Source organism: Anastrepha obliqua, chromosome 1, assembly GCF_027943255.1.
Source record: "Anastrepha obliqua isolate idAnaObli1 chromosome 1, idAnaObli1_1.0, whole genome shotgun sequence".
Taxonomy (NCBI): Eukaryota; Metazoa; Arthropoda; class Insecta; order Diptera; family Tephritidae; genus Anastrepha; species Anastrepha obliqua.
In genome coordinates, this window is record NC_072892.1 from 103,281,041 (window position 1) to 103,353,129 (window position 72,089).

Here is a 72,089-nt window from a genome sequence, read left to right on the forward strand (position 1 = left end):
CCAACGCTATGAAATTAAAGGAAATGGTGTACCCAAATGATGATGGCATTTTTTTAAGTAGCTCTAAAATTGGTATTTATTAGCTCTATGCATTTTTGAGCAAAGCATAATTAGAGTTAATCGAACTTTGCTTCACTTTAAATTGGAGACTTAACTTCACATTTAGTTTCGTAGCGCACTTTAGGCTGAATAAATTCAGGTAAAATTTTAAGACCTTTAATTTTCAAGCTTTTGGGCGAATTGTTTTAGAATTTTTTTTATATTTTATTCGTTTTTTCTTTTTCTTTACAAAATTCAAACTTTCTAGTCAAAAAACCAGTTTCATTAGTTAACGCACTAATTTAAAAAAGGCTTGCAGTAGCACCCACTTTAGAGCTTGAAAGCCTTCACTCGAGATCTGAAAGCCTTTAATTCAATCTCAAACGAATCTATTAAAGGTGATAGCACTTGAGCAGTAACAACTTTTACATGCATTTTGTTTTTGTAAAAATGAGAATGTAAACAAAAAAACAAAGCATCAGACCACCTTGACAATGAATACACAAAATCGCAAAACCAGCTGCTCTAAGTGCATTTACTTTGAATAAATTCGCTCTAAAGCTGCACCATGAAGTTTGAAAACTTTTGCGCGAACTTTGCAGACTTTCACTTGGAACTCAAAAGCTTACACGCGACACCTTTGTACAGATTTTTATTAATTACAATTGTAAATAATAAATAAAAAAAAAATTTTAATAAATTTCAATAAATTCCGAAAACAGTTTTAGAATTTTGTGCATAAAATATTTTTAAAACACAAAATATTTAAAGTATTCTACAATTTTGGGCGCAGCTTTTATGTAAACATCTCTTATATTTTTTATTCGATTATACTGTGACGATTTTCAACTGTCTACAAGAATTCAGTTCTATTAAATTAGTTAGCATATTTTTCTATGCACAAATATTTAATTTTCGTATTAGCAATGCTACCACAAATAAAGGACCTTTCAAAAGTGACGCCTAGATGTCGGTAGTGAATAATTCCTAGACGGCATCTGTTTTTATGCCATCTTTGAGAATTGTCAACTAGACAGATGCATAATTCTATAATTTTTTTACACGATAGAATCATCCGTTAAAATGATTGAAAGTTATTATGAATTATATTATGGCCCTTCTTTCAAAATAACATATCGCGAAATTCCTGATTTTCTTGCTGGAAATATTTATCCCACCGAGTAGACAATTCAAACGCTGGTAAAAATATTTCAAGAAACTGGTTCTGTCGAGAATAGAAAGAGGACTTGCAGACCAAAAACTGGATGTTCTGCTGAGAATATTGCTGCTGTAGCTCAAAGTGTTGTTGAGCAACCTTCTACATACATCGATATCTCGACGTTCTCAACAATTAGGCATTCATAAACCGACTGTTTGGCAGATTTTACTTGTAGACGAGGTATCCTCATGATGAAAATTTAAATGATGTAATTTTCGGCATATAATTATTAAGTGGCGTATTTTCCGTATTTTGAAAAAAAAAAATATTAAAATTTGAAAGAAACAAAATTTTTACCTGTTTTATTTTGAAACAACATCTAGGCGCGTCTTTTGAAAGACCCTTCATTTACTAGCACCTCTGTACTCTTTAGCTTGTGTGCAATGAATTTAGTACTGTAACGTGGCGCAAAACTAATCAACTTTTTTTCCAAGTACCAAAAAAGAAAAATTATTTTGAATAATCGAAATCTTTATTTATATCGCACTCTATTGCTTGTGAGGCCCATTTTCGGCTTAATGACTCCGTCAATAAGCGAAATTGCCGTATTTGGGAGAGCAACCAGAAGCCATTCAAGAACAGCTATTACCATCATTGAAAACAACGGTTCGGCCTATGGGCTGGAAGAATCAGAATATGGGCCATATTTCTTCAAAGACGAGTCTGGTGCCAATGTAACAGTGAATGACGAACGCTATAGCGCCATGATAAACGACTTGTTGATGCCGAAAATTAAAGCCCGTGATTTCCACAACATTTGGTTCCAACAAAACGGCACTAAATGTCATACAGCCCATGAAACAGTGGATTGATTGCGTCGTCGTTTCGGTGAGCAATTTAGCTCTCATCTCGGACCAGTGGATTGTTCACCAAAATCGTGTAATATCACACCTTTGGACTTTTATTTGTAGAGGTATGTAAAGTCTAAATGCTTTGTGGATAAACCAGCTTCGATTGTGGCATTGGTAGCCAATATTACTAAAGTTCTTCACGAGATACCGACCGAAGTCCACCAGTGAGTATTCGAAATTAGTTTCTACAGATGGTCGAATAACGGCGCAGATGCGGCCGATATTTATCTTAAAAAAAAAATAAATGTTGTGAATGGCTCTACACAAAAATAATGAAGATTGCCCAATCAATTTGAGTTTTCGTTGTTTTATTTCAATTTAGAATTCGATACCTCTAAATTGATCACCCTATATACATGTACATATAATTAGCGCTTACACCCTTTTTGTGAGTTTGGCCGAACTGCTCTTCCTATTTGAGCTGTGCGTCTTTATGTTGTTTCACAAATGGAATCAATCCGATAGGATGATTAATTTTGCGCCACCTTGTATATATCAAACAATTCTAACTGTGGAAATGTTTATTGGTTTTCTTTTTAGAATATCTTTGCTTCCGATAGGTCGATTAATTTTGCGCCACCTTTTATAGATATATCAAATAATTCCAGCTGTGGAAATGTTTCTTGGTTTTCGTGTTAGGGTATCTTTGCTTCCGATAGAATGATTAATTTTGCGCCACCTTTTATAGATATATCAAATAATTCCAGCTGTGGAAATGTTTCTTGGTTTTCGTTTTAGGGTATCTTTGCTTCCGATAGAATGATTAATTTTGCGCCACCTTCTATATATCAAGCAATTCCAACTGTGGAAATGTTTATTGGTTTTCGTTTTAGAATATCTTTGCTTCTGATACGATGATTAATTTTGCGCCACCTTTTATAGATATATCAAACAATTCCAGCTGTGGAAATGTTTCTTAGTTTTCGTTTTATAATATCTTTGCTTCCGATAGGTCGATTAATTCTGCGCCACCTTGTACATATCAAACAATTCCAGCTTTAGCATAGAGTAAATATGTAGACAACACACCAAACATTGTTCGAATTATTTTGTCTTTTTGAATTGTTTTCCTTTCTGTAAGCTTTAAAAAAGTTGGGCGTAATATCTACAAAACCATCATCGTTCTTGCAAGCTTCGAAAAGCTGGACTGCTTTAATTTGCATTTCATTATGGTTTTTTTTTCTTTTTTTTTCACTAAAATTTGTTTCTACATGAATTTGGAAAAAAATCACTTGACTCGGTTCTTCTTCTTATTGTAAAATTTCGCCATACACAAGTGAAGAGTCTTTGAATTAAACGCCTATTTGTAGCTAAATTTACATATTTATATATTATATGTGGAAAGTTTAATTTTTAAGCTATTTTTCCCCCATTTTATTTCACTTATAAATTATTCCCTTTCACTTTTGACGTACTCTCATTCATAAACTACAAAGGTTTTGTATTTGTTTTTATTTTTTTTTAATTTTTTATAGTTTTTTATTTTAGTTTTATTTTATCTCATATTTTATTGACTATGGTTTTTTGTGTTTTTCTGTGTGGCGGCACGAACCATTTAGGATTGCTCTTATATTTAAAGAAATTATTGCTAAATATATTGTAATAGAAACATATTTATATATATATATATACATATACGTATGTAGTATGATTTATGTATATATATATATATATACATATTTCTATTTATATTGTATTATCTTTGTTGTTTTTTTTTACAATATACAGAAATATTTCTATATTCTCACAATTGTTTAATAATATGCTACCACATTGTACAGTTTTACAATCGCCCCAATACCCGAATATCCGTATATATGTAATTAGAATGAATGCATCTAGTCGTGTAGTTATGTAAGCGTAAAGCCCGAGTTGCACGCACACAGCAATTTATGTATGCATGTATGCTTAGTTTGCTCGTCGTGGAACCCGTTGTGTTTAGTGTGGTAAGCGCGTAATAAATTTTATTTTCCCTTTTAATAATAAGATGTAATGTAATTTTATTTACCCACATTCTCGTTTAAATATAGATTTTTATTTGTATTTTTATTCTATTTTTTATTTTTTATTTTTTATTTTTTATTTTTTATTTTTTATATTTTTATTTATATTTTATTTTCTTATCAAACACTCTTCTCGCTCTTACTATGCCTTAATCAATTAATCAATTAATTATTTTAATTTAATTAATTTCATTTGCAACTAGCATTTAATGTGTAACTATAATTAAGTTTTCTTTTCGTACCATTTTTGTTTTTGTTTTTGTGTTTTTATATATTATATATAATATTATACTTATATATAAATAGGGTTTTGTTTGCCTTTTCACTTTGCTGCAATTTAAATGACTTTTTTTTATTATTTTCGTTTAACATTCAATAAGTTTTTGTTTTCGTTTTACTTGCATTTTTATAATCTTTTGTACAACAAAAAACTGAAAAAAATGGAAAAAACTAAGAATAGAAACAGGTTACTTAGCAGTTAAATATGACATAAACTAGAAAATATAATATAACGAAAGTACATACATGCATTTATTGCATAAATTGCATACCTAAACCGATATTATTTGTTGTTTTTATCAACATTTATTGTTTGCTTTTACTATAGTTTATCGTAAATGGTTTGAGTACATTTTTGAGTTGTTTATTACTTTTCTCTTCCTATACGCATAAGTGTATGCCATACACACATCCATAAGTATGTATCACTATATGTACATATGCATAGTATGTTTGTGTGCATTTGTATGAGTGTAAAAAATGTTTGTGTGTGTGTGTGTGTGCATATGAGCAACAGCACGCATTAAATGGTTTGTTTGACACTGTGCGATTTTCCTGACTACTCCCTTTGAGGCTAGTACTAACTTCATAGTCGTGAAATTTCGCCAGCAACATTGATTGTCAAATGAGAAGGAACGTTAAATGATAGAAAAAGTTTCGCCAGCAACATGAATTTGATTGCAGTGAATTGTTGCTAGCAACATTGATTGTCAAATGAGAAGAAACATTAAATTTATGACCAACACTCATGAGAAGTAAGCAAAGAGTTTTTAAACAAATTGGTACATATATTGATACAAAAAATTTAAAGAAGATTAACTGACACTCTTTGCGAAGACGTTTCGCTTTAAAATGCCTTCGGAGCATTCAAACTCGGGCATTCAAAAACTCGTACAGGAACTGCCAGTTTTAATTTTAAATAACATGACATGAAATCTGAAATATGAATGGAAAAATGTTGCTGAATCATGTTTGCTGGCATATTGCGCAATGTTTCCACGCCGTGCGCTACATAAGAAATTTCACGCACATCTCACGGCAATGCATTTTGTATTGAGATATTTGCAATGAGATAAAAGAGAGTTTCGGCAGAGAGCTTCGCTGTCGTTTGGTTCAGTGCAAAGTAGCAGCGGCTACAATTGTCAAACACAATTGAAAGGAAAATATAAACAAATACATTTGCTGACAGTGGTGAAAGTCAGAGGCACTGAAAATTTGACAATCAGTTTGGTAAATTGTCCAGCTTTTGCGAAGCTTGCCACCTTTATTGGTTCTAAACCAATTAGCTGAGATGGAAATTAGGGATGAACAGAATAAAATAGTACTTTAGCGGTTTATTACTTGGTAGTTTGTTAAATGTGTTTTGCTATGAGTGGCCGTTTAGACTTATTTCCGTAAGTTTGGTAATGCTCTTTCGCATCAACTGATTTATAGCAATTGTTGTACAATACACAATTCTATTCTGTTACTGTGATACACAATTCAAAAAACAAAAAAATATTAAAAATATCGAAATATAGCGAATAAGCAAAAATTATAAATCAATTAATAAAAAGTGTTACATTGATTCAAGTTAAATAAATTTTTATATCTCAATTAATTGCAAAAAATCACCTAACACTGTAAATTTTCAAAGCAATCCCACAAAATTTTGAGTACAAAAATTATTTACTTGATTTCTTCGTGCCTTTGAATTCTAAATTCGAGGAACTGCCACTTTTGACAAATTTTAAATAGCAAATGCAATTTAAAGGAAGGTGAAAAATGTTGCTAGCATCATGTTGCGCGCTTTTTTTCTAAAAAAATTTGTGAAAATTCTCGCCTATTCCACGGCCAAAAATTTGACATGCATTTTGGCAGCTTATTGCGCGTGAAATGCGAACAGGACACTATGATTTATCTCAAATGCCATCAAAAATTTAAAATTTTGAATTTCGGCAAGTAATTTGAAAATACTTTTTAAAAGACTTCATAAGTTTTGCGCATCGAATAAAATAAGTTAATGAAAACTACGTGTAGATGAAAGTATATCTCAATTTGCCTTGCAACATATCAAAACTTTTCAGTGGTCTCAAACGCAAATTTGACTATCTGCGAATATTAATTTTCCACAGCTTTTATAACTTCCGTCGCTTAGTGGAATTATTCGCTTTACTTTGCAGCTGGTTTTATTTTGCAGCTCAGCAACAGGTTCATCATGGTTTTGGCATTTATTATATTATTTATTATTTATTTATTTTAAAATTTATGTTTCCACTTTCCCCTAATTTATAGAGCATTAAATGAGCTTTCATCAAAACAAGTGCTGTCATTAATAAGTGTTACGCCTGTTAACGATCGGCTGAAAGCTCTTTATCTCTTTAAAAAATATTATGTGTTTGCATATTTATTCAAAAACTTTTCTTTGCAGAAAAAATTAGTTAAACCTGATATATTTTGATTAGTTAGCAAAGTGCACAGCTCTGATTACCCTCGTTTTAATGGTGTTGCCGAATTGCCAGCGTTTGCAATATTTTATTTAATCCATATTTTTAACAGTGCAATAAAAGTGAGCTTTTTGTATGTGCCTGCTGGCATGCGTACATATGCACAGGTGTATGTGTGTGTGTGTATATTGAATGTTTTTATGCATCGCATATGTGTGTATGTGTATAAATTTATAAATTGATTTGTATGTATTGTATGTATGTATATCAGATAATAAAAAAACTAATGCTTATTAATTTTTTCTTCTCTTTTTCACCTTATTGTTTGTTGTTTCTATTTTTCTTTGCCTTTTACACTTTAATTTCCTCTTGTAATAACTAATAATTAATTAATTTTAAATTTTATATATAGGTATATTGTTTTTTTGTTTTACTTTTCTTCCCAACCTTGTTTGGTTTTTATGTTTGTTTTTTTGCTTTGTTTTGTTTTTGCATTTGTGGTTTCTTAGCTTTTTGCGCAGTTTGCTTAGTCGTTGCTGACGTCGACGTCGCCGTCGTCGTCGTCGTAGCATTGATGGCTGCGCCTATTACCCTATATTATTTTTGTGTCTGTTGCAATTTCCGTTGCGTCAGCTGCGCCGAAAGTTCACCACCCATTTTGCTATGCCCATTGGCTAACAGCGGCGCTTCTCCACTCTTGTGCACGCTGCCATTCGCCGTTGCTGTCTTGACGCTGCCATTCATGCTGGCGCCGCTGCCATTGGCCAGCGATGCCGACGCTGTTTTGTAGCCATTCTTTGTGAGTCCATTGGCAATATTACCATTACAGATAATGCCATTACTGATGCAACCGTTTGATTGTAACGCCTTCTGCTCCTCACCATCGACTTTGTTCGATTGCTTCACATCAATATCGTCGTCCTTCTCTTTGCGCTGCAAAATAAACATCAATAAGTTTTTGTGTTTCTATTTTGCGTCAAAAGCAAGAAAAACATGAAAATACATCATCAACACAATTAGTATCCCAAATACACCATGCAAAACGAATAAGATTGTGATATTTTGGTGCAATGGGAAGCAGCGATAGGTGCATCAGGTTATGACACACACGCACACACAGTCACACATATTAAATAAGCAATTTTACGATACAATTGAATGGATACAGGGTTTTGGTTTTAGTTGGTTTTTTCGTTGATTGATGAATTGATCGAATGCATGAATGAGCCATGTTGGTGAATGCATTATTAATTCATTGATTGATTGATTGATTGATTGATTGTACGATTGATAGAGAGTAGTAGTAGTAGTAGTAGTAGTAGTAGCGGTGACAGTTGATTGGTTGTTGTAGTTGTTACAGTTGATCACAGTTGTATGCGGCAAGCAAGCAGACGACACAGGATGAAACGAAAATAAAAAAAATACATTCAAATTATTTAGGATGAAGTTCTTAGCTTAAGTCTTCTGTTTTTCTCATACATAGTAGTTGGTTGGCTGATGGTAAAGCACTTCGCAAGCTCACACAACAACAATTGCATATGCACTGTGGTAGATATTTGCAATGTTTGTTAAGATGCAGGAAGCATATAAGAGCAGTATATGTATGTATGTATGAACGTATGTATATATGTATGTTTGTATGGAAATTTGGGCGATGAATATTCAATATGTATCTGGATAAAAAAATAAGATAGTTTCACTTCAAATTCGAGCTCTATAATTTGTTCATATTGTTACCTAATATTTGCTGAGCAGAAGCATATTGCCAGCAACAATATTGACTGATACATGTATTGGAAATTGCTACTTAAGGGTAGTACTCTGTTCACAGTCGAGATATATTATTTTATTTCACGCGCACATTTAACAGCAGCTATTGTCAGAGTAGTAGCAGCTTTGCCATATTGTTAATAGTTACAAATAAATTAAAAAAGCTGTATACCGGATTCCTTGTATTTTTTCAGCTTGTAAATGCGCAACCCATTTTTTTCTTTTTTTTTTACAAAATTCAATTTGAATTGAATTGATGGCAATTGAAAAAAAAAATAATTAAAATTTTTAAACCGGCGATGAAGATGCCTTTGTGCCAGCAAAAGCTAAAAGCTAAACATGGCTGCTAATGTCATTAAGTGGAACTGCCTTCATTTTTGTGCCATGATATGTAATTTCAAAAATTTATTCAAAACAAAAATAGAAAGCGTGTTTATCGTTCGCTTAGTGAAGTAACGACGAAAATTCCATGAATAGATAGAAAAAAATATTTGCTTGATAGTTTGATGAATTGATAGATACAAACATATATTTTATTGCAAGCAAGGTGTATTGAAAAAGGTGGTCCTGCAAGATTTCAAGGTAGAGCACGTAATGAAATGACTACAAATAGCAAAATATGTACAACAAGCATATGCATACATATAGCATAGCATACATATGTAGATAGAATAGTTTAGACATACGAATCGCCTACTAAAATCATATAAAAATCAAACAGTTGTCTAAAGATGCTGGTGGCTCTGGCGATACTGTCAGACATTTTAGGGTTAAAACTTAAAGGGTTAAACTAATTTCTACCACTAAATAGTACTAGGAATTTCTATATATAATTAGTTATAAATATCTATTAATGTATGTACATTAGGGCGGGCCAATTTGTATGGAATAATTTACTCTCGCAACATTCCTAGCAGATTCGGATTCTACATAAAATTCTGAGAAAAAAGTCTAATAAAGTATAGGTCTAAAGCTCATTTTGAGCCCAAATTTTGAAAGAAGCTATCTTCAATTAATAAGGAGGCAGAGAGGCAGTTACGAATATGGAGGTAATAAGAAGAGGAAAGCAGTCTCATGTTGAAAGTAGAACGGATCTAACAACAAAATAATTGTGAAAACGTTGTTAATTATAAAAGAAAGTTATGAATAGAAAAAAAATAACATAAAATATTTAAGTATTATCAAATTTAATTGTTTTTGTTTTTTTTGCAAGTATATAAAAAAATTACATCCAGTCACTTTTCTTACTATAATATCAAACCATTACAATATTAGCCTTGTAGCGCGATCTTGCGATTAAATAAATCAAAAATACATAATTTTTTTTAATACGACGTTGAGTATTTTCTTTCATATAAAAGACTTCCGAGCATGTGTGGGAGAATTATCAAAAATCAACGAAATTTTTGAACGACTTTAGACTGTCACTTTGTTGTACCAAAATAAAATGGGTAGGTTTAAAGCTTACCCAGATGCTTTCTAAAAATTCTAATTAAGAAATTTAAAAATTTTTCGAAAAATTTAATAAAAATAAAACAAAAATTTAAAAGAAATACAAATTTTCAAATTTTTTACAAAAAAAAAATGTTAATAAAAATTTAAAAAGAATTTATAAATTTAAAAATAGTTTTAGTTTGAATTTAAATTTAAATTTAAAAAGATTTTTAAAGTTTTTTAGTTTTTGAAATTTTTTAAGGGTCTTGGAGTCTTTAAAACTTTTAAAATTCTAATTAAGAAATTTAAAATTTTTTCAAAAAATTTAATAAAAATAAAACAAAAATTTAAAAGAAATACAAATTTTCTAATTTTTTACAAAATATTTTTTTAAATAAAAATTTAAAAAGAATTTAAAAAATTTTAAAATAATTTTAGTTTGAATTTAAATTTAAATTTAAAAAGAATTTTAAAGCTTTTTAGTTTTTGAATTTTTTTAAGGGTCTTGGAGTCTTTAAAACTTTAACTTTGTAAAGTTTTTAAAATTTTTTAAATTTCGTGGACTTTATACAAAGTTTTGAACTTTGATTTATAAAGCTTTTATTATACAAAGTAATATATTTTGATCAAAAACTAACGAAAAAAATTTTACATGAAAAATATTGCGAATATTGTAAAAATATGAGGCAACTTAAATATGTTAGCACAGACTTAGTTTCTATTAAATTTTGGGGGGCTCCAAATTGTCTTTAGAGCTACGCTCCAGTGGACTTTTTCATAATCAATTTCATATTACACTTTTATGAAACGATGTAAAAAAAAATTGAACCACCCTAATGTACGTGTATACAAGTAAATATGCATGCGGCTTCAAAGCAAGTAAGCCTGTCATATTTTTATAAATAATATTTCAAGGGGGTTATGAATACTAATATCCTTTCCAATATACTAGGAAACCCTTGCATATTTTCTTTTTTTAAGTTTTATTGCCCATTTATTTCTGGAAAATTAGGCAAGCGATGATTCTTCCCATTTTTGTGGTTGCATGTGGACCAAGCTTCAAAGAAACTTCTCTAATTCTCGGGCTTCCAGTGAGAACGGAAGTGTTGCTCACTCAGCTCAAGCGCCATCGACGACGATTTTTTTCACTTTGTTTTGCAGTTACGGATACATTTTTCGTCACTAAGGAGAATACGATAAAAAAACCCGTTAGTGCACTTAATCGCTCGTGAATAGTTAAACGTCTTTTGGCCTCTCCTTAAACTACGCGCGGTGAGCTTACAAAAATCTTACATGCGAAACTTTTTCGTGTTGCTCTCTTCTTTGTATTTATGTTACTTGTGTGCCCCATAGCTACATGTATTATTACAGTTACAACGAAAATGCTATCAACAGCATTCGCCATGGCAACCAAAGATGAAGGTACACATTCCTCGCATCTTTCGCTATGGTAGTGGTGTTAAGAAATGGTCGTATGTCGAGTCATCGCAGAGCAACCGAAAAACCCAGTAACCGAGAAAGAAAAACAGAAAAAATCATAAACCTAGTAGCAAACCGTGAAATTCATTGTTCTGTTATGTAATAATCGAAACTTTCACTTGCATCATCACCGCCGACAAGCGCCAAGCGCCAAGCATCAACACCATCGTTATCGCCTTCATCATCGCCTGCGCTACGAGTTTCGTTGTCATCGCACAAATACGCTGATGGTTCATTACTCGTATTTTGTATGCCTGTTTGTTGTTGCACCTTTCATTGCAATAGGTGTCGTTGTGTGTGCGATTGCTACCATGATTTTTTCGTTTTTTTTCGATTTTTCGATTTTTCAATTTTTTGTTTTTATGATTTTTTATGTTTTGATGTTGGCAATCTTCGTCTTAGTTATTTCCTTCAGATTATATATGTACTTATATTGATTTTTTTCGTTTTTTTTTTGGTGCTGTCGAGCCTCTTTCGGTTCATGCAAATATTTTGATTTTAACGAGTGGTTGTCCTAGTTGTTGCTTTTACACATTATTTTCGGCTGCTAGCGTCAACCCAATTAGACAAAATTCCATATTGACTGGCATAATAATGGATGGATGCAATAATTTTGGTGTAGTAGAAAGCAAAAAATTTATGTGCGTACTTGGCAGTGGTAGTAGCATTAGCCTTGCTGAAATCGCGTCACATTCGAGCGAGTCGTACCGATACTCTGACTAGTCACACTTTTGACAAACTATTGCTATAATTTTAACTAACTTTTAATCATTTGTAATAATTTGTTATCAAAAGGAATAAGTGCTATGTGTATTTTATTTTAGTTACTATTTGATGGCTTAAGCGACGAATGCTTCAGTCAACTAATAATGAGTTTACTTCATTAATAATTCATTTAATAAAGAGGTTGACAGGAATTATTTCAATAACAAAAGGTGTGAAACTATGATTAGCATCAGAAATTTTAGAATATTAGCCACACTTAGTAACGAGCCGGGTGGATTCTTATCATTAGATTTATTCATCGTATGGGGATCAAGAGCTCTAAAAAGTGGCATTACCTTACGTTCAATTACGTTTTTTCAATAAAGAGTTTGTATGGGTACGGAGCAAATGTCGCACAGTGTGGCGTACCCATATAAGCGGCGGCCAAAAATAGTAAATATGCTCCGATTTTAATGAAACTTTTAAAATTATTTACTTTCACATAGGAAAGAAGAAATATCAAATATGGTAAGGATTGGCTTACTGCCAAGCCCCCTCCCTTGTGGGCGAAAGTATTAAAAAAGTAAAAAAAAAAGTATTATCCGATTTTGATTAAATTGGGTTTGCGTATTTGTTTTTGCTATAAAAACACAAATACATAAGAAATTGATAAATAGTGAAGAGTAAAATAGAAGTAAAAAAAAGTTAAGCTTAACTGACAATTCTCTATTTTTTAAATCAATTCCAGAAGAAAATGGAAATCTTCTAATAAATATGATTTCGCTACTCTTGTTGTGAGAATCCGTGTAAGTAAGTAAGTAGGCAGCTTTGGAAGGACCTACAGTTTTATGCCGCCTCCGAACGGCAGACGGGTTTTTATAAGAATCATAAGATATTTTCATGACACAATTACACTCGGAGGTTTGCCTTTGCATGACGAGAGGCGACCGCTATTAAAAACGCAAAATTCAACCTTTTCGTGTTTCTGTTCGTGTTTCAGTCTTAGGAAGTCTTACGCAACATTTCAGGAAAAGCTTTCTGATTTGGAAAGACATAATCAAGCATTTGTTGGTGAAGTAATTTCAGGTATCACTAACTTCTGTCGGATTAAATTGAATTGAATTAGCTACACTCGACTTCACTTCTTGTCTTTACGACTTAACTTTTTCCCTTTTTTCAGATATTATAAATTATTTATCTTATTTCCATATTTTCATTGCACTTTTTTATTACACAACCTTTTGCAACCCTTTGCATGTACTCTTTTCCTAAACTTAATTCTTCTATTTTTTTATTCACTTTTAATGTTTTTAGGAGGGCCCTTCCATATCTTTACACTTACACTTGTTTTTTATTTATTTTCTTTACCTCTTTCATTTTCCTATTACTATTATTATTATTAATCCATTATTTTCTTCTCTTTTAGGTTCATTTACTTTTTCTTTTGTTTTGACCTTTTTAGTTTTGCTCTTCACTATCTATTTTTTTCTCTTACTTTTTCTATTTAATTTGTTTTTATCTTACAATTTTATTACCATTTTATCACTTATTTCCTTTTTTAATTTCCTTTTCCTTTTTCTCTTTCTTTTTTCTTCTTTTTGTCCGTTTTCTTTATTTTTAACTGTATCTTTTTCATTTTAGTTTTCGTTTTCGTTTTCATTTTCATTTTTTTTTTTGTTTTTGGTATTCTTTCCCCATTTTCTTTCTTTTTCCTTTAATCTTCCTTTCTTTAGCTTTTTCTTCTTTGTTTCTCGTTTTATTTACTTTTCCTTTCCTTTCCTTTCCTTTCCTTTCCTTTCCTTTCCTTTCCTTTCCTTTCCTTTCCTTTCCTTTCCTTTCCTTTCCTTTCCTTTCCTTTCCTTTCCTTTCCTTTCCTTTCCTTTCCTTTCCTTTCCTTTCCTTCCTTTTCCTTTCCTTTCCTTTCCTTTCCTTTCCTTTCCTTTCCTTTCTTTTCCCTCCCTTTCCTTACTTCTATTTCCTTTTCTTCTCCCTCTCTCTTTCCTTTTCCTTTCCTTTTATTCCCATTTCTTTTCCTTTTACCTTTTTCTCTCCTTTCCCTTTTCACTGCCTTTTCCGTTCCTTTAACTTTCCTTTCCATTTCCTTTCTTTTTCCTCGTGGTTTCGCATTAGTCTCGTATACTTTCGTTTTCGTTTTCATTTTAATTTTCATATGCACCTTTTTCTGTTTGCTTCACCCCATTCTTCTTTCTTCTTCTTCCTTATTTTTCCTCTATTTTTTTATTAGCACAAGTGAAATAACTTTTATTTCTTCTTTTGCCTAAGGTTTCCCTTCTAGGCTAATTTTTTTCCATTCCCATCTTATTTTTGACTTTTTCAGGTCTTTTGTCACTTTTTTTTATTACATCGTTTTTTTTACTTTCTAGTGATTTTCGAATTTTTTTCTCCAATCTTTAGCTTCAGTTTCTATTACTGTCTTTACTTTTTTTTCCCACCTAATTTAAACATTCTTCAATTTTTTAATCTGAATCACTCATTGCGGTTGTAAAATTAATTTAAGATCTGTTTGGTTAGCTTCACGTGGGAATACCGCGATGGTCATAAAAATTTCATTTCAAACACTCCTTTGTTTTCTTTACTTCATTTATCTTTTGCTGCATAACTTTTTTGCTTTTAATTATTCAAGCTTTTGAAATGCCATTCAGTTTTGTGAGAATAATGAATATCGCGATCCCCTTTTACATGTGAAAAAAACTCATTCGTTCATTTTTTCTCAACATAGCCGGCATACTTTGCTTTGATCATTAGCATAAAAGGTAAAACTAAAATTAAAATTGTGTAAATACTTGAGTTATTGATTAAAAACTGCGGATTTCATTGACTTAAAGATGTCGCCATTTATTGAAAGAAGTGAAAGAAAAAATACAATCCGAAGACCAGATTATGACACAATTTTAATGGTCAAGATTTTATCTTGGTAATGGTTCGCTTTGGTTGTATGTATATACCCCACCTTCAACAGTGAGTACGCGTTTTCCTATTATCAGCTTTTAATAAGAATATCGGAACATCTCAGTGCAGAAGTGGCTCATGTTTGAGTCTTACATTCTGTTCAATGTCTTACAATGTTCATACATAAGTAAATATAAGATAAGCTATGTTGAAATATTAGGTGGACTACTAGACCTCATGATGTGTACATAGCATCAGGTCGCACTATACGGCAATTCAAAGGTTTTGTGAGCATTTTTTACTTTACCCAGGAACTGAAAAATAGCTAGAAAACCATTTGGAGTCATGCATGAGGTCTGTCGCAAGATGAATCTCAATGCAAGGGTGCCATACTATTTCACCCCATTGATTCACCCATCAGCTGGACTAAAGGAATGCTTGGGAAATTGAGATGGTCAACCTTTTTACCTATAGGAACGAAGATTATTTCAATCGCGGAATTATGAAACTATCTCCAAATTGCACAAAAGTTATGAAAAAAAACTGAGTATATTTGATCTAAATCAGACAATCCTAACTATGTTAATTTTATTATAGAAATAAAGCGAAGAAATGTCCATAACTTTTTAACGAAGTATTGCGTTGTTGTTTTGTACAATGTGTTTATAAAAATTTAAGAGTTTGCGGTACTGTTGAATGCAAACTGCTTCGACACATTAGTGATTTTGTTTTGGTATCATATACTTTTGGGCTTGTGAAAATGTCTGATTTTGTGCCGAATAATCCTCATTTGCGGGAGGTGCTGATTTTCCTCTTTCATTCGAAAAAAAAAACGGCGGCTGAAGCGCATCGAGAAAGTTTATGGAGATGCTGCTTTAAGTGAAGGGCAAAAATCTTCGAAGACGCTGAATTGAAGGCATTGCTCAATGACGATCCGTGTGAAACACAAGAAAAGCTTTCTTTAGTATTAGGAGTTACCCACCAATCCATTTCCCAGCGACTGCATGCTTTGGGAATGATTCAGAAACAGGGGTCTTGGGTTCCTTATGAGTTAAAACCAAGGGATGTTGAACGTCGTTTTTTCGCCTGTGAACAACTGCTCTAGTGGCAAAAAGGAAGGGTTTTCTTCATCGCATCGTGACGGGTGATGAAAACTGGATTCATTACAGTGATCCAAAGAAAATAAAGTCATGTGGACTGTCCGGTCATGCTTCTACGTCGTCGCCTCGGCCGAATATTCACGTTGCGAAGGTTATGTTATGTATTTGGTGGGACCAAGTTGGTGTTATTTATTATGAACTGTTAAAATTAAGCGAAACCATCACCGGGGATCGGTATTGACTTCAATTGATGCGATTGAGTCGAATACTGCGCGAGAAGTGGTCGCAATACGCGGGGAGGCATGAAAAAGTGATTCTACAGCATGACAACGCTCGGTCACACGTTTCCAAACCCGTTAAAACCTACCTGGAAACACTGAAATGGGAAATCCTACCGCACCCCCTATATTCTTCAGATATTGCGCCGTCCGATTATCACCTGTTCCGATTAATGGCACATGGTCTAGCCGACCAGCAGTTCCATTCATATGAAGACATCAAAAAATGGCTTGATCCGTGGATAGCCTCAAAAGATGAGCAGTTTTACCGCGACGTTATTCGAAATCTACCAGAAAGATGGGAAAAAGTAGTAGCCAGCGATGGGCAATACTTTTAACGATTCACTTGTAACCATTTTTTCAGACAAAAGTTGTATTTTCATAAAAAAAAATAGCAAGAACTTAGTTGCGCACCTAATATTGTAGTAAGAAGTTTTATGCATGCCAAAAATTTTTCTAGAAATTCTAATTAAAAATAATGGAAGATTGATGAAAAGTTTGACCAATATTTCTAATTTTTGAAAAAAAAGTCAAAATGTGTTACATATTGTTTCTGTTAGACAATGCGCTATACTTCTACAAAAATAGTAATTAAAATTCAAAAAAAGAAAAGAAAAATGCCCAAAATGATGATGTGCTCTCGTTTTGTCGTGGGGTGTGTGCGCCAAATTTAATTCGAATTTGAACTGTATGCCTCTTTTCCCACGACTTGGCTCTACGTTACCAGAGCAACCCGGATTTACATCCGTTCAAAGACTGTCACTCCAGCAGTATAAGCCAAATATTTCTGCGTGTTGTTACAACAACAGCAACGGATGAACAGGCAAACCTGATTAAATCTATTTCTCTCGTAATTTTGAACATTTTGACATGCATGCATACATATGTCTATATCTTTCTCGATACCGCTAGGCTGTCAACCATTTCCTGAACAATATAATACCCTTGTGCGATAGTGTGCTCGGGGATATTACAAAAAAAAAAATAAATAAATACAAATATACAAGTATTGTGTGTGTAATTTGTGCAGTGCTACCGAGGGAAACACAAAAGCCAAATACATAGATACTAAAAGTATAAATACAATCACATCTACAGGTCTAAAATATAAAGCGCATACTACATTCGCAAAATGCTTGCAGCCGGTGGAGTAGCATGCCTTTAGGCGTTCACTTACCGTGCGACGTCCCTTATAAGCGTTCTTGTAAAATTCATTGAACAGGAAGAAGAACATCACAGCGTGCATGCCGATCCACCAAACGAACGCCTTTGGATAGTTGCAATCGATGAAGAGCAATTGGAAGGCGTGCACCATGATCAGCACAAATTGAACCTGAGAGTTCCAGAGAGTTGGAAACAAATAAACGATTAGTACTCTTATTACAAAAAATGCCAATGCTTTATTGATACTTTACCATCTGCAATGTAGTCAAGTATTTTTTCCACCACAAGTACTTCTGGTATTGCGGACCCATGGCCGAAAACATGTAATACGTGTACATAACAATGTGCACGAATGTGTTGAGTAGACCGAAGAAAGTGCTGTGACCACCTGTATGGAAGGAAGAAGAGTGTGTGCAAGAGAGAGAGGGAGAGAATAAAAGAAAAAAAATTGAGAAAGAGTGAGCGTGAGCGTGAAATTATGCAAGCGCGATTTGGAGGTCAATTTTGACGACGCTTTTCTACGTGTTATTTTTTTTTATTATTTAAACACGAACATGCAAACATACAAACACAATTACATATGCATATGATGTTTGTATGTTGGCACGTATATACGCACCTGGTGTGAACTTGACACCAAACCAGACGGACATCGGCATGCAGCCATGATGTATAACATGAAGCGTTGTTACTTGGCTTGTCTTCTTGCGCAGCACAAAGAAGATCTGCAAAAATACGTGATAAGAAAAACAAAAATTGTAAAAGAGTTTGAAAGGGTTTATGGAGGAGCATAATTTATATTTACATGTGGACTTAAAAATCTTGAATGATCAATTTGTTTGCAAGCGAGTTACATACAGCCATAGCCAAAAGTATTTACACAAAGCTGAAATTAAAGCGCTTTCTGTAATATGAAATATAATGTTATTGTCTTTGAATTTGCATTAGTTATCTTTGCATAGTCTAAATATTTCAACAACAACAACAACATGTTTCAATACATGTTGTTTAACAACAACAAACAAAGGCTTTCTAGTAAACATTGTGCATACTTTTGTGCAAATACTTTTGGCTATGGGTGTAATTTATGTTTAATCTTCGCATTTGTTTCACGATTTGCTGCAAAAAGTGTACAGCTAATTCGACAGGTATCTGATCTTAATGAAATTAGCCATATCTGAGTTTATAGCAAAAAAATAAGATTTGTTTAATATAAATTTATACATATTCATATACAGAGTGGGACAATCTAGATATTTGTTGACCTGATCCTAAATAGAAGTAGAAGTGCCTTGCTTATTAACTTGGCTGAAAGTAATATTTATTTGCATTTATTCTGATTTTACATACTATAGTAATCTTAATCTTTAATCATAAGGGGACCCGGTGGTCTAGAAATTTCAAAAAATCGATTTTGTTTCCGATATTTCGAAAATATAGTATCTTAAGAATATACTGTGAAATTTTCATGCAGTAATTACCAGTCTACAGTCCATTAACGAGCTATAGAGAGGTCAGAACGTTCCTGTACTTCAAACTCTAAACTCATTTATGTCGAAACGACTTCTTTCGGTCTGGATTTGTCAAAACAAAAAAAAAATTCACCCGAATTTTCTGAAATTTTAATACAGGGTGCGCCATCTTTTATGTCGGTATGTGAACGCTGAATAGCTTTGTCATTTACCAACCGATCGACTTCAACATACATGTTTTCGATACGTCAATTCAGTACAATTTCAAGCATAGATCGTTTTACACCGAAACAACGCGAAATCGACGCTATAAAACCCGAAATGTTTGACAAGGTGATGACAAACGCACAAAAAAGGTCGCAGTTTGCGATTGCTAATAAGGGTGGCCACCTGATTGATATTGTATTGAAAAAATAGTTTTAATAAATTGTAAATAACTGACTTATACAAATAAGTGTTTTTTTTTTCAAAGTTATTTCATGTTTTCATACCGACATAAAAGATGGCACACCCTGTATGTTGTTCACAACATCAATCGCTATCGCCCGTACTACAATCATATTATTATTTCAATTATTTCATATTTTTTTGATTAAAAAACTGAGAAAAACACAATTGTGAGAGTGTCGAATTCAAAACTGCGCCATTTTTATTCTAGTACAGGACATAGCTACATCCATCCTGATTAATTATTTCTTTGGTTTTTGTGTTTTAGATAAATAGAAGAGCCAAAATGGACAACACCGTCCAGTTGACATTTTTCGGGAGGGTCAACTTCAGCGCCATTTTTAAATTATTAAAATTAAAAAATTTTTTTTTTTTTCATTTTTGTATGTAAAAGAAGTAAGATAAAAAAAGCCTACAAAACTTAAATATCGTTTTTCATTTTTTTATTGTAAAAAACAAATCCTGAAATACCTTTAATTTTCGAGCTGTAGACCACCGGGACCCCTTAAGGAATGCACAGTATAACGCGTAAAAATGAAATGGTAAGTTCAGTATTTTTTGTTTTGAGAATCGAACATAAGTATGAGTGTTCTAATTAAACGTTGTTTGGGTATTCTAATTAAACGGGTTTTGTCAATTTCCTTTTTTTACTAAAATTACTAAAAAAATTATTTCTAAAAGTGCAAGTTTTAAGCAATTAATTTTTTAGAAGGCTGTAACATTTTAATTTATGAATCATTTTTTTTATTTTGTTTTTGGTAATTAAGTCTGCCTTTCTCTCTCATTCACTTATACATACATTTCTGTTTTTGAGTATCAATTCATAAGAAAATCCTTTAAATGCAAGTATAGAAGAAAGGCAAAAAAAAATTTGATAACTTAAAAAAAATCTTATTCATAGAGCACTAAAAGAGTTTAATCTGCTCTCAAACTTTCCACTATTGATTTCTCTTATACGAAATATCGGGTGTTTTTTCAGCTGCATGAGAACTTTCGATAGGATAACTAAGGTTTAATAGCAGAGACTGGCAATATGTGCTGAAATTTCTGTTCAGTAATGTTTGGCAACTCATCATGAATCATTTAACGCCAGGAAAACGCTTCCGAATTGTGGAAATTTGCTTTATTTTTCATAGAGCACTGGCGGCGTCATTGGTCCATATTTCTTTCGAAAGGAGCTGCTGAATGGCGTGCGCTATCGAGCCATCCTGATTGAACTTTGGTTTCCGAAAATTAATTACCTAAAAATCGACGCCATTTGGTTTCAAGAAGACGGCGGTATTTGCCATACAGCACGCTTAACAATCGATTTATTGAAAAATTAATTTGGTGACAAATTTTTTTTCCAGAAGTGGTTCTGTCCAATGGCCCGCGTTTGTGCGATTTAATATCTCTGGATTACTTTTCATGGGGCTACGTTAAGTCATTGATTTATGCCTGCAAACCAGCAACCTTTGAATCATTGGAAGCCGTTATTTAAGACACCATTGACGCCATACGGCCAGATTTATTGAAAAAAGTAGTCAAAAATTGGACTGATCGAATGGACCATTTAACTCGAAGCCGCGGCGGACATGTGTATGCCTGATATCATATCAAAAAAACAAAATGCTATGAAATTGTCTACGAGATTATAATAGAGAAATTCATTCCAAAAATATTTCAGTTTCATATTATCATTTTAAGTTCGCAAGCTCAAGTTTTAAATGAATTAATAAATATTTTTTCAAACGATTTTTAATTTGTAAGAAATGCAATATTTTCTAGGTTTTTAAATAAATAAGTACCAGGTCTGTTCTGGCGACATGCAAATTAAGGTGGAGCGATATATAGAAAGTTTTTAGTATTTCTGTTTTGCAATGGCATGGCATAGCAAAGAAATGCTGCCCTTATAAAAATTGATAAAAGTCACCAAACATTATTATTTTATGATACGTTTTTAGGTGCCCCCAGCCTAATCAAATTTGGAAAATAAATGAAATTTTACGCAGCTGAATTTTATGTTTTATGTTTGCAGTTTGTTTTTAACTGCAGTATCTCAGTTTCTTTGAATCTAATGTATCTGTATGGGTGTGAGACAAGCAACAAAGCGTAATATACAAGTTCTCCAAGTATTTATCAATTGCAGTCTGGCGTGATTTCATCACTGACACTGACCTGTGGGCATTAACGAAACAGTTACCCGTTTATCTTGAAATCTGACGGAGAAATTGGAAAGGGATCGGTACACACTGTGAAAATCACATCACATGAAGATATCACAGAAGCAGCCCAACACGGGAACATGCAAGGCAGTCGGAGATGTGGAGGCGATCAGTGGAAGCAGAAACGCTACAAGCAAGTCGACAAATCAATTTCTCAGCTTTAAATAAATCTAATATTCACTTCAAAAACCCTTTGTTTCACCTAGAAACTACGGGGAAATATATACTACTATACTTATAACTAAGAAATAATAAAACCGATACAACTTTCACTCAAAATGCAAGCTCGTCACTAAAAGTCATTCGAGCTCAGAAAATACATCAACTGCCGTAAATAGCGTTCAAGTTACCTTAGAAGGCCATGAAAACTCTTTGAAATTTGTCTAAGGACTTACAACAACCAATCGCTCAAAACGGCGCTTTAGTGCTACTTGAGGAGTAACAGACCGGCACTTCAACCATTTCACCTACCTACAACAACCAAAGTGAGTACAGCGGTACGTATAAATGCATGCAGACATGAGCGTACATAATTTTGGGAAGTGAAAATGAAAAGGTTGAATTTAACAATTTTTTTGTTCCAAAATTAATAGTGTCGGGGGCACCTTTCAGCATATGATGAAACATATAAACTTGCTGCAGATCTGTCAAAAGCGATTTAAAAAAAAAAAATCACTCCACCCTAATGTATATATGAGTTATGTGAATAAAATAAAATATTTATATACAAGCTAGTTTTCATTGCACTTACCGTATCCATGAACTCGGTGAATTTGGAAAAGTAGTACCACCAACACGCGTGTACCATCTATATTTTTTTTTGTATTTTTTTTTTTTTGTATTAGAAATTATGAATAAAAAGAAAAATATATTAATATATAATTCACGCAAATTATTTAGTATATAAATTCATTTACTATTTTTAACTTAGATAATAAAACTTTTAAATTCGTCAACGTAACAACAAAATGCAAACAAGATAAATTTTCATTCCAATAGAAATAAAAGATATACTACATTATTTTTTTTTTTGTAATTTTCGTAACTGGAAATATTTATATGTTCTAATTTTCATTCAATTTGTTTAACTGTGTGTATTCCATATAGTTTTTCATAGGAAATGTAGGGTACTGCGGCTCTCTCGAAATAATTGCTTTTTATAGGTGAGAAAAAATCCAGATACCCATTATTTTGCTATGGTAATTTTTTTTTTAAAGCAGTGCAGATATTCTGGTGTTTTTGGGAATATATATAGTGCTTGTTTCATAGTAAGTCATTAATTTATATATTTAGAACGCCCAAAACATGTTTTTATACTAAATAGATACACAGCTACATACATACAAATATGCTTGTATTTACAGTTGTGTGCATGCAAACACAATGCGAAAAGTAACAATATTTTAGTTGAAAGCGTTTAGGGGATAGAGCTTTTGTGGCTTTCAATTGATTTTATAATTTTCTTATGCTACTTACTATATTTTTATACTATTAAACTATGTAAACTTCTATTTTTACTACCATTTCTATATTTTTTTTAATTGTTTACTATTCAACTATCGAGAATTCAGCGCAAAACGATCATGTGAAAGTCTAGCATTCCAATTACCCGATTTTATTTTATTTTGTATAAATGTTTTTAACTCCTTTATTAAATAAAATCTGTCATAAAATGGCATTTAATATTACGTTTAATTACATTTAAAATTTTTGTGGCAGATCAGTAGGCATAAACGTTTTAAGTCTGCGTGGGATGTGTAATAGGTTTGACGTCCGAGGATTTGGATGGTTATCAAGCCGATTGCTATATCTTATGCCGATTTTGCCAATTCCTTCATGTCTCGATAAAACTCCAATATATATGTTCCCTTTAATTCTTATTGAAGCATAGTGAGTCGTACTCCAAGATCACGGTGAATTACATCGTTGCAGACAAATCACGGCGCGTTGGCAGAGATGTGCACAATTTTTGTGACTGGAACCTCTGTATGAAATCAACATTTGATTTTGAAGGTGAGCTCTGCATTTGCCAATATATTGGCATCAAAATTGCTTTATATTGTATATGAGTAGCTCATTGTTCAGTGGAAACTCTGATTTTTGGTCAAGTAGTAAAGTGAAAAAGTTTTATTTCAAGTTGCTTCCGTTTTGAAGCATATGCAGACGACGCCACGTCAAACGTCGATCAAAATGAATGTCTAAGTATTTAGAGTGGTCCGTTTGGGGTATCTGACAGTTGGTAAGATGCACTGGCGCACAATTATCCTTGCGGAGCGCAAAAGTTATTGGCGCTGATTTTGCTTCATTGGCATTTATACGTCATTTCTCTCAGTCAGGTGCTAAGGCTGGCAAGGTTTTGCTGAAGTTGATTAGAAGCAGTAGAAGCGTGACTATTTCTAGCCGTTAATAAGTATCATCTGCCTATGTAGTTCTATGTGTTATTCCTGTTGAAGTTAGGTCAGAAGCGAAAAGCGTATAAAATACTAGTCCCACGACTCTTCTCTGCGGCTCTCTTGCATTTATTTCATAGAGATTGGCAATTTTTTCATTTAGTTTAACTCGAAAATGTCTGCTTTCTAAGTATGAATTTCCTTTAATGCATTCATATTTTATGGCTATTGCTCAGGCGTCAATGGCGTGAACACCAAGGCAAGGTGACTCAATTTTATCAAAAAGAAAAATAAGTTAAACAGTGGATTTTAGTAAATTATTTCGTATGCACATAAGTGCGTACACAATATTCGAAATCTACTAAACGTCAACACAAACTGATTATAAATTTAATCGGTGGTAAAATGCGCTCGAGCCTTGAGGCTGTATGTTTGTGTGTGTGTGTGTGCTTAACTACAGTAGGCACGTGAATCGACAAGACGACTGCTTCATGCAAATTTTTGACTTTGCTTTTCATTTCAAGTATTTTTAAATGCTTTATTAAAATATTTATTTACGAGGGTCGATCAAGATGTATCCACATTATCGATGAAGGTGCAAGTTATTATAATCTTTTTTGCTGTTTTTTTTTTGGTTCTACGGAATCTCCTTTCAGGTAGATCATGTGCCATTTCTTTAGTTACTTTTTTATATCTTATCGAACTGGCTTAATTATCCATTTTACAGTAGATCGCATCACCTTTTAAAGAAAAAAAGCAAGTGCGCCTTGCACCTCTGAGGCTGAAGTATTACACGGTATCATGTCGTCCGAATTTTTTTTTTTTTTTTTTTTTCCATTTTTCTTTATTTATTGAACCTTTCTTTTATAAGAAACTAACAATAAGTTTACAAATCTTATATACTAGAGTAATATGTTTCCTTGCCAGTGCTAAGAAACGAATTATTTGCTCAAATGAACATATATTTACATATATGATGAAATCGGTTGTGAATCTCCAATTCTTCATAGTTGGGAGCTGAAAAGGACGGGTTTCCAGTCTCCGATTCTTCGTAGCTGGGAGCCGGAAAGGCCTAGTTTCCAGTCTCCCTTAGAACTTCCGTTGTCTCTCATGTCGATTGTGAAAATGATGTTGTTTTTTTGTTTTTGTTTCGAATGTGATAGATGTGGTTGGAGGAAGTTGTGGACGGACTCTCGCGTGAGATGAGATCATTAAGATACTGCAGACTTGAAGATGTCTCTTTTTTTCAATCTTGTGTGACCTTCATCTAAAAGTAGTTGGGAGCTGAAAAGGACGGGTTTCCAGTCTCCGATTCTTCGTAGCTGGGAGCCGGAAAGGCCTAGTTTCCAGTCTCCCTTAGAGCTTCCGTTGTCTCTCATGTCGATTGTGAAAATGATGTTGTTTTTTTGTTTTTGTTTCGAATGTGATAGATGTGGTTGGAGAAAGTTGTGGACGGACTCTCGCGTGAGATGAGATCATTAAGATACTGCAGACTTGAAGATGTCTCTTTTTTTCAATCTTGTGTGACCTTCATCTAAAAGTAGATTTCGCGCTAGTTTATTGGGATGGTCTTCTAGCTTTTGTAGGTATTTTTTGCTCAACCGTACTATTTCATCGGCTACACGAGGTATGCAAATATCTCTGTGAATGTTAACGTTCTTTATATACCATGGCGCTCCCGTGATTATCCGCAAGGCTCGTCCGAATGAATACAAAAGCTCCGACTCTGTAAGTATTCGATACGGTACCAGCTGGTGGTAGCAAAGGAAGAGGAAGGAAGTACTAAGGAAGTATATCGCTTACTCCAGTAGAAGTATTTCAAAAAAATTCTTATCAAAACTTTTTAGAGTTTTCTTCATATCCTCCGCTTGAAATATCGATGCTTTGGCCAATCAATTTTTGTTTGTTCAGCGATCGGCGAGAATCAAGTTATGCACCTTTTCATAATTTCTCCGGTAATCATGTCTGCAGACAGGCTTGGCGCTATTTACAAATCTCTGAACGACTACGATTGACCTTTTTAAAGCAATATTTCGCTGTTGTCACCACAGACAGCGTCTCCTACATTTTTTATTATTTACTTTACCCTCAGAGAAATAATTTTGTCTCTTCTATGCTATACTATTTTTTATATCGCAAACGACTGTAATATCAACTTCCTCCAACAACGTCATCTGTCGGCGCTCGAATTCAAGAGCTTTCATTGTAGCTCAGTGGCTTATTAAAAAACCTAAACAAAAAGTGAATCAAAACTACAAATTCTTTCCACTCGAATTCAAGAGCTTTCATTGTAGCTCAGTGGCTTATTAAAAAACCTATACAAAAAGTGAGTCAGAGCTAAAAATGTTCTCCGCATTACAAACACAAATTCTAAATTGTGATTAAGCATATTTCTGAATAATTCAATTTTTTTCTTAAGTTATTTCAAAAACTTTTAGAAGCGATTTAACGGCGCTCATATCGAGCCTGAATTCGCCTTAATTTATATTTCCACGCTTAAAATTGCGAAATGTTGTGGTTAGGAACATTCCCATCAGTTGAAGGTTCAATTTCCATACTCTTAAACGCTTTCAACATTTCATGCAAGTGCACCAACAAAAAGTAAATGTATAAAATAAAATTATGAAGCATAAAATTAAACCTTCTTAGTAGAACCACCCAATTAGTAATTTGTTGAATAGTAGTAGCATATTTAAATAAAATAACATCTACCAAAATTAGCCCAAAAATGTTGTTAAATACAAATTAAATCGATTTAAAACTATAAACTTTCTAGAATAATTATAAAATAATGTTAATTATTCGGGAGCTCGGGATACTTTGGATTTGTTGCACAGGTGCATAATTTTCACAAGTATTTTTTTGTTTGTTTTGTTTTTGTGCTTTCGTAATATTTGTGGGATGCAAACTAATCATAAATTAATAATAATCATAAAATTACTTCGCGAACGTTTATTGCCAAGCGTTCAATAACACATACCCTTAATGTTCTAGGGTTATTACTATAATCGACTGGCTGACATCGGAAGTTATAATGCCCCGTTAGCCAACCGGAAATTGCTATCTGGAAAAGTAGAGAAAGATTTTTTTGTTTTGTTGATTTCTTCTTTATTGCATCTATTTTCAATTGTTTGGTATTTCGATTTGTACTCTTTTCGATTAGAGCTTTTCGAAATTTTGTATTTGTATGTACGCGCATATGAGTATTTCGAGAACTTGCGAAAGAGTTTTAATACTGAAAATAATTTTACCAAAAGATATTTGAATTTTCATTTCACAAACTTCTATAAAATATTGATGGAGGAGTATAGTAACAGGAGTGTGAGGAAATACGTATGTAGTAGGAAATTTGAGGATGTTATTAGTGGGAGAGAAAGATAAGCGTCGTATCTACCTACTCTGTAGTTGTTGCTGAACTTAAATAGTTATAATTTATATAGATTTACATTTATGCTAAATCTATTGGAATATAAAAGATTTAGAGTAATAACATAAATTACGTATAGCTCAGTAAATTATATGCATCTATGGACGTATAAGAAAATATTTACAGTGAAATCGTTTATGAATTATGAGGAACTTATGGCTACAAGTGCAAAGCGATTGAAGGCGATAGTAGAGGCAACATTTTGTAAGAAATATGTTTGAAAGACTGTTAGCGTGACAACATTCAGCTGGGCGAGTATTTTTTGAATGATCATTGAACAATTTTAACAAATGAAAGCTTTAATCATACCGAAGTTTAAAATTTTTACATTAAAGTTCATTCAAAATGGAAAGAAAATAATTGGAGAATAGTGAAATCATTTGGCGATAAAGTTAAGAGTTGCAAAATAGACTGTTCAAAATGGACTTTTGAGAGAAAGATTCTGCGGACGATTTTTGTTTCTTTGCACGATGGTGGCGGCGAGTATCGTAGGCGATGGAACGATGAGCTGTATGAGCTTTACGACAACATAGACATTGCGCAGCGATTAAAGATCCAGCGTCTACTTTGCCTGGGTCAAGTCGTCCAAACGGAAACAAACGCTCCGGCTCTGAAAGTATTCGATGCGAGGAGGGCCTCCTCTGCGTTGGAAAGATCAGGTGGAGAAGGACTTGGCTTCACTTGGTGTTTCCAAATGGCGCCGGTTAGCACAAGAAAAAACGACTGGCGCGCTTTGTTAAGCTGGACCAAAATCGCGTAAGTAGTTATTGTGCCAAACAAGAAGAAGAAAGCAGAAAACAAATTGCTGAAGAGAATGCGAATAAAGTGGAACTTCAGCTTCAAAGCTGCATAGAATTAAAAAAAAAATAGCCTTGCGAACTTAAAAAGGTACTGAAAAAGTTTCCTTTTGTGAAAGACGAGCGGCAATTTAAAAAAAGGCAACGCTTATGTTCCAATAAGGACGAAAAGGCGTACTGCGTAGCTCACATCAAATAAATACTATGTTGAAACAGATCAAGAGAAAGTAGATACAAAATACAAGATAAAAATAATGGAAAATTATGAAAGGGTGCCGAAATATTCTAAAAAGTATCTTGGTGAGAGATACCCTACAATAAAGTATGCCGAAATAAGTAATATTGAAATTTACACAAAAGAAGGCTTAGAGTGAAAACTTCTTTCTTTTATACAATCTCAAGGTAATACTTATTATGAAAGAATATCTTAATTGCAATAAATAAATGGATTAAAAAAAAAAAACAAAAAAAGATCATCACTTTTTCTGGCCTGACTCTGGCAACTTGCCTTTATTAAAGTAAACAAGGAATTTTAAGTAGAAGATAATGCCAATACAGCCCGCTCAATCGCTCTCAGCTACGATTCACTGAAATGTAATTGGTTCAGATGAAAAGGGAACTGAAGAAGAGAGTACAGTGAAACACTATCAAAATAAATAAATTATATAATTAGGCCGTGAAACATTGATGAAGAGGTAAATGTATTTTTTTTTATATACCATGTATTAAATTAATTAAATTTACAAAGCTTATTAGCATATTAAGTTTAGTGGCCAAAACTGCCAGGTTCGAAACGTCCGGCACAAAACACGAAATAATAAAAAAAAGTGGTTACTAATAGCGATCGGTTCTTGGCAGGCAATGTCAGACTTCCGTTTATATTTCTCATAAAAAACCATCTGCCATCTGCCGCTTGGAGTCGGCATAAAATTGTAGATCGCTTCATTTGTGGAACAACATTCAGATGTACGCCACAAATTGGAGGAGAAGCTCGGCCAAATACCTAACATAGGTGTACGCACCCAAAGAACTTACTTTCTTCCAGATTAAACTTTTAGAAGTAAATGATACGTTCACAGTATTTATAAGATTCAGTTGCTTCAAAAGCTACAACTGCTGCTCATTTTGCTAGCACAGTTTCTTTGAAGACAATTTGGACTTCTTCACAATGCTTGCGGTATTCAGCAACATCTTCGACAGTGATGTTTTTAACAATTCTAAAGACTTTTGGTGCGTATTAAACATTGGTAAAATGCGAGTAATCCATAAAAGATTTAAATAGTTAAGAGGTATATCGACTGAGCCGCATAATATCTCTCAGAAACTGTCAACAAACTAGAGAAAATGGGCTGAAGGCTGAACCCAAGCACGATGCGTCGAGGCAGGCATTTAAATGAAGTCATAGGCTAAGACAAGACACTCGGTAGCCCTAAGGCACTTTATGATACCTGTTTTTGATTTCGAATAACGAAATTGCTTAAACTACTTAGATCTTTTTTAGAAGGTAACTCGACCCTCCAGTGACATATTTTGCAAATTTCCCAGGTCTTCAAAGAAATAGTCGCAAAGATATTTGGCACGGCTTCTTTGAAGTGTAAGACATTCACGGAGAAGTTGTTGTACCGTCTTAATTTCTTCTTCATCTCCACAACTCCTGCAGAAGTCATTTTTAGGTGCACGCATTTTACTGACTAGAGTATCAATAGCGCAGTGGCCCGTTATAACACCTATAAGGACGCTGGTAGTTGATCGGTTGAATACAAGCAGACATTTTGTCCTTTTAAGATTCAGTTTTGACAAGAGCGCTTTGGAGACCTTGCAGTTAGTAGTTATGTAGAGACAACCTTCAATTGAAGTCACAACGTTTATTAAAATGGATTAAGCTAACTTGTTGAGATTTTGATGTAACTAGACCTTAAGACGTATATGTAGCCTATTAGCCTGTAAGAATCATTTGTGACAAGTAGTGAGTAAGTACCGTTCGGTAAAGAAAAACGCCACTGATCAATAGTGAAAAAGGGCAATAAAGATTCATTCGATAGACTACATTTTTCAATCTATAAATATTTTATAAAAGCACAGGAATTTATTGCTTAAAAGATAGTAATTATTAAGTAGATCAAGCCTGTTCTGCAAACTTTTGACAGATACAGTTATAAATGAATAATAAAAAGTTACAATTAGGAACAAGAATACAATAAATAAAATAGAATAAAATAGTAAAATGTCTAAAATTTTGTTATATTTTTATTGTTTTATTTTTTTCCATTAGAATAGCGGAAATATTTATGAAAGTTAGATATGTAAAAAATGTTCTCTATAATTTCCGCAGCAAAGAAAATGGCATGAAACCATGTTACTACATTTCTACTCAGAAGCTGCAATGATGTAGATAAAAGTAATAACCAACGATGATAATTACAATCATGGGAAAAAAATAAAAATAAACAATATGTACATATGAATGAAAGCAAATTGAAAAGTAAAATTATAAATTAATAATTAAAAATTGTAATTTTAGCGGCGGCCTTAGCATTTGCGGTATTTAGCATTTTCCTTGAACTTTCCTTATTTTTGTAGCGTTCGTTATTAAGCTACGAGTATTGCAGATGAGCTTTTTCTTCGAAGCGCTAATTTTATAATATTTTTACAATGACTGAAGCGAATTCTGATGCAGCACGAAATGCGGCTAAGAGATGATTTTGATGATGATTTCGGCAAACTACTCAAGCTTGTTCACACAGATTTATGCATTAGTGTATGTATGTATGTATGTAAGTATGTTGGTTTGTAACTAACTACTATTGGCGCTTGATCGATGCCTGAATGTACATAAGTGAAAATGTGTTTAGATGCGTTTATGCAGCTACAAATGCGCAGATTATAAATATTTTTTTGTTTTTTGCAACTAACTATTGGCTAAATCGAGATTGAGCGCAGTGACATTTGAAAGGAGCGGCTTTCTTTTGAAAGTCTCCTTCTCTACAGAATTTCTTTTGGACGTATTTTGTATGAAATTAAATTTTGTACTTTAAATTTTGGACAGACAGTGTTTTGCTTAGTTTATAAATTTAACGCAATCTGTTTGTTGTTGTTTTTATATTTTTCCCACATTTTTATTTATTTATATAAGCTGATTGTTGTTGGGTTTCACATCGTGTGAATTCTGTTTTCAGTTCAGTTAACTATCCATTTGAGTATTCGCTTAAAAACTTACACGCTTCGTAGTGGGATCATCGCTATAATCCACCGGCTGACATCTAAAGCTGTAATGACCCCACCAGCCGCCCATTAAACACTAGAAAATACATTTCGTACATAACAAAAAAGAAATATTTTGTAATTAAATAAAAAGAAATCGAAGCACTAAAAATTGCAAAGGTGATACAAAGCTTTCGGCTGCAATATTTTATAAAATATAAAATCTTTTTCAACAAAAATATTTCAAACAAAAAAAAAAACAAAAAATTAAAAATAAAATAAAAATAAAACAGGGGAGGAGGGAGGGTTACAAAAGCGCATTTTTAGCTCAAAGGGACGCATTAATAAAATTGTAAAAGTGGCAGGCGTGTTTGCGGGTGGGTGGTTAGGGTTGGATGACAGGATGGCAGGCTTTGGATTATAAGAGTAGAAAGCAGGATGCGTTATGCGGGAGTTTGGAGCTAAATAAATACAAAATATGTAGTGTAGGCAGTTTAATAAAAAGTGTGAAAAGTAATTAAAGGTATGTATGTGTGTATGTATACATATGTGAGTGTGATTGTGTGCGTGGTATGAAAATAGTTGCGCTTTTAAAGATGTAAAACTAAGAGTACATTCAGAAGTTATAGAGAAAAAAATGCATTTTCATTTCGCTTTTCGCTTAGTTGCACATATAGTAAATATATATCCATACATATATGTGCACAATATATACATATGCAGCCACGGTAAATCCTTCGCATGTCCTTGAAATCCAACGCAATCTCACTGACGCAAGCAATGAGTGACAAGGTGACAGATAGAGTGTTAGAGTAGAGTTCATTTTTCCGCTTCGACGCTAGTTCGTGCGAGCGATTCTTTAAATGTTTGATGGATGGTTGGATGATTGTTTTTTTTTTCTTTTGTTTTTTGCAGTTGATCCGAGACTGACCATCTGGTGAGCCCGGTGCGATACATACCTCATAAAACAGCCATGCACTAAATATCACTTGCGCTGCATTGTAGAGTATCAGTGTGTTTTGTAAGTGGAATGGTTTACGATTCTCCATTAATCGCGGTCCAAGCACCTGCGAAGAGATAAGCAAAACGCACAATAATTACTATACCTGTTAATAATAAATTTATTTGCGTGCATTAAATCATGTGGTAAGCATAAGCGAACTCATGAAATCCACGTGCGAGCGCGTAATGCAATAAATACCGTTTTAAATCAATAGTTTAGGGAGATAATATTTTATTACTACGGAATTATGAATAAAGCTCGTTGTGCTGTCCAAGTGGCAAAGCATAGAAATTGCAGGAATTGGCTTGGTGTGATAAGCCGGTGTGATAAGCCGCTTGTAAATATATCACAAAGTTCATTTCGAAACCACCCGAGTAATTGAGGTTAAGATGTGGGGTTCGAAATCATGAGAGAAGCGATTTAAGTGAAAAAGAAATTTCGGAATGTTAAACCGAATTTTTAAGTGAGTGTAAGTAAAAGGAAAAAATAAAAATAAATAATAACAATAAAAAGTGTTAGAATTAGCCGAATGGGTTGGTTCGCATTAAGCGGTCGACGGACGGACGGAGCAGCCGAGCGCAATGCAATATTTTCCAAGAAATTCACCGGCGGGGCGATGCGGCTGGGATTCCCCCGATATTACGGGGAAATCCCGGCGAAGTAAACTATAAACGATGTTAGATAGGATTTTGTTGTTTTGATCAATTTGGTTTGTTTTTGCTGTGGGTGCGGACATAACATAGTTCTTTCCTTAACAATGAGTGCAAAGCGCAAACGAATTGTGGTTTCGATGGATACACGTTTAAAAGGGCTAAGGCGGATTGATAATGGTGAATCCGTAGCGAAAATATGTGCAGAATTTAATGATGGAAAAAGCACTGTAAATGACTGGCGAAGAGATATGAGTTCCATTGAGGAGTTTTGCTCGAAAATGGAATCTGATAGAAATCTGGGTAGCCTTTGTACGAGAAAAAAACCGATTTGCGAGGTCGTCGATGAAGCTTTGTGGATCTGGTTTCTTCAGGAACGTCGAAGAGGTACACCGATTGGCGGCCCAGCTTTGAAAGAAAAAGCTTTGGCTATCCACCAGAAGATTAATATTGGAGGTGACTTTGTGGCAAGTGATGGTTGGCTTAATCGATGGAAGAAACGACACGGAATTCATTTCGCACATGTCAGTGGAGAAAAAATGTCTGCTGATACTTCTGGTGCGACAGAATTCAAGACTAAGTTTGGTGAAATGGTTAAAACAGAGGAATTATCTCCAGAACAAGTCTATAATATGGACGAGACCGGGCTAAACAACTTTTCTAGGCAGTTATGAACAGTCTGCCTCTGGCTTCCAAAAGAACAAAGAGCGTATTACAGTGGCCGTTTGTTCGAATGCAGCAGGGACTCATAAAATTTCTCTTTTCGTTATTGGCAAGTCTGCTAAACCACGGGCATTCAAAAACTTGAATCCATCTTCCCTTCCGGTTTATTATAAGTCACAAAAATCAGCGTGGATGAATTAAGACTTGTTTAAAGAGTGGTTTAATTTGAAGTTTGTTCCAAAAGTTCGGAATTGACAGAGAGAACGTAGGTTCGAATCTCGGTGAAACACCAAATTCATAAAAACATTTTTCTAATAGCGGTCGCCCCTCGGCAGGCAATGGCAAACCTCCGAGTGTATTTCTGCCATGAAAAAGCTCTTCATAAAAATATCTGCCGTTCGGAGTCGGCTTGAAACTGTAGGTCCCATTTGTCCATTTGTGGAACAACATCAACACGCACACCACAAATAGGAAGAGCAGCTCGGCCAAATACCCAAAAAGGGTGTACGCGCCAATTATAAATAAATAAATAAATCAATATTGAGAGAAAAACTTCGCCTTTTTAACTTTTATAATTTATTGCCATGTGAAATCCACTTTGTGCGAAAAAATAGCAGTGGTTTATTTTTATTTTTATTTCGATTTTTACTTTTATTCAAATTTCAATTGGATTATTATTTCGATTTTTGTTTTCATTCAAATTATGTTACAAGCGCATTCAGGATTTGCTCAGCTCTTTAGTGTAAATGAGTTTTAACGCTAACAAATGGATGAGAAAAAGCGAAGTTGGAGGTCACAAAACGCCAAAGCAGAGACAAGTACTGGGGTTGGCGCGTGGCAAACGTTTTTTATATCTGAAAAGGGATTAGAAGTAAGCCAAACTTAAATGTGTACTCGTCAACAAGCGGAAAGAATCCATGTGCGAGCGCATAGAGTAATAAATATAGCTTTAAATCAATAGTCTTAATAGCTGCTATCAAGTGAGATAATATTTAATTGTTACGTAGCTTTAAATAAAGCTCGTTGTGCTGTCAAAGTATCAAAACATACATAGGAATTGTTGGAAATGCATTTGCGCAATAATCTGATGCGATAAACCACTTTTATACCGTACGCCCGAGAAAGGTTCCATTATTGCAGCCACGACAACTACAGGTCAGAGTAAAGTTAAAGAGTACCTACTCAAAGTACGTAAACAATTTGAAAACAGTCCATTGTATGCTTATTTCAATTCTAAATATGTTAGCAGAACAGTAAAGCGCGGAAGTGTAAGAATCAACGTGTGGGGTTGCTTCTCCTACTACCGTACTGGTCCAGTGTATTGGATAAAAAACAACATATCATAAATGTCAATTTTTATTCCCTTTACTCTAAATAATGTCCACTGTTAGCCATAATCTCTATAAATTTCTTTGGCAAGTGTCAAAATTTTTATCGAAAAAATGCAGAAATGAAGCATTTGATGAAAATTGAGGAATTAGTCAAATAGCACGCGAAACGCTTTTAACTTTGGAAGAAAATTATTGTTTACAGGGAAAATCAGGTCATTGCTATAATTTGTTTTGTTTTATAAGAATGGCGCTTTACGTGCAAGCAAGCACGAAATTACATGTCTAAAATCGTATATTGTGCGTCAAATAGCACAGGTACTTATTGACTAGTTTTGACAATTTATTTGTTTTTTATTTAATATTAATAATTTTTTATGAACATATAATTCGCACTCCTACAAAATATGAATCCAAGTTTTAGTAATTTATTAGAATTTGCTGGTGGTCTTATGTATTTTTTTTTTCATTTGACGAAATTTCCATATTTTTATATAGAACACATGTTCTCACATGTTCTCTCTCACCGTCAGCATAAATAATTGTCAAAAATCAACGCGATTTTTATGCTATTTCAAACTTATATTTGGTACCAAAATTCAATGAGCTATAAATCCTCGTATTCGATTTTTTTTTAATTCTGATTAAAATGTTTGAAAATTCGATGAAAGTGTTACGCATTTTTTTTTAATTTGCACAAAGTCTAAAACTGGAATTTATTTTTTTTTTTTTGTAGGAAAATTAATTATAATTTCATTATAATGGAAAGGGGCTTCGTCCATTAAACCGTGTCGGTAGCTTTTTCGTATATAGCAGGGAATGCCTAAAGCGCTTTTAAAAATTCATCTAAATAAAAAAAAAATTCATTTAAATAAAAAAAACAAATACATGAGAATTGCAGTTTTCAGCAGGAGTATGCTACTAGCCCCATAAGCTAGGCAGCAAAACTAGAATGACCAGCTGTAGTCAATTGTGGTGACAAGTTAAGAAATGCAGTGTAAGTATACGAGAGTTGTCTTTTATATTTTGTGCCTTTGCAACTCTAAGTGTGATGAGCTGTAGTTCGATATTTTTATCGAAAAGGCTGTTAATTTTTAGCACAAATTCGGGACCTGTAAATTATGTTAGTTATTTGCTCTCTTTTCAGTCAGTTGAAGAAAATAAAGATGGAATTAACTAGTGAAAATTTTCTTGCGATGATTTGTTAAGATTTTCCATGTGGATTATCGATTTATACTTTATTTACTTTGAATTTCGTTGAGGCTCCACACTTAGACATTGTGCCAAAAATAATCGTTGCTGTGCGTCAATTGATAATGCAAGATGGTCGTGCAGATATCGCGAATTAGAGGCAACTTTAGGCATTAGTGGGACTAGCATACATTCTATGTCGCATGAGCATTGGGTCATTAAGAAGATTTGCTCTATTCAGATACCGCATAACTTGACAATTGCTCATACAAAAGAGAGCTTTGTAAGAGGTAAAGAGTTATTGAAGAAATTCAGCCGCGGTGGTTCAAAGCACGTCTATAACACGAATCTTGACGTGATTCGGTAACGAATTTTGAATCTATTCATATGAGCTGGAAACAAAACAGCAATTCACAGTGTGGGTGTTCCAAGAAGAGCTTAACCCAACAAAAGCTGTTCACGGAAGAAGTTCCCCAAAGCAAATGGTCGTCTGTTTCGTTCGAAAAGTTGGTCATATCGCAACTGCAGCAGTAAATAAACTTAAAACAGTCAATTTTGAGTGGGACACCACCATTTTTTTTACCACCAACCGCCGAAGATGGCTCATTCTTCACCAAGATAATGCGAGCTCTCACGTATCGGCTCACACCAGAAAGTCGCTGAATTCCACCTAATGATTTCTTTTTGTTCCCGAGCATCAAAAATAAAATTCGAAGTCAACGTTTTTCAATGCTTGAAGAAACTGTTGAAACTTTTAAACATATCTGTTTGGAGGTATTCATTTCTAAGTGGTAAAAGTGCTTTGTAAAGTGAAATTGGAATTAACAAATTAAATTTAAAATAAAAATATTATTATGTTTTTATTTTTACTATTATTATTGATAAATAATTAGTTTAATACACTTTTAAATGCACAATCATTTTTATTATTTGTTTTCGCTTTTATTATTTATGAGTGCTGTCTTGCATACAAAAATGAAGATGCATTCAACTCTGATTTATGGTTAAGAATTTTTCCAGCAACTGTGATGTATGAATTATAAAAAACTTATAAAAAATAAATGTGGGTTTGTATGTGCGCAGAATGCGGCTGCAACTACCGATAATGGACATTTTCTACTGAATAGCAGTGCACCTCATTAAAAAAACAACAGTCGAGACAGGAGATAGACAGTCGTTGTAATGATGTGCAACGGCGACCGTTAAATTCATTGCCAGGCGCATTTTTCATTTATAGTTGTAGCTATTAGCGTTAGATTCCGGCAATTAGCTGCATTTAACAGATAAGCATCGTGCTTATAAGCCAATTGTGTATGAGCTACCAACGAGCTAGATGAGGCATAGTAAACACCAGAATAGATGATATGTATAAGTATTGTATGCACATTAGGGTGCTCATCGCAAAAAAAAAAAAACGAAAAAAAATGAAATTTAAAAACTCTATGGACTATTTTTTTTATTTTTTAATAGGAAATAACGTTTTATGTTTTCAAAAATTTTTTTAGCAATTTAAATGAATTATTTTTTTATTTTTTAATAGGAAATAACGTTTTATATTTTCAAAATTTTTTTTAGCAATTTAAATGCACTTTTTTTTATTTTGTAATAGGAAATAACGTTTTATATTTTCAAAATTTTTTTTAGCAATTTAAATGTGTCGGGGGTTCACCTTAAGCCACATTATTTTACTATCTTATGTTACATTTTTATATTTCAGGGAGTGTGATGTTTCTAAAAAAATATGTTTCATAAGGAAAAAGTTCAGTCTACTTTAGCGTTAGATTTTAATTCATAACTAACGAAATAATTTAGTTTACAAAATAAATTTTAAAAATTGAATACTACAAAATCGTATTTTATTTCGTCGCGACTTCTCAATAGTTAAAAAAAATTTAAATACTTAATTTAATTATAAGAGATTATAAAAATAAAAAAATATTACTTCTCTTAAAAAGAAAAAAAAAAATAGTATTCCATAAAAAACAATTTCAATCTACTTTGGTGATATATTTTAATTGATGTCTAACAAAATAATTTAAAAAAATTAATTTTAAAAATGTTACTCTGTAAAACCGTATTTTCTTATTTAAAATTACTAGTCGCGACCTCTAAATAATTAAAAAGAAGTATTTAAAAATTAATAAAATAAAGAAAGTATATCTCTTAAAAAAAAAGAAAAATTCATGTTAGCTATAAATCTTAATTGATATCTAACAAAATAAATTTTAAAAGCTTATCTCTGCAAAACCGAATTTTCTTTTCTAAAATTACTCGTCGCGACCTCTAAATAATTAAATAAAAAATTTATAAATTATAAAAAATTAAAAAAAAATAGTATTTCTTTTTGAAAGGAAAAAAAATTCACGTTGCATAAAAAACAATTTCAATCTACCTTAAACCTTAATTGATATCTAAGAAAATACTTTTTCTTTAAAAAATATATTTTAAAAACTTAATTCTGCAAAATCGTATTTTCTTATCTAAAATTACTCGTCGCGACCTCTAGATAATAAAAATAAAAAATATTAATACTCTTAAAAAGCAGAAAAATGTATGTTGCATAAAAAAGGATCTCAATCTATCTTCAATCTTAATTGATATCTAACAAAATATGTAAGAAAAAAATAAAATCTATAAATAAAATAAATAAAAATGTTACTCTGCGAAACCGTATTTTCATATTTAAAATGACTCGTCGCGACCTCTAAAATAAAAAAAAAATTATAAATTATTTCTCTTAAAAAGCAGAAAAATTAGGAGGTATGGCACTTAATTTGTATAAAATTTGTATTTTTCGATAGCAGCCCTAATGTAAATTTGTAAACAAGTGATCAGTTTGAACAATAAATGTTAGCCGCTCTTTACAGCTGTAATTAATTTTGTAGCTAATGTGCTACTGTAAAAGTTCGAAATGCTTCATTCGACAGAGCAACATTATGTGATATAAATTATTGCCAAACAGCTTGAGCGCAATCTAAAATGTTAACTGCAATCATAAATATATACATATGTACATACATGCGTACATACTTACGACCAATGTAAAGAAATCACTCACCTTAACTAAATAAACATATGTGAGGCAAACTGCAAGTGTTGGGAATGGTGATGACATCATCGGCCAATCCTTCGTCCTTGAATCTAAAATGACAAACAAAAAAGGAGAATAAAATTAGCTCGAATGCGGATGCCAGTTGATCGGGGAAATACATACGATATACATAGCATAGCATAGCATATCTTTGCATGCACATATATTTAAATTGTAGTAATTATTGATAATGACAGTATTTTTTAGTTTTTATTAGAATACAGGAAGATATTTCTAAACTGGTTATTTTATGCAATGCCATTCATACATACATCACAAATAAACGGGAAGTGTAGAAAGTTTGATTAATACCAAATACATGAACAAAAATAGTATACAGAGTTTCTCCAGCGTCAATTCTATCAATGTATTTCAATAAATTTACACTTCGAATACTTTGATTCAAGAAAGTTGATGCGACAGTTTAATGTATTGTAACTGTGTATTCACGTTTAATTGCTAATATACTACTGTGAGCAAAAAGGTGAATTTGGTTGTAAAATGAAAAATCTTTATTTATTCTTGTAAATCAATTTCATTCCCTTCAAAACAATCCCCTCTCGATGAAATACACTTATGCCAACGATTTTTCCAATCCCCGAAACATGCCAAATAGTCCATTTCCGGTATAGCCATCAGCACCTTCTTCGATTTAGCTGTTATCTCCTCAATCGACTCGAAACGCGTTCCCCGGAGTGGTCTCTTGAGTTTTGGGAATAGCCAGAAGTCACACGGAGCCAAGTCAGGCGAATACGGTGGTTGCGGAACGATATGCGTGGAATTTTTGGCGAAATGGTCACGAAGAACGAGTGCAGTGTGAGACGGTGCATTATCGTGATGCAAAAACCAAGAGTTGTTGGCTCATAATTCTGGTCTTTTTAGACGAATTGCTTCACGTAAACGACGCATAACGCTCAAATAATATTCCTTATTAACAGTTTGGCCAGGTGGAAGGAATTCATAGTACACCACACCACGAAAATCGAAAAAAAACAGTCATAATGACCTTTATTTTTGAACGACTTGGACGTGCTTTTTTCGGTCTGGCCCGCCTTTAGCACGACATTCGCTTGATTGGTCGGTTGTTTCAGGGTCGTAAGCATAAATCCAAGTCTCATCTCCCGTAATGATGCATTTGAGTTTGTCCTGATAGTCTGAAAGCATTGTTTTACACACATCAACGCGACGACTTTTTTCCAAGAAATTGAGAGTTTTCGGTACCAAATGAGATTTGACTTTTCGTAGGCCCAAATGGTCTTTCAAAATGGTTTTCACAGATCTTTCTGATATTCCGATCATATCAGTAAGGTCTTTAACAGTCAACCGACGATTTTTGAGCACTAACTCCTTCACTTTATTGACGTGTTGGTCATCTGTTGACGTCGATAGTCGTCCGGAGCGCTCCAAGTCATCAACACGTTCTCGACCCTCTTTGAAGTCTTTGTACCACTTATAAACATTTTTCTGCAACATGGTCGAATCACCAAATGCCTTCTGCAACATGCTAAACGTTTCCGCAGCCGAAATTTCATTCCGCAAACAAAATTTGATGGCACTTCTCTGCTCAATCAAATCAGACATTGTAAAAATCGAAAAATGCACTCTTGGTCGTTTGGTAAACACAAGCGTAAATATATTACTGATAATGACATTCACATGAAAGTTGGCCCAGATGTTATTAACAATGCTGCCGACTCATGAAAAAAATAACTAGAGCGAAATTTTAATCCCGCGAAGTTTGACAAAAAAATTAACCTTACTTTTTGCCCACACTAGTATGCTGACAACTTTTTTTATATGGCTAACTTCAGGCTGCCAAACCAGCGGGATTTATCATTGAGAACAAAATTAAAAGTAAAAAAATAAAAAAATAAATAATTAAATAAAGAAATTTGTTTGTAAACGAATTTGATGCCAGTATTCATGCATAAAAAGCTTAAGTCGATAAAGTAAAGTTTAATATGAAAAACAAAAAAATGCTTGAGAAAACAATGAAAACTTTGGTACTAACTTATTAGAAAACTAAAAGAATTTTAAGTTTTCTTGAGAATCAAAATTTATGGCCCCATATATAAAGCGCATATCTAAATATTGCTTCAATTACTTTTCCATTTCTGCTCATAAATTATGTGACTGTGCTAATCTCACTTTTTACTTATTTTGGTTAACGGGTAAGCGATTCACTGAAAACTCTAACTCACACTATTTTGAAACTTCAGGCTATGTTTTGGGGTGCTAATTCGTCTAACCTTGAAGAGCGTTAAAGTTTTGGTTCCCACATACACACACACACATTGGGGTTTAACAAAAATTTCGCTGTTCTTAGTATTCACATTCACATTCACATTCATATCCATTTACGTTTATTTTGTTTTTGTACTTTTTGAACTCGAGCATCTTAGCATAAACCCACTAATTAGGCAGTTTAAAGTCTAGTCAATGGGTAATAGATGACACGGGTATCTAATAAATATTAACAAGCATGTGTAATACAAAAAAAACAACGAGCATTACAATAACAGTCATGCATCTGTGGACTTTGAGTAGATGTGCACACACACATACGGACACGTGCTCTTAAACAATGAAATTAGTTCAATAGCTTCAATCTCAATGAAATGAGCGCCAAACTCAATGAAAGGTATTTGAACTGAAATATTTTAAATTTACTACACTTCGACACCAATTTATGTACATATGTATTTCTAGTCTTCATTAAGGATACGCATCACAGAATTTCAGAGCTATTAACTGCATACAAAATATCCATTCTTGAGCAACTCATTTTCTATCTAAATCTACTTCAAAGTTTCAAATTTTTGTGTTTGGTGCTGTTGTTCACAATCTGTTTAGTTTTGAATATTGTTTTGAGCAAGAAAAAGCAGAATGAACGGCGTTTCCTGTACACTAATTTGCAGGGAACCTCTTTCGTATAAAACGTTTTTCTTTATAACTTTTCTAAAACTCGTAGTGACAGCCATAAAAGTCTAGTGAAGTGGTCTATGCCTGCACTCTTTGTTGGTTGTAATTTGTTGATAAACTGCTAGTGTTTGCCAAAGCCCTGCTTCGATGCGACATTGGACAACCATTTATTACTTTTATTGCTATTTGAGAAAAGTTCGCCCGCCATAACAGGAGGAGCTTTTATAACTTGGTTGGTTCCGGGTTCGATGACCTAATGAACGTGAAACACCAAATAATAAAAAGTTTTTCTATAGTACCGGTCTCTACTGGGGGGACTGTACTGCATTTCTGCCATGAAAAAAGCTTTCATACAAATCATCTGTCCATCGGAATCAGCTTAAAACTGTAGGTTCTTCCTTCTGTGGATCCTCTTGAAGATGCACCCCACAAATTGAAGAAGAAGTTCGGCCAACCAACTGACAAATTATAGGTCATAAAAGCTAATTACAATAGGTACATATAATAGGTGACGGGGTGACCCATAGAAAGATGGGTTACTAAATTAAACGTGGCCTTAAAACCTTCAAGACGAACAACACCAGAAATCATAGAAGAAATACAGGGTAATTGGAAATATTGGAAAATCGTCCAGTGACTGAAAAATATTTAGTAAAAGCCCTAGGAATCTCATTGGGCAGTGTAAGCAATATTTGGACTGAACAACAACAATGGAACAAAAACACATTCGTGTACGACTTTCTCAGCAACATTTAGGGTCAAAATTTTCGAAAGAATAAAGTGAATTTTGTGCATCAATTCATCACTGTGGATGAGACTTGGATCTATCACCATCATTCTAAATCAAAACAAGATGCTAAAGTGGTAGTTAAATTCCGAAGAAAGTTTGTGTCCAGAAATCGGCCAAGAAGGTCTTAGCATCAGTGTTTTGGGATACGGAAGGAATATTGTTTGTGGATTACTTGCAAACTGCAAACAATAATTATTATCTGATTATTATTATAATCTTTTGGGCCAGCTAAAGGAAAAAATCTTGAAAAAATACTCAGTTTGCAAAAGAAGAAAATGAGGGAATGCATCGTCCCTAGGTGTCACAAGCGCATTTTAACAATGGCTTAAGCCCATGAATTGAAGTTCGAATTGTTGAAGCATCCACCGTATTCGCCAGATTGGGCCTCTAGCGACTTCCACCTGTTTGCAGGTCTAAAAAAATTCATGCGTGGAAAGCGTTTTTCATCAAATGATGAGATCATAATAGCTGTGGACACGTATTTTGCAGCCCTTCCAGATTCTCACTTCAGGGATGGGATTCATAAATTGGAATCTCGTTGGAACTAGAGTATTGATGTTCAGAGAGATTATACTGAATAATAAAGTGTATTTCAAACCATAGAATGTTGTTTTTATCATCGAACCGCAAAACTTATTGAATGACCTGGTATATTCTAATTACACCGTGCCACAGCAATGTTAAACATTTTTTTGTTTGGACTTACAGATTCGTTGTACAAAGATTTTGCTTGAGGCTACCCTTAATGAAATTTTTCGCCATATAATTTTCTAGAACATTTCAAACCTCTACCGAGTTTAAGGTTCGTCTAGGCTTTCAATACAAAGTTGGAACAATGGAAATGTTTATTTTAGGAAAAGTGGCCTGTAGATGCTCCACAGAGTAATATGAGTTCCTTTTTATCTTGGGTTACAGCAGATTTTGCTCTGTGGATATTAAAGTTCAGCTGAAAAATGAGGTTGGTCTAATAACTTACACTTTCGCCCCTTTTTTGGCATACAAGTCTATCTTCTCGTTTCCTTCGTGTCCCTTATGTCCTGGTACCCTAATCAGGGAGATCTGATTAAGAGTCGCCTACGTGCATTGTTGCTCTCTATAATGACTTTTGAATTAAACGTACAGCTATTTAAGGCTTTGAGAAGTGATTGGCTGCCTGAAAGCATTTTAATTTTTACTTTTTCGGACCTTCTTTGGATACGATTTCCACTGTTTCTATTATGTCGAAAAGCTTCCCATGGAAAATTATGGTATCTGTACTCAGTGTTAAAGATTTGTGTGCTCTAGGCCCCACTATTCCTGCTACTACTCACTGGAGCGTTTCGAATCGATGTGTATACCATTTTTGCAAATCATCTTGTAGCCATGTAGACGAGTAGATAACCTTGTATCTCTCAATAAAATTGGGTACGGGTTCCGTGTGTTCATTCGTCTTGGTCATGCATGTTGCATGTTCAACCCCGTTTAGGATATTGAGGTGCCCAGTAAGGTCTCCTGCTTTAAATTTTTCTTTTGTATGAGAGGAGAGTGCTTACATAGCAGCTTCCTCTTGAATTGCTAAGTGTAGCGATTTTAGATTCAAAAGCGCTTCCATGTCCATGCTTGGAGTAGTTTTCATAGCCCCTGATATGCTTAGGCACGCCAGCCTTTGTAGTCTGCACAGTTTTTATATAGCTTTAATTTGATTTGTTTTTGCTCACCATACCAATGCCCGATATAGTATCATCATTTGGATGTAGACCCAGAAGGTCATTTTAGGGCTGGCAGCATGATTTTTTCACGGCTCTCAAATTACGTCAAATACATAACTTAGGAATCGAAAACTTGCGGCTCTTAATGTTTTCGAAGTTAAGTGGAGTTTAAGTTAACCAGAAGCACGTGGTAGGTTGGCCTAAGTTATGTAAAAGTGTGTGCATGTTAAGTCTTGGTTAACAGAGCTGCTTACATTAGTGACTCAATTTTAAGAATTAAAATAATAGGGGAAACGAAAGAACGGTAAGTCTATATGTAGTTACTTAAGTAAATAGACAGCTTAGATAGTGAGTAAACAATGAAGGTAAGTACTCTTAAACTTAGATGTAGGAATAAAGTGAACGACAGTACACAGACGAAAAGCAAGTAAAGCGAGAGGAGGTAAGTATAACTAAATTAAATTATTACTTGCATGTAAATGTGTATGTATGTAGAAATGTTCTTGCAGGCAAGTGCTGTAGCTTAACGGGTTATATGTATATATACAGGGTCCGCCATATAACTTTACGGAATTAAAAATGCTATAAAAAAGAAACTACTCAATATTTTTCCAAATTGTTTTTTTTTTATTTTGAAGTACAATCCTTCCGGTTAATGATGGAACACAACTTCATTCATATAGCTGCCTCGGCTAGCCCTGCACCATCCCATACGATCGGTCCAATTTTTCAACACATTTTCGATTGTATGCGGGTGTATTTCAGCTATGACATCGCGTATGTTGGTCTTCAGTGCATCAATTGTTGCTGATTTGTTGGCATAACACTGGTCTTTGACGGCACCCCAAAGATAATAATCCAACGGCGTCAAATCGCAGCTCCGAGGCGGCCAAACGATATCAGAATTTCGGCTGATAATGTGATCTTCGAAGACAGTGAGCAAAAGATTAATCGTAGCATTCGCTGGGTGGCAAATAGCGCCATCTTGTTGGAACCAAATGGCACCAATATCCTCCTCTTCAATTTCTCGGAACAAAAATTCGTTCAACAAGGCCCGGTAACGCTCTCCATTGACGGTTACGGCCACTACTCGCTCATTTTCGAAGAAAAATGGACCAATGATGCCTCTCGACCAAAATCCGCACCATCCGCGTGTGGGTTTTCTGAGCCCCAAGTGCGGCAATTTTGCTTGTTAACATACCCGCCGAGATGGAAATGAGTTTCATCCGAAAAGATGATTTTTCGGTAAAAATCATTACCATGATTTTCAAAGTAATGTCGCAATATTTCCCAGCGTTCTTTGAGCGTATACACAACCATTTTCGTTCAGCGGAAGAATAAAGCTAATTTTCTGTCAAATCAGATGACAGCTAAGTGTTACCATTTTTCAAATAATACCTAGTTCAAAACCGTAACGATAGATGGCGGGCCCTGTATTTTAAGTCTAACTGTAAATGAATTATCCAAATTAATTCAATTCAAATCCCTGTCATATTCTATCTATAATTTACACAACTGCTTGCGCGATTTTGGCCGAATTTATAGGGTTTTCCAATAACAGGTGTTATTGGTGAATGGAGTGCGCTATCGGGAGATGATTAACGATTTTTTATGGCCGGAATTGGATGGTATTGATATGGACAACGTTTATTTTCAACAAGACGGCGCTAGACATCCCATCATTTGTATTAAAAAAATAAAAAAAAAAAAAAAAAAAAATAATAAAAAATAACATTTTTCTTTGATTATCAAAATAGCTCCTCTGTTTGAAAAACCCTATACATAAGTATTTTATAAAAAAAACAATATAGCTAAATTACAAGATTCCTAGAAGTTTCATGAGTTGCTTAAATTTAATAGTTTTGCGGTATCTGCTCTACTAAATGAAAATGTTAGTAAGTGCCTTCTGTGTTTACAAGACCTATCGGCATTTACTTTGAGCTCAACTCAGGATCCCCCACCTGATTTATAGCCATGCAGAATACGAGTGTAAAGTAAAATTTGAGAAATGAATGGCATACACAACTAGTATAAAATTTCAAGTGCTTTCAATAGCGCCGCTGTCGCTAACCGGCGATGTTGTCATTTGTCAAAAATCCAAAACGATCAGAATTACTACATATGAATGTGTTTTGAATGCGAAATGATGTACGAGAGAAGCTTTGAATAAAAAATATTAAAAATAAAAATAAATCGCATAATCGCAAATTTTTCGCAAACGTTTTACACGAATGGAATGTTTGCTTACGAACTGATAAGAAAGCGAATGCTAAGGAGCGCAAAGGCAAGGTAATTCACAAAATTATTGTTATTATGAACATGAAAATACCACAAAAGCTAACAGTTTTGTGGGTGGGTGCAGACGTCCGTGCATACATACATACATACACCTACATACATGAGAATCGCACACCCAAGCATACGTATGGGTGTATTTAGCATAGTTGTGTTTGTTGTGTGCTGGGTGTGGTGTTTGTGATATTTTCTGCTTTCAGTGCTTTTCAGTGCGGATTTTTTTACTTAATAACCGTTTGATTGATGAGCTTATACTCAACAAAATATGTATGTTGACGTTTTTGTATTATTGCGGAGCTTGTACTGACAAATGTTGACACTAAAAACACTTAGCAATCAAGTAGACATTGTTTGAGTACAATCAACCGATAAAATATTCGAACATTATACTTATTCTGCATAATTTATACATGTGGATATTTGCCTTACCAGCGGCTTCGATATTTTTTTCGCACGCACAGAGGTTCTTAGTGCTTCAACTTCAGAGACTTGGAATTTAGGTATGCATTTTTTTCACTATCACTATTGCTGAATGGGTTGACTAGTAGTGTTTGGGTTCAAAGCTCACTGCTGTGAGCACGAAGCATCAAAATTATTGAAAAGGCTTTTCCTGCCAACCCTCGGTAGGCAAAGGACCACTTCAGCGTTTATATCTACCATGAAAAAGCTTTTTCAGTTTCATCTTCCAAAAAAATATATGGACCAATTATTCCACTAGGCCAAAAACTACACCAAACGCCACCGAACTTTTTAGTGGGTGTAAGGATTTTTCTGAAATTACTCGAGGGCTTTTTTCTCCGCAGTTGCGGCGCTTTTGTTTGTTAACAACTACATCACGAATTTTGCGATTTTCATAAAAACTTTCAAACATTTGAACGCGTTATTTTTCACACAAAAAAATTTTAAAACTGCCAATTGTTCACTTGACAAATGCCAAAGATGTCATAAAAAAAGGTACTATCTTCGAATTATTCATTACTGACTGTTATTCTTCTGAGAAGAAAATGGTCTCTATCGCATCAGATATAATAACGAGCTAGGGGAATTCCTGCAAGGTGCAAACGTCGTGCGTTTTGTTAAATCGCAGCGAATCGATGGTTATGGAACGTTTGCAGAATGCCAGATGAAAGAAACCTCGCAAAGTTTCGGATGCACGCATGTATGATGAAAAGCGAAGCGGGCGATCGTGGAAAAGATGGTTAGACGACGTTGAGGACGATCTAAGAAGCATAGGAGTGACCTAATACCATAGCATGGCTATGGACCGAGGTGCATGGAGAAAAATAGTACTGCAGTAATATGCATGATGATGATGATGACGATGACTTCTAGACGTCAATTCTCAAGAACCCTTTAAAACATTTCAACATTTCACTAAGTTTTGACTATTCACTTATACATTTTTAGTTTAAATTATTTTTTATAAAAATATAATTCATTCTATAATAAAGACCAGATTAAACCAAGTTGCAGTCTTTGCACAGATTTATAAAACCTCGACAAAAAGAATTAAAAAAAATAGGCACGCAGTTTCATAGCCCATTAAATTTTGTCATAAAAACAAAGCAAGTTACACACGATGTTGTTTATTTTCCCCAAATAAAAAAAATTTGTGTATTTTTTATTATGAAGTATTTTGTTTTATTTGGAGAAACAACAAAATCGAGAAAAAAACGATATAAGAAATCAACTGGGTTTTCTAACAACCTCAAAATTGCACTTTATTGCACTAAAATTTGATGGGCTGTGAAACTGCGGATCCATTTATTTTTAAATTCTGATCAGGAATTTTGAAATTTTAAATTTGTTCAATTTTACTAAAACTAACATTTTTCAATCACTACCTATTTAATGGCAGGTATTATAATTTAAACAATCTAAAAAGATCGAGGGAATTTGTTTTCGCGGTCGTGGAACCTCACATAATCGTTTTTTTCCTTTAATCTGCTTATGCGATTCGTCCAACTGGAATACCACCCGTCTATTAGAACCGCGAAACACAAAAACACAATACACACCGCGTATGTCGGAAAATATGTATCCGGTAATTCCAGCTAGAGTCCACGTGTTACTCGAGTTCAAAGTTCTCTTAATGAGTACATTGAATGGGTTGGTGCATGACTACCATTCGGAATTCACAGAGAGAACGTAGGTTCGAATCTCGGTGTGACACCAAAATTAAGAAAAACTTTTTTCTAATAGCGGTCGCACCTCGGCAGGTAATGGCAAACCTCCGAGTGTATTTCTGCCATGAAAAAGCTTCTCATAAAAATATCTGCCGTTCGGAGTCGGCTTGAAACTGTAGGTCCCATTTGTCCATTTGTGGAACAACATCAAGACGCACATCACAAATAGGAGGAGGAGCTCGGCCAAACACCCAAAAAGAGTGTACGCGCCAATTATATATACATATGAGAGGTCGTTGTAGCCGAATGGGTTAGTGTGTGACTACCACTCGGAAGTGCATAGGTTTGAATCTCAGTGCATAAAACATCAAATGATATATACAGGGGCTCGAATTTGTACCCGATAAATAAACACAAATGTAGCCGAAAATCACTTTGTTATTTCCGCAATATACATAAAATATATTAGATTATCCTCTCCTCCCTCAACTCACATGAAAATAATTGCTGAATTGATGTGTGCTTACAAGCCGTTGCCTGCGCGATAGTGTTGGTCATCATTCCTGGCTTAAATCAGGCTCACAGGTAGCAGACTGATTTCTAGCTGCGATCGGTTAAACGCGGTAAAAAGTTCAAATAAATAATATTTGGAGCAAACCTAAACATTAAATAAATATTCACTACCATAAAGCTCACTAGCTCATTTCACCCTCTTAATTGTAAAGGGTGTTGACAGCTGAAAATTTCAACATATGTGACCTTTCGTTAAATCGTTTAACGCCAGAACAACATTTCCAAATTATGGAAATTTACTTCGAAAAAAAATTATATTAATCTGTTCCCGATGCTCATAGAGCACTGGCGGCATTATCGGTCCTTATTTCGAAGGATCAAGCCATGCTGACTGAATTTTGGTTTCCAAAAACTAGCCAATTTAACTTCGACGACATGCGGCTAAAACAACGTGCCGCAACTTGCCAAACAGCGTGCTTATCAATCGATTTATTGCAATATTCATGCCCTTATTGACGCAATGTCGCCAAGATTGGACTGGCCGAATGGACCAACTTATGGATATTTATCATCATCATATTCAGACATCATCTTCAAAAAATATATGTCATTGTATTAACATAATTTAAACAAGCTCATAAAAAACACCCTATATTATCGCCTCCATTGGCTTCCTAACAACCGGTCACCTCGCTCCCTAACCTAAACAGTATGCAATTAAATATATTACGTATTGTCCTTAGTCCCGTGTACTAAGTTCTTTACTTCACTTCGTTTCACACACACACACACACTAAAACTAACAGCGCAATTGTGTGCACTTACCGCCATGTGAGTCTATGTATCGTTGCATACTGTCAATGTATTTCATAATTAAGGCCATTGTGCTAACTGTGGTAGTATTTGTGTGTATATGCCGGAATTCGGATTGTTCCTTAGGTTGTTGTTATTGGTGCTAATTGCTGTTCACTGCACACAGCGTTGATTTTCACTGATTCTTGGTGCTCTCGTTGTACTCAGACTGCCGCTTTCTTCGTTTCCTCACGGCTTGCTGTCCGTTGACTTTTGTATGGAAATTTGTTTACAGTAATTTTTGTTCTTGTTGTTGCATTACATGTATTGCTTTAACTCGACTTTTATGATACTTTTGTTTTGCTGCGTTTGCAACTACTATTGCTATTTAACTATGTAAATGTTGCCGTAAAGTTGTTGCTTTCGCTATCGTGGGTGGTTGTTCAATTGATTCATTAGCTGGCGTTATCTGCAAATATGAAAATTGGTAGCAATTATTTAATAAAGTGTGAAATTACAAGTTAGCTTTAATTCATTTAAAAACTTCTGTGAATAAATATTTCATCAATAGCATAACAATTACAAATATAAATATTTGTATGGCAATTACTATTCACGTAGCTGAAATGGCAGCAGAAAGCAGATGGAAAGTCAAGTTTCTCTAATGGTGGTGAAGGTGAGTAAATAAAAGTGCTCACGCGATTGGAATGCAATGTTGTTTTATGGGTGGGTGGTGAAAGGTTGCCTGTTGAAGGGGCGATTACTGGTGAACATATGAGAATTTATTGCTGCTCATAAAGAGAATTTTTATTAATTTATTATACACTACAGCTGCAAGTCAATAGACTTGTGTGAGTTACCTTTGTTGCTGACTAATAGTACGAGTAATAGTCGGACCGTGCAATTGGACTTTGCTAGGCGCTGCTTTATTTTTAGTTTATCTAAGTTGATCGAGGAGTGATAAGAGCGCTTATAGGAAAATGTGATGCTTGTTTACGTAACTTGGATAAGGGGATATTTTTTGTTTACATGAGAAGCGCCACATTTTATATATTATATATGTACATATCACATTGCGAGCTTGGAAAGTGTTGCTTTTACCTATAATGAGCTTGTAACTATGTACTCGCACAACTGTAAACATTTCCGACTTTGAGGGAGTATTTCCATTGGTTCAGATGCTTCACGATTTTTAAAAATACTCGAATATTAAATAAATTACTAAAAAGTACTTTGAACGTAATTGTTTCTTGTTATAAATTAAGATTTCATAAACGTCGGTGAATAAATTAATTAAACCATTATTCTTTTCTTTTTTGGCAAAATCTTAAATCAAAGCGAAGTTGGAAAAATCTGAAAAAAATTAAAAGAATGCTATTTGGAAATTTGATCTGTGCGCGATAGTTTTCTGCAAAGCTAAATAGTTCGTTCAAAGGTGTGGCATTAGAGCAGTGGATTTTGCGATGTGATGTTTTGGTCTGCTTCTTTGTTGTTGTTTTGTTTGTTTGTTTACATTCTCACGGAGATTTTTACATTCCAAACACCAAATTGCAAAAACAAACTACATGTAAGTGTTGTTGTTGCTCTAACACCACCATCTTTTATACTTTAGCTCTGCTTTGGATTTCTCATAATGATTTTTTGCTTAACATTGTTTAAATAACAGTTATTTTCGCTCTCTGATTTTCTTACTTTAAATGCTTGCTGGCTAAATTACTCACCGGCTCTAACAAATTTAATTCATTTATCGTATTTATTCGCATACAAATATGCATACATATAAACATTTAATTTCCCCACCTGAAATACTTAGGTACTGTTCATTTTCAAACTGCCGCCTGTGTGGCTTAATAAATATAATTATTTTTGTAACCAATTTCAGGCGATAAATCTCTTTGGTAATCTAAACAATAACTTAGCATAAAGATTTCTCCAGTTTTTATTGCCTAAATTAAATATAAAATGCACATTTGAATATTACTTGGGCCAAAGAAAATTTAATTTAAAATACCTATAAACTGCAGGAAACTGGGACGCACAGTTGAGGCGAGTGGAGTAAATTATGGAATAAAGAATTATAAATTTTATTATTCACTTAGAATGAAGCATACATACAGTCACACGTAGCATGATAAAAGATAAAAAAAATAAGATTCTCGTGCGGGCATTTGAATAACATTTGGTAAATTAATGATGGAAATGAAAAATTTTCCGAGTGTTTAAGAGTGACGAAGACAGATTTTAATAACACCATAAGTACATATTTCCGACTAGCGCGAAACAGTTGCGTTCAATGCACTATGCATGCATGTAAGTGGGTGAGTGTGTACGTATGTATGCTCATATTTTTACTATTAGGCCTTTTATTCTCCACTTTTTAATATCTGTTTTCACTTAACCTTTTTTAATTTTGATAAAATGGCTCCTGGGATTGTTTTGCAATTCTGATGACTTTAATGTGAATTTGTGTGGGATAATGTTTCTTAATTAAAATTTTCATTGTATTTTTATCTTCTGACAAAAATACGCAGTGACAACAAAGGCGACAGCTGGTGTTTACGTTGTTGTTGTTGACAATAGCGTAAAAAAATGTGTTATAGTTTTTCTCTTAACTAGATTAACAATTACATTTTTGGACGCGTGAGCATTTTTGACGAATAATTACCATGACGTTGACGCAGTGCTTCGAAGGTGAGCAAGTGCGTCAGTCGTACCAAAGATAATTATTTTTTGCGGGAATATAATCTGAGGCAGTGTGTACATGTGTATGTAAAAATGAGTTAAAAAAAAATAAATAATTGGCGCGTACACTTCTGTTAGGTGTTTGGCCGAGCTCCTCCTTCTATTTGTGGTGTGCGTCTTGATGTTGTTCCTCAAATGGAGGGACCTACAGTTTCAAGTCGACTCCGAACGGTAGATATTTTTGTGAGGAGCTTTTTCATGGCAAAAATACACTCGAAGGTTTGCCATTGCCTGCCGAGGGGCGACCGCTTTTAGAAAAACGTTTTTATTAATTTTGCTTTCACCGAGATTCGAACCAATGACCTCTCTGTGAATTCCGAATGGTAATCACGCACCAACCCATTCGGCTACGGGGGCCGCCGTTTGAGTTTATAGCAGTCAAATTTATACTTTAGAAAGACTGTAACGTATTCATGTATGTAGGTATGTTTATAATTATAAGGTTGCCACCTTATTTAAATTATATAACAAGTATACAAAATATCACAATATGCGTATTAAATGAGTGACACTTTGAACAGCTTCAATTTAGAAATATTTTTGCATAATGTTGCCAACTATATAAAATTTTCGATGTAAAAGTTTAAATTTAATATAATGATTTTACATAATCACATCCAGACGAAATAGTAAAAAAAACTTTATTTGGATATGAGTTACTTCCGAGTACATTCGTTTAATGTTGCCATCAATTAGTCATTTCAATTATTTACAAATTAAATAAAGTATGGGTATAAAATTAAAGGTTTTTACGACAGTCTCAATACAGAAATATTGGATAGCGTTACATTTTAATATACAGGGTCTGGCACTCGAAATGTAACCAATTAAAAAGGCCATACATTTAGTTTGGAAAATTACTGTTACTCAATTGAAAGTAAAAAATGTGCGAAAACAATATAAAATTAAAAATCAATTTACTTTTGCTCGACTATGGCATGCCTTTCGCCTTGACTAGGGCATTGAGACAGTCCAGAAACGAATCGCAAGCTGCCCGAATGTGACTTGCAGGTATTTTGGCCCATTCGCGGACAATGGCTTTTTCAACGCCTCAAGACTGGTGAATCTTTTAGTACGGTTCTTGCTCTCCAAAATGGCCCAAAGAGAATAATCCATCGGATTCGCGTATGGTGAATTTCAGAGCATTGTGTGGATGTTATGAAGTTCGAAACGTTGTTTTTAGCCATTCTTGGTTTACTCGGGCTTTGTGAGACGGTGCCGAGTCCTGTTGAAACGTCCGTGGTCTGCCACCGAAATGTTTGTTTATATGTCTGTTCACGGCTTCAAAGCAACCTCCTAAATACTTTCCTAAAACGATTAGAGACCACCCATCTGCGGTTATAGCAGGCTAAGCCATATCCTGTGGCGAGTGCTGCCTCCTGGTGGCCAATGGATGACTCAAATTCTCGTATGAAAACAACTCCTACGATCAGATATTTTCAGTTCTTTTGCCATTTGACTACTCTTCGTCGGGGACTTCGCTCAATTCGCTTCTTCACTTTTTGAACCACTTCACGTGACGTTGCAGTCTTTTGATGACCACCTGCATGACGTTTCGCGATGCTACTAGTATCATTGTAATGAGTAATGTGTATTTTCAATTCATTTAATTCAACTTATTTTTCGATCTTTCAAAAAAATTTAATGAATTGCAATAAATGTGATGATCAATTCATCGGTTAGGTGGCCCTTTGACTGTACTCAGAACTCAATTAGTGTGTGCGGTGGGCCAATTTGAAGCATTTCCCGACGTAGTGTTTTTAATAAAAGGTAGTCAAAGGAATAAACATAGCAAGCGTGAACTGATACTCTCTATTAAAAATCTTCTTACAAATACTATTGTAGAAAAATGGTACTCAATTAGGGTTAACCCTATTTTAACGTTTCTCAACGTTAATCTGCCAGTTAAGTTCTGTAATACGACACCAACACATTTACCTGACTTTTCAAGATAGATATGGCAGTTTAAAGTCTACCGTCTACCGTTCAAAAGCCAAGCTTGTACTGGTTTTATTACTCTTAAATCTGATTTATGGCATACCTCAAGGTGGTGCAAAATTAATCACCCTATCGGAAGATTTGGAATTTTTGCGAATGGTGTCTTTTGTCAATCTTATTTCACACTTGTGAACTACACAGCTCCAGTACAAAACAGAAAAGCAATGGAGCGCACAAAGAGTTCCATTACTCAAAAGTGCCCCGGAAACAGCTATTCAACTGCCAACTAAAGTTCCTTTCCGTTTAATGGCTTTTATTAAAAAAGCAAAGCAAATTAATAACTTTTATTAATTCTTCAACTGACTTTCGCTCAACGCCTTCTAATTTCGGAGCTTGACATCTTAACACTATTCATGCCACAAACGATAAAGAAAAACAAAAGCATATTTGACCTATGTAATCATCAGTATCAATATGTGCTTGTACCCGGCTACCCATTGTCATTATCATAATGCTTCAGTCATTGTTTTATGGTAAAGCTCGTATTATGGAATATACATTCAAACATACTTACACTTCGTCTACGTGGCAATGTGTGCTTGTGTGACGTGTCAATTGTCGTCGCCTTTTCGTCAATCTGTTGCATAACAAATAAGGTCAAGGGCGTAAAGGCATTTGCCGTGCGTATACAAGAGCAATGAAATAGAACTGTTGCTTATTGAGAGTGCAAACTGAATAAAGAAGAGTGAAAAAGTGCAAGTGTTCACGACACTTTCATTGTATGTTGTGTGTGTGTGTGTATGCCATTTTTCTTTTACTCTACAATATTTATGTGCTTATTGTTGCATTTCAACTTTCTTCATATTTTACGTTTTTTATTGGATTTCTTTGCCGACGTCACCCATTTATTTGGTATGTAGAAATCTCACTTCAGAATTTATAGAACATATAAATATTCACATTTACAAACATGGCTCACTGCTCTGACCCAAAGCGGCTGCATAATTTTTGCATTCGTTGCAACCTTCAACGTTTTACACGAATGAGTGTAACAGTTACTTTAGTGAATAGACTGTGAAGCACCTGAGGTAGGGCAGCGCCGAGTTCAAGTAAGCAGGGTCGTACCGCGTGGCATTTGGATAAAATACCAAGAGCCAATTCGTGTCAAAGTCAAATTGGTCAAAGTTACAAATATGCTGAGTCAACCACATCTCCTGTCCGTCCACTGCACCAACTGTTAACTCACTTCCATATAAGGTACATATGTGTGAATAAATGTAAAATAGTCTTGTTTTGATGGGCGAAGTATGGTAAGTAAGTTAACACATACGTGCACATAGTTACATAGGGATATTTACATATCATATAATCGTAATACTGGTATTTATAACACACATATAAATGGAACTATACATATTGGGAATTTATATGCTTTATTTCGAATGAGAACTATTTTTAAAAATTTACGAAAAATTATTTTTCGACAGCATTTTTATTGAAAAAATAGGAATTATGACACATTTGAATTAAATATTAACACAGAGGTAATAAAAAATTTCTGCATAAGGAAGCTTTAATTAAAGCCTAAATAATTTGAGCGGCGTTGCCACATAATTTTTAAAAAGTATAAATTATTTTGAAAAATTAGTTAAATATTGGAATTAAGTGGCAAACGAAAGCCGTTTAAGGGAGCTTTAATCCAAATATAACTTTTAGCGGTGATGCCACCTAGTTTCTAATAAAAAAATTAAAATTAATTACAAAATTCAATTAAATACTAGGATATGGGTAACAAAAGAAAAGTGTTTAAGAAAGCTTTAACTCAAAGATATGCTTACATGGTGATGCCACCTAATTTATAAAAAAGAAATAAAACTTGCTTCGAAATTTAGTTAAATATTAGAAGTGCTTATGAAAGCTTTTATCAAAACCTAAAAATTTTAGTGGCGTTGCCACATAATTTTTAATATTAAAATAAAAATTATCTATAATATTGAGTTGAATGTTAAGAAATGGTTTTCATATAGTAAAAAAGTGTTTGAAGAGCCTTAATATGAATATACTTTACATGGTGATGCCACCTAGTTTCTAATTGAAAAATAAAACTTAAGTACGAAATTTAATTAAATGGTTGGAAATGGGTATCAAGAGAAAGTTGTTTGAAGAAGTTTTCAATCAAAAATATTGGTGATGCCACCTAGTTTCTAATAAAAAAATTAGAATTAATTACAAAATTTAATTGAATACTAAAAATTTAATTAAAAATTAAAACTAATTACAAAATTTAATAATACTACTGGAAAAAACTAACAACCTCTTCACATGCCCTCTTAAACGCACTAAACTAACTCCCTCCCCTCTGGACCCAACCGTTCGATAAGTAAGACGATGACAATCGTTGATTACACCGCACTGGCAGGACCTAGTGCACTGCTATAACAACAACAACCAAACAAGTCCGTCTATAAAATAAAAAATGTAAGCCTGCGCGTCTTGCCACCGCCATTTAAGGGTCGATTGCTGTTACTCGAAAAAACTCGAATCGAATCCAAGTTGTGGTTTTCGCTATCAAACACAAGTACACTAGCCAATCACTGCCGCCAATTAGCATTACGAGCTAAATTCCACTAACCTGCAATGAAAACTATCCAGGCTGATCCTATATATGTGTGTATGCATGCATGTATTTTATGCCACAGCGCCAATTTAGAATTTTGTACAAAAAGAGGCAATGGCAAATAGAGAAGAAAAAAAAAATGCAAGGCAAAAAAAAAAAACAACAAGTATTTCTGATGGACAAAGTCCATTTTAAAAGCTTTTTTCTTGGCAGATTCATGGCGAAAAAGATTACGTGAATATTTCGCGAAAATGTGCGCATGTATGTATGTGTACTTAGTTAAAACTTAAAACCGATTTCTTGTTTACGTTCATCTAAATATAATTGAAGTGATAATATATTTTTTAATTCATAGCGAAAAATTCACCATTAACGCATTATTTATAAATAAACAAAAAAGTATATTGAAAAATGTGAAAATCACACAAATAATTCATTTATTTCATTTGACGTAATTTACATAGCGAAACAGCAGATGACTACATAAATTAGTGAATGCAAGATTCTCTTTATAAATATGTATATATGTGTATGTATGTACATATATGCAGACACATCCACCCATACACACATGGAAGTGTTGAACGAAAAAGTACAGCAGCCGGCAAGCCACTCAGCGCTGCCACCGCTCAACGCCAACACAAGACGTTGAATATTTAACACTTCTGCCGGTCGAGTAGCGTACAATTGGACAGACATGCTTTTATGTACATATTTACGGTGTTTACGTATCCAATGAAAAGTGAAAGATACCCAGCAGGCAGTGAAGGTTTGTATACATGCGTACGAATATACATACATATGTATACGTATGTCGGATTTTCAAAATTAGAAATTTTCTAAAAATGTTGGCAAATGGGATTAGCTGCATACAAAGGATGCACTCGCCAATTACTGGAACAGCTATTGAATGTAAAATGTTTTGGGTTTCCTCATTATTTCTTAGTTTGCTTTAGTGTAACCGGACGTGGGTAGTCCCAAACAGCATATTTTCTGACTCTGTCGGTTATGTCAACAAACAAAATTGCCATATTGAGAATCGGAACTTTTCAGGTGATTCTTAAGATGCCAACGTGCATATCGTGAAAGAACGAAAATTGTTGTAGATTTTTTTTTGAATCAAAAATGTTGCTGGGAGTATCACTTACGTTAAAAATTATTAAAAACTTTTGTTGGGTGAAATAGTGTTTCTTGGCCTGAACAGAATGGTATACCATATTTTGCCATACAGTGAAAAATATGGCAACAATCTTATAAAATATAAGAAATATAATGACTCATTAACATTTTGACTATTTTTTTAAATTTATTATTATTTTTTGTAAAAGTATAAGTGACACTCTAACAAAAATTCCAATTCCAACGTTGTATTAAAATTTATTTTTATTATTTATTATTATTATTTATTATATTTATTTAAAAAAATGATATTTTTGTTTTATAAAAGTATATAAATATATAATTGGCGCGGAGGTTCGCCATTGCCTGCCGAGGGGTGACCGCTATTAGAAACAAACTTTTTCTTCTTTTTGGTATGTCACCAAGATTAGAACCTAAGTTATCTCTGAATTCCGAATGGTAGTCATGCACCAACCCAACCCATTCGGCTACGGCGGTCGCCAGCTCACTATAAATCCTATTTCAAATTTACTGCAAAAATTAGCAAAATTCCTCATTTTTTCATTCCAATTGCACGGTTTTTAATTAATTTATAGATATATTTTTGGTAAGCAGTTTTGGCATAGTGTAAGTTTTAAGCTGCTAGAAAATTCCATTGATTAGTAGGAGGAATAAATTGTCAAAAAAACTCTAATTTTGAGTCATTTGAAAAAATTTTGAGTCATGTAGAAAATTCTACTTGGTCATTCTAAAACGGTATTGGGTGTAAGGTTTTAGCTTGGGATGATGAAACCATCAATAAAAAATGTGGCAGTACTATTTTGAGTTATATATTTGAATGTGTTAATTTTGAAAATATCTGCTCATATTTGGGGAAGGATCCTTATGTTGAAATTGGAGAGATGATGGCGGACAAATGAAAGCATTTTGCATAAGGCATGCGTGATATCTTAATTTGGCAAGCCTCGTGGATTGGACACGCCATTGTTTTTATTTGAAAGAGTACACTCAATGCACAACCTCCGAGCGGCCACCGTAGCTGAATAAGTTGCTGAGTGATTACTATTCGGAAGTGCACAATTTCAAATTTGAATTTTATAGATAGAAAAAAACTGTCACCTAATAGTGGTTCTCCCTCGGCGTGCAATAGCAAACTTCCGGGTGTCTTTCTGCCATGAAAAAGCTCCTCATAAAAAAACCATCGGCTGTTCAGAGGTGACATATGTGTAAAATTTTAGGTCCCTCCATTTGTGGAAAACCACTAAGAGGAACATCACGAATAATAACAATGATAATAATGCCACTGACTGATATGAACTGTAAGCATACTTACTGGGAAGGGGAACAAGAAGCACAACCACGATTAACAGTTAGAAGTAAAGAGATGTATAATTTTTAATCGAATAATACTTTATATTATTGTAAAAATAAATCTTACTAATGTGTGTATGTATATCCTTTGCTAATAATTATACACTGCACATTGTGCGAACCTAATTGTACCGAGTTCCTCGAGGTGTTGCACCAGTTACCCTGACGATACTTGATTTTACTACCACCTTATTAACTTATGCCAATTCCGAAGAAATTATGTACCTACGCTTAAACTATTTATCGCAAATTTGGTATATTAATTTTACAAAAAGCAATAAAAACGCCGAAATACACTTGACGGCTTTGCTAGCCAGGTCAAGTCAAGGTCAAGTCAGATAGACTGAAACTCTGCATTTCAGTTAAACATTTTTTTTCTATGAGCGGATGATCATTGGACATACTACGAAAATTCTGTGTAATTCCAAGCTTCCAAATATATTGAATATAGCAACATTTTTTTCGTTTTAGAATGCACTCGCTCATTAATATGCTGAACTACTTGCATGAAAACTGGTACCAAAAAAAGACGAATACATCTGGAAGACGGCGAAAATGGAATGTGGGTCATTGGAAACCACTACGTCTTCAGAACAGATTGAAGTCGGTTTTAAAATGATGGATGTGACCACAGTTGTAATAAACGAAGTTCAATCGCGGCTTAAGGATATGAATTAGAGAAACGTTGGCTTGCCAAAACACACAGGTTAATACCAAAAAGGGTTTCAAAATATTATAATTGTTCAACATTTTCGGTAATTGGATACTGGTGAACGCTAAATCAATCTTACAGCCGCGGATGGTAGTGCAAGAGTTCGGTGTGTAGAAAATGTGAACCGTTTAGCAAGGATTGGGTTGAAAATCCATCTCATGCATTAGATTTTGCACCATGCAATTTCTATATGTGCGAATTTTAGTGGCACTGATTACTTTTGGTTTCTTCGATATTACGCCACAATATTGTAGAGTATTAAGACGCACACCACAAATCGGAGAAGGAACTCGTCCAAATACCCAAAAGAGGGTGTAAGCGCCAAATGCGTCAGAAAATGGATTGAATTCGTAACTTGTTTTAGAGATTTTCAACTTACATATTTTACAAAAATGTTTAAATAAAATAAAACTACAAAAAAACTACAAAAAAAACGATTCAGGCTGTTTGGGTTTGCTGGGTTGCACTTGGTGCTCGTATTTATGTGTGTATTCTTTAGGAGCTTGAAAGGGCTGTCACTAAATTGAAATTAATAATTTAAAATTTTTTACATTTCTACACCAGCCCCTCTTTTCACACAAAAATAGCAACAGTACTTGGCAACTAAGCACATTTAAGTGACATTTATTTAAATTTTCATATATTTACATGGTGTATAAATAAGTGAGTGAAAGAAAATACTTGCATATGTTTGTGCTTATACGTAAGTATATCTACATTTGTGTTCACAATAATAGCAGCGTGACATATTGTAGTGATTTGACTATTTATTTATTTTTTATTTAATTTTTCAATTTTTAAAAACATAATAAAATATATATATTATAAAAATATAGTTAATATGCATGAAATATAGTTTATGCTACAACAAAAATCATATAACTCATAGTTTCAAGCATTTATCATTTAAAAAAATTCAAAAAAATTTCATAAAAATGTTAAACCTTTTAGTATAATACTGCGCCAGTTTAAAGTAACTCAAAATTCGCATTGGTTTTTAATACTTTTTTTGTTTTTGCCGGTGTTATGCATTTTCTTTCATATAACGAATGCTCGAAATTTTTTTATCTGGAGAAAATTCAAAAGACCGCTTTAAAAAAAAATTGTTCAAAAATCAACGTGAACTCTAAGCTACTTTAGACTAATACAATATTATACCAAATTAAATAGGCTGGAGAATTGCATCCCCAGAATTTATCTAAAGATTGAAACTAAAAAGTTTCAAATATGTATTAATGAAAATTTACTTGTTCAATTTTTTTTAATTTTGACAGCATTTATAACTTTACTTTTATGTATAACCATGTATGCACGTATGCAGTATATATTTTAATAAAAAATGAAAACAAAAAATTTTAAAAATTTAAATAAAAAAATTAATAATCAAAATTTTGCAATATGGCGGCTGCTTTTATTGTCAACACAGGTGTATGCTTATGCGTATGTGTATCGTCAAAATTATCTCAAGTGTAATATACATACATTTACAATACAAGCTAAACCTGGTATGTATTTATACAGCCAGAAACGCTCCACATACCGGGTCGCTCAAAAATAGATTATAGAAAACCACTACTAGAGTATTGTAGCGTCATAAAGATTTCCGACTAAGCCACGCCAACATCCCGTTTTACTGATAAGTTTTTATTTATGACCAGATATTTGAGGCATATTTCTGAAATGATGGTTGTTGTTGTAGTAGGATAGCATTACACATACATGTACAGGAACTTTATTGAAAAGGTATTTTTAAGAATCTCTTTGAGATGTTGACATAAATTAACTTTTTTCAATTAATCTGATTCTTATCCCTCTAAAAATAAATATTTTATTCAATTTTGAATTTAGTTTCTATAGTTTAAAACTATCTAAATCGAATTGAAATTACTCCAAAATATTTTTCTAGCGACATAGCACACTATGAAATCGAGTAACAAATACGAAAGTTACAAAGAGAATACGATTATGACCGTTATTGATACAGTCGTAACAGCATAAAATATTTCCCATAATCCCCATTGCTTTTATTGTAGTAACATCATAAATTATTTCCCATAATTGCCTAAAATGTATTCGTTGGTCGAATATACACAAAAGAATTCGTGTCACTCCGTTAGGTGGAACCGATTGTTTGTTCCTAGGGCTTGGCTGGCGCTGAAATTTGTATAACGCTAAAATCCACTCAAAACTTTCAAACTAAGTTTTTTGTAGAAACTCATATTTGCGACCCGGCCTAATAAACGTGATACTACCGATTCTCCACCCAGTCGGCTTGATATAAACGATTTGTCATCTTGCTTTATATGGGATAAGTAAAGATAACCGCAAATTTGGTTTCAACATACAAACATACATACATACTAACATAAAAATGTACTTAAGTAAGTTTAATTGTAAGCCACAACGCTAGGTAACAAAGTTGCATGGGAGTGCCAGAAAGTCGCGGTGTCGGAAAAAAGGGTTGGAACACTTTAAAAACTGTTGTTCTGACTGTATGATTGCTTGTCTTATACTCGTATGTACATATGTGAATATGTGACTATGTACTTGGCGGACGCCAACCCCATAACAGCCAACAAACAACAACTATTAGAAGAATAAATAACAGAAAACCACATCATACACTTAGTGACGGAAATATCACACTGATTGCTAGACTAACTGACTGACTGACTGAGTGAGTGACAGCCTGACTGCCGTACCAACTAACTGTCAACGGCTATTAGCGCATAATCAATGTATGCATATAGATGCGAATAAGTGGGAGTTGCCAACACACAACATGTGAGAACGTGCAGACGCTGCTCTTAACTCATTGACAACGACTTCCTAATCATCTGTGCAAAAATCCCGAGTTTCCGAGATACACATTGTGCATGCCATCATCTTCTTGGCGCTTCCCTATAAAAGTTCTCTCATACTCTCACTTGCATAAGGTTATTACTCATTCCCTTTCTCATGCTCAATTTCACCGCTCAATCACAGATGTATGTAAGCTGTACTGCTTCCCAGTGTTGGATGGTATTCTTCATTAATTTCTCCTGACTTTGGTAGTCATTCATTCACTCGTACTCGTACTCACGGTTGCTCTACTCTCTCGTTGTATTTTTTTGTTTTTTGTGTGTTTTTTTTCGGTCAGTGCGAAAAACGTGCAATAATGTGCAAATCGTCAAATCACGCTGATGCGAGAAATTGAAAAGTCTATAATTACTACAACAAATTACATCGCGTAATTTTGTTATAAAATTATATGAATAGAGCGGACTTCCTTGACTAAAATATTCGTTTCTAAGTGTTTAGCGTGATGCTTTTGCTTGCCATATATTTTAATGATCAACTTTTATTGAATTTTATGTAAGCAGTTGAGAAATGGTGCACGCTTTGGTGGTTCATAAATGAAATGAGATCAATGTAAATGCATTGAACTTTTTACATTTTTTATTTTCATTTCACTATTGTTTTTTTATTTCTTCTTTTGCTGGTGATGGAGTTAGTTAAACTGTCTCTATCGAATATAAAAACACTCTGCAATTTGAAAATTACTGTTCCTAAAATTACGAAGGACGTATTGACTCTAACTAAATTCATTGCTGATTATTTGATTCAAAGTAAAACATGGTTTATTTTAGGTAAAAGCCTCTCTGGTAAATTACCAGTATCAGAATTGCGTTAAATGATACACTCCAAGAGTAAAAAGCGGAACTAATTACGATTGACCGTAACCACTGGCACTTTTTGTAGTCAACATTTAATAGCTAAGAAATAATCAAATATTGAGTGAAATTGTGTACCACCACATGTGCGCACGCCAGTCACACACGCACACACATACACACAAATCTATATGTACATAATTAAACACATTAAAATTAATAAATTACTGGTAGATGACCCAAATCGGACCCAGTTACAGGTGAGGGGTAAGCAAGAAGTGAAGAAAGTAACGCAAGCAGGGCGCACTCTGAATCAATAAGAAAAGGTGTAACACGCAAAGGTTCAAAAAGACAACAAAAGCAACAGAAATTACGTAAATATTGTTTGAAAATATTGTAGGAAAAGGGTGTGGATGAAAACAAATTATAAAATTACTTATACGCGTGCATATACAAATTATTGTACATGTATGAATATCAACACCGACCATTTAAGGGACAATATACAAGTAATTGTGCTTTTTTTAAATCAGTTAAATAATCTGTGCGAAATTTTTTTAACTAAAGTATGCAATTCTCGGGATTAGTGAAATATAATGTGTTTTACGTATACAGTGGCAGTCAAAATAATAGCAGCGCGATATATTGCAAAGTTTTGATTATTGTGTGCAAGAGTAATTTAATTTTCTATTTTATTTTTTTATTTTCGCCATTAAAGTATAGTTTGTGTGGCGAAAACCACAGAACAGAAATTTGAAAAAGTTTGAAAATTTTTTAAAATATTCCAAAAATGCTCATCAAAATTTAAAACTTTTTAGTAAGAATTCTTAGTAATTTTTTTTTTTTATAAAAAATGTATAGCCATTCAGTTTTAGTATAATATTATGAAAGTCTAAAATGGCTCAAAAATAACAGAAAGTCTGGAAAGTTTCCTTCGTAGGACTTGGCTTCACTTCTAATAAAGGTAAATTAATACAAGAAAGAAGAAACAACTGGTAAAGAAAGAGATGATTTGATGATAAAGAAAATGTTAAAAAATACAGAAATAGTCGAAGGTGACCGGCATCTTAGTAGTCGTAGCATCACCCAGGAGCTAAACATCGTCCATAAAACAGTTTTAAACCATTTGCGAAAAATAAAAACAATGTATTTCATTGTCCCCAAACTAATATTAACAAAATTATTGTGTTGTAGTTGGCGATTTTTTTGGATTAATAATGAAAATGCGATTTTGGAATTTTATAATATCTATATGGGAAATTATCAATGCGGACTTTGACCCCTAAGGTCAACAATATACCAATTCTTATCTCTGAAACAATCGGCACAACATTATTCTGCCCATTGATAGTATCAACAGGATGGCCATCCTCGCAATAGTAATGCTGTCTTTGCAAGAAACTGTATCAAAAGTAATGATCCACGATAATAAGCCTGCATCCTTCAAACTTAAAATTGGAGTAAGAGTGATACGCTCTAACAGAGCCGAAAATCAAACGCAACGTGTTATTTCACAGATTTATTATAAACGACCAAGTGACATATAACACTATGTAGCTAAAGGAAAATAGGCAAATTCAAAAAATCAAATATCCGGATTGCCTCTGCAGTGCTTACTTCCTGCTTTGTTAGTTACTTTTTCAATACGCTCTCATTCACAATTTCCGCATCGACGCAAAATGAACTGGACATATATAAAAACGAAACTATCCAATTATTCGCAAACGCGGATGACATACCAAAACTCAGCAAAAATATCCACTCCCTATCCAAAACCTTCGCTAATACTGAAATTGCAGCTGGTAGAATTGGCCTTAAAATCTGCGAAGATAAAAGGAAATATACGTTGATGTCCATTCAAAATAAGCCGTGGAATATTTTGCCCACTTAGACTTCAAATTGTTCAGAGGCAACTTAACGAAACTCACCAGCGATGAGAGAACTCAAGCAGCTAAGAGGCCATAAGTATCATTTACAAAACTTTTCAAATCGAATCTACTAAACGGACAATGGAATGACCAGCATTTGACGAGACTTATGTTACAGGGCTGAACTGCGGACTTTACGTGAAATACATATAGGAAAACTGCAAACCTCCGAATGAAAAATACTCAGAAACTTTTTTGGAGTAATCAAAGAGTGGCAGAACAACAAGTTAAACAGCTTATAAATGACGAAACATTTTATACGTTCGATCAAAGCGCGACACATAAGATGGCTGGGTCATACAACATACAATGTATAACAATAACAAAAATGGACAGTACGAGGGTGCAGAAGAAAATTGTAGAAGCCAGAGCGTTCAACACTAAAGCAAGAGAAAAACGAAGACCAAGATGGATCGACGAGCTAGAGGAAGACATCAAAAAAACTTGGGATAAGGGATTAAAAAAAATCGCAAATGTCCGAGATGTTTGGAGGTCTTACGTGCAGCAGGCCAAAGCTCACAAAGAGCTGTAGAGCTAAAATATGATAATGAAATACTAAAACAATATCCGATAAGAATTTCATGAACTGCTGGCACAAAAAACGCGAATACGTTCATATACGATTACATTTAGAGTTGTTAGAAAGGGTACTAATATTCCACTTCTTGAAAACAGAAGCAATATTAGAATTCCTATTGCAACTTGCAAAATAAAAATGAAAAAGAATATTCTCCAAGAGGCCAATAGGTCATGGCGAGAAGAAACTACTTGTGTTGCAACCAGGCTAATTTGGCCGCAAATAGATAAGAAAATGTCAGGCGAATTGTTCAAACTTTCACGAGAGAACATATCGAGGTTCGTGGCTTTTGTCACCAGCCATTGGCTGTTAAGTAGGCACTTTGCTAGGTTAGGAGTATTTTCTCCTAAATACTGCAGAAAGGAAAACTACAAAGGAAACAGTAGAACACTTGCTCTGTAATTGTGCAACCTTAGCTAGGAGTAAAGACAGGTTGTTAGGAAAAAAATCGTTTGGCTCTCTTATGGAACTATCCGGTGTTGGGATAAAGCCTATCCTACGCTTCATTAAAGAGCCTAACTGATTCCATGATTAATAAATACTGAGATTCCCGCGTTACACAGTGGACCCACAACGGACTTACATGGCTTTCCTAAATCGACTGTCACATAAACCTTACCTAACCTATTTATCAAGTAGACAGATGCACAATTTGCGCGGCAGAACGACGCGTCAAGATTATAGAAATTTATTATGAAAATGGCCGATCTTTAAGAACAACATATCGGAAAATTTGTAAATTTCTAGGTAGGAATTTTCGTCCGAATGGGCCGACAATTCAAAGGATGGTGGAAAAAAAATTCAAGAAACAGGTTCTGCGGAGGATAGAAAAAGGATTGGCAGATGAAAAATTGGTCGATTTATTCGGAATATTGCTATTGTAGCGCAAAATGTTGCTGAATAACCTTCAACATCGGTGTTTGGACGTTTTAAACAATTAGGCATTCATGAATCAACTGTTTGGCGAATTTCACCTGCCCTCATGACCTATCCTTATGGTGGACATTTAAATGTTGTAATTTTTCACACATAATTGTTAAGACCCGTATTTGGTATTTTGAATAAAGAAAGTGAAACCTGAAAGAATCAAAATTTTTACATTTTTTATTGTATTTTAACACAACATCTAGGCGTGTCTTTACTATTATTATTTATAGGGGGTATATATAATACATACAATATAACCTTAACTAGGGTCTTCAGTGTATTTAATTATTTCTATTCCTATACAACTCTGAGCATTACATAGTCGTTCGAAAGATATCTCGTCGTTATTGGATTGCTAATGTCAGAACGGGCAAGTCGCGAGTGTCAGCCGAAGCGTTAGGCGAAAATATCGCCTATTTTTTTATACTCGTACACCTTTTGGCTTGACTCTCATATTTGCGAATCAAATCGATAACCGCCGATCGGTATACCGGCGAAAACTAAGATACGCATGCACATGGAATTTTTACTATTCCACTTATCTTCCTAATTACGGAAAACTACTTAGCTTTATGAGGAAAAAATCAAAATAAAAAGTGACGCATTTAGCGGCAAGTAATCTCCAACAGCCATCAACAAATCCCAGCCATTTATAAAAGTTAGCGTTACCGTTGCGCCAAACAAAAACACAATTAGCAGCGCTAGCCGTAGCTCAGTAACTTGGTATGTAAATTTATTAGTGAATAGGATAAATACAAGTACATATAATAGTCACTACTTACAATCAAAACAAATACAAATATTTGCCAAGGAGTCACTAACATAGCGGGCGCACCAAGTATGGAAGTAAAAATAAACAAAAAACCGTTTCACCCAAAAACATACAACAACATAACACATACAGACATGTTCACGCAAAAGCATGTGTAAACAAAGTGCAAAATAAATAAGTCACTGTAACAAATAGACCAAATACAATGACAAATATGTATCAAGCGGCGACGTTGGCGTATACGTAATAAATATCTTCAAGTGCTTATTGATGTTTCTATAACTTTGGAAGAGCATAAACATACAAGTACGTCTAAGCATACATATGCATATGTACATACATACAAACATACATGCATCGTTGCTAGCTACAAATCGATTATTGGCGACGTTTTCAGACTGGCAGACAGGTGTTGACGTGCAAAGGCAGGTATGCACAGTCACGTGAAAAACAATAGTAACGCAATATTTCATAGGAGTACAAATAAAACTAATATTTGCAACCTTTTCTGAGTAGTGGTTTATTTTAAAATTAGCTAATGTTATTATATTAAAATAATAAAGAAAACTCTTACATTTTTTGCAATACAAAACAAAAAAATTTCAAAAGCTCAAATCATATTTTTTTTATTTCTCTATAAATTATATATAACACTGTGAAAAAAAATTACAAAAATTAATTACTTTCAAGTTATTTAATCATTAAAGTAATTTGATTCTTCAATATTTCGCTGCAAGCACTTTGCTTCGTAAAGGGTGGTTAAATTTCAAGGGCCGATGTTGAATGTGAACCACACCTAAACGTCAACGACACCGTTGGACTTCCTTCTTTGAAGTTATTTGAAAGAAAAGGTATACGTCGATAAGCCAGCAAAAATTCAAGAGCTAAAGGATGAAATAATTCGGCACATTAAGGACATAGAACCTCAATTATGCCTCAGCGTCATCGAAAATTTGGACCATCGGATGGAGGTGTGCCGCCGAGGCCGCGGTGGCTATTTGACCGATATTTGGTTTCATACGTAATTGAGTCATACAAATATTATCATAATAAAGAGAAATGACAATAATTTCTGAAAAAATTGTATTTTATTCAAAATCAACACCGGCCCTTAAAACTTAACCACCGTTTAGATAAGGAACTATTTGCATTTGGTGGTCTTTGGAGGTGTGCCGCCGAGGCCACGGCTGCTATTTGGCCAATATTTTATTTTATCCGAAATTGAACCAGATCAATATTATCATAGTAAAGAGAAATGGCAATAATTTCCTAAAAAACTTGCATTTTATTCAAAATCAACACCGGCCTTTGAAACTTAACCACCCTTTATAACAGTCCTACATCCATGAATCAAAGAGTAAACCTATTTTTGGCATGTGGTCTGGGGAACAGCTTTCTACACTTTCTCTATGAGCCACAGTGACTATCTTTATAGGCTGCGTTAAAAAAATAGAAAATAAATAAATGTGGCGTACACTTTCGTTATGTGCTTGGCCGAGCTCCTCTTCCCATTTGTGTCTTCAAACGGGAAATGCTTTTTTATAAGGAGCTTTTTCAAGGCAGAAATAAACTCGGAGGTTTGTCATTGCCTGCTGAGTGGCGACTGCTGCTAGAAAAAAAATGGTTCTTCATTTTACTGTTTCACGCTCGGCCATAATTGACTCCTCAATTCGACATATAGGATCAACACTTTAGTATGAGATAAATCGCCACACCATAATTGATTCTCCTTCATGTTAAACAAATTTAATTCTATATTGAATCCACAGTATTCACTGTTCTGTGTTCTATAGTGAGGATAAAAATGATTGAGTTTAGACTCAACCGAGAGGAGGATATTGTGCAATTTCTTCACCACTCCAGTTGAAATGTTTGTTAGAAAAAGATGGTCACTTAGCAACATTGTCTTTCGACAGAAGGGACACTTTGCTTGGTATTTCATTTTAAATGTTACTTGCAGATGCAAACTGATTTTTTCCTAAATCTCAAACCAGTTTTTTCAAGAATTTGAGACATTTTTTTATTTTCTACTACTATCTTTGAACAATTCAACGTTTCTGCTATATTTCGGTATAAAAAATAAAACAAATTATTTCGAAGGGCTTTTATACATCTTGAATAGTAGTCGAAGCATCGCGCAGGAGCTAAAAATCGACCATAAAACAGTTTTCAACCATTTGCGCAAAATAAAAAATGGATTTCTTTTTCTCCAAACTTTAGAGTTCTTTAAAATCCAAAATATTTCTAAATAAATATTAACTTAATTTTCATGACCCTACTTATTCGCACGCGCTGAAATGAACTCACTTAACAAACTGAGCAACAGTAATTAAACGACGCAAAATATTTATTTTCTTCAATTTATAAGAATTGAATCAGAGGGAGATTCTCAAATATTTTAAAGTAAGTATCTCCATTATTTTTCACACAACTGTATGCACATATGCAGTATTCGCGACCGTCTTTATATCCGCTTTTTTCATTGACCTAATTTTGGAAAAATACTTAATAGCTTTGTCTCAATAGATGGAGAATAAGAGACAAAATGAAAAAATATACCTATAAATAAGAATGAGTAAGCAGAGCAACAACTAATGCCAACAACAACAAGAGAAACACCTTGAATACTAAAGGTATGACAGCAAAATAAGAAATCAAACGTGTGAGAGAGGGCGATGAAAAGCGCAACGCCATCATGTAAAAATTGTCAAGAGGGCAATCCATCCATCTCTCAGCCCTCAACTTAGTCACTCAGTGTGACTGCAGCACGTGGCAGTGTGATAGCGTGGCGACACCATATTGAATGCAAACAATACAATACACATACACACACCCACACACATCCACTTACACTTGCACATTTGTGTGCCGCTGTCACAGCTGAGTGGGCAGAGGTGGTATTGCGCGCGTAATCAACTCCTTTACGTCTGACAATGGGTCACGTGACTGAGCGCTGACGCTCTTCAATGTCGCTCAGCACTCACACGAGTTGGCAAAACAAGAAAACGTTACAACAACTCTAATAACAAGAAGAAAATGTAAGGAAAAGTCTAGTAAAATATCTACTTGTATTCGTGCATGTAGTA

The 72,089-nt window shown here is 33.9% G+C and overlaps 1 protein-coding gene across 3 annotated transcripts; it reads right to left on the reverse strand.

Moving 5' to 3' along the window:
* Positions 1 to 3,830: 3,830 nt before the first annotated feature.
* LOC129253452 (elongation of very long chain fatty acids protein AAEL008004) lies at positions 3,831 to 51,060 on the reverse strand. 3 transcript variants are annotated; one of them, XM_054891828.1, is made up of 9 exons: positions 50,681 to 51,060; positions 39,489 to 39,571; positions 32,555 to 32,662; positions 27,151 to 27,234; positions 22,532 to 22,588; positions 18,277 to 18,382; positions 17,909 to 18,045; positions 17,671 to 17,826; positions 3,831 to 7,750 (listed from the first exon to the last, which is right to left on the reverse strand). In XM_054891828.1, exons 1-9 carry the CDS (start codon positions 50,736 to 50,738, stop codon positions 7,415 to 7,417), a joined length of 1,125 nt encoding a protein of 374 aa, XP_054747803.1. In that variant the 5' UTR covers positions 50,739 to 51,060; the 3' UTR covers positions 3,831 to 7,414. The 3 variants fall into 3 exon arrangements, with proteins under 3 accessions (XP_054747803.1, XP_054747801.1, XP_054747802.1); XM_054891826.1 differs by having other exon boundaries at positions 3,831 to 7,783; XM_054891827.1 differs by lacking the exon at positions 27,151 to 27,234 and adding an exon at positions 31,612 to 31,692 and having other exon boundaries at positions 3,831 to 7,783.
* Between the last annotated feature and the right edge of the window lie 21,029 nt (positions 51,061 to 72,089).

Excerpts from the sequence above, each read along its gene's own strand:
- LOC129253452 (XM_054891826.1), bottom strand. The coding sequence starts at position 50,738 with ATGGCCTTAATTATGAAATACATTGACAGTATGCAACGATACATAGAC. Across the intron at positions 39,572-50,680 it reads ATACATAGACTCACATGGCG|ATTCAAGGACGAAGGATTGG; the intron begins GTAAGTGCACAC and ends TTGTCATTTTAG. Across the intron at positions 32,663-39,488 it reads CATATGTTTATTTAGTTAAG|GTGCTTGGACCGCGATTAAT; the intron begins GTGAGTGATTTC and ends ATCTCTTCGCAG.